The 72,089-nt window shown below is 43.7% G+C and overlaps 2 protein-coding genes and 1 pseudogene across 2 annotated transcripts; 1 reads left to right on the top strand and 2 right to left on the bottom strand.

Moving 5' to 3' along the window:
- The first annotated feature begins 18,011 nt into the window (after nucleotides 1–18,011).
- LOC135705559 (uncharacterized) lies at nucleotides 18,012–23,121 on the top strand. The gene is made up of 3 exons (XM_065227332.1): nucleotides 18,012–18,730; nucleotides 19,316–20,298; nucleotides 20,369–23,121. Exons 1-3 carry the CDS (start codon nucleotides 18,012–18,014, stop codon nucleotides 23,119–23,121), a joined length of 4,455 nt encoding a protein of 1,484 aa, XP_065083404.1.
- A 19,553-nt stretch (nucleotides 23,122–42,674) lies between these two features.
- Nucleotides 42,675–46,124, bottom strand: LOC135705560 (uncharacterized). Its single transcript, XM_065227333.1, has one exon. The coding sequence runs from the start codon at nucleotides 46,122–46,124 to the stop codon at nucleotides 42,675–42,677; it is 3,450 nt and encodes a 1,149-aa protein (XP_065083405.1).
- A 4,199-nt stretch (nucleotides 46,125–50,323) lies between these two features.
- LOC135705585 (uncharacterized) lies at nucleotides 50,324–52,487 on the bottom strand (annotated as a pseudogene).
- Between the last annotated feature and the right edge of the window lie 19,602 nt (nucleotides 52,488–72,089).

Below are 72,089 nucleotides of genomic sequence, written 5' to 3' on the forward strand. Positions count from 1 at the left end.
CCTCTCTGCTGGGCACACCGCGCCGTGCCGGCAAGAAACTATAGCAATAAGTCACCCCCGAACCCCGACTGCTGCTGCAGCAACAGTTTTAGCGAACTTGCTTGAGGGGCGAAGAACAAATGACGTCCCAAAAAAAAAGAGCATGGTGCCTGGGGATTACTTTTCTGGAAGTGACAAAAAGTTTGCTTGTTTGTTTGTAGTTGCTTTCTTTTGAGTTGTATGCACCAGCAGTCTTGCTTGTCCATTGAAAGTGATATTTTTCACAACATTCTGACGCTTAACATGCTAGTTTGGAATTTTCAAATTGCTGCTACTGCTGAGCCTTTGTGACAGTTTAGCGGAACAGTTCGTAGTACTTACTCAGTATGTTGTCGTAAATGAGGCCTAAATCGTAGGCCTGTCACGATGGTTACGCATTGTTGGCTAGCCTAGCCCATTAGACCAGCGCACTCACGTTTAATAACTATACACCTTGACACTGATAGCATCGCACGCAGCGCTCTCCAACGGTGGGTCCGATAACGAAAGAGTGACAAGGAGTGTCAGGTAAATTGCCACGGTCCGGTGAGTAGAAGAGCAAGAACAGACTCCGTACAAGTGAAAAGATTAATTCGTATTGCACTAAATGTATTGTTCGGAATCACCTTGAACCCCTCGCACTACAACCCTGGAATGGTCATCATCTTTGCTTACAGTCCACTATTCTTTGTGTTGTTGGCTACAACTATGCACTATATCCAGGACAGATTGGCAGGAGCTCGTTGTTTACAGCGTGGTCATCTCAGCAACATCTATCAAACACATATAGGCTATGTGGTGGTGAGTTACGATCGGGCTGCGGGAGAGGATAATCGGTTGTTATCTCTTATCGGGATCGTGGCCGAGAGATCGATCTGTTCATTGGAGCGGGATGGAACTTACGAACCCCAAATTCATCGCGTAGTGTGTGTTTAAATGTACGACGCGTGTGCTTATTGAAAAGGCGAGAAAGGCCCCGGAACACTATCCAACGGGATAATTAGGCAACCCCGGCATAAACTGCAGAGGAGAAGCCTGATTACGGATTCGTCATTCCGATGGAGCCATAAAGGTTGGTGAAACTCCAATTTTATGTCGGCAAAGCTATCGGAACCGACATGTTTCGTGCTACATATGACTAAATATTATATTTTTTGCCTAGTATTAATTAGTACTACTAGTAAAGTGAACTACAAACTGCCTACTAAACTAGAGTGAATTTAAGCTAAATTCTGATCGCCTGTCCACTGCTATTCACCAAAAGCAACATCAGTGCAGAAGCTACTGGATATGCCACTAAACGCCCAAAATGAACTAGAACTACCATGGAACTATACATAAGGACATTAAGCGTAAGTTACAAATTGTTATGCAAACTTACATCTAAGACTAAGACACACTTGAGAACATTATGAAAACAGTTAGCGCTCAACTTCCGAGCTGAACAGACGCGCTTTTGTTAACGTTCTGTGGAAGCAGAACACAAGCTAGTTACCAGTGCCAACTGTGTTTTTTTTTTTCTCTCTCTGCTCATCGCTGAGCCGTTCCGTGTCACTCCGCGTCCAAACGACTTCGCGATGGGCCGTCGAGAAAACAGCTTTCGCATAGATTTTGCGAACGTGCCGAAGAAACCGGATAATGCCAAAGTGCACACGTTCTGTGCGACCATATTAGGTTTGAAGCAAGGTGAAGTGCTACGGATCCAAAACAGTAGAGCCCTCGGTGTTTCCTTCGTGAAAGTTGTCAACCTAGCATTGGCGCAACGAATTTGCGAGGAACACGACAACAAGCACGAGATTACAGTCAACGGGAAAAGAATCCGTTGCGAATCACTCTGGAGGAGGGAGCAATGGAGGTGAGGCTGTACGATTTGTCCGAGGACGTGTCGCCGATTTCCTAGGAAGATACGGTGACGTCATCGCAGTACGAGAGCAGTGAAATGGAACCGAAGTCAATTTTCCTTGCATCTCAACCGGTGTTCGTATGGCGAAAATGGTCGTTGAAAGGAACATTGAGTCGTGGGTCACGATAGACGGGGGGATGGCACAAGTGTCGTATTTCGGGCAACGTCAAACTTGCCGACACTGCCAGAAATACATCCTAGTAGGAGCTACCTGTCTGCAGATTAAAAAACTGCTGGTGCAGAAGACGTATGCCGATACCGCAAAGCAGATGAGTCCATCACCTAAGTCTTCACAAACAACGAAGCAAACCGCATTCACTGCGAACCCAACGAACACAATATTAAACTTCGTCACTCCTGGTGCCAACCAAACCAACACAAACTTGGCAAGTATGCAGCCGCCGAAACCAATTCCCCATCGAAAACAACAGAGGTTGTTACCACCACCGGTCGTCACTGATGAAAATTTTCCTACGCTAGCCTCTACCTCGGCTTCACTTCACCCATCGGATAGCGGGCCGTTGATCTCCTCTATAGGTCAACAGCCCCCTGCTAGTGGTGGAGTGGATCACAAAACTGCTAGTGGTAAGTCCGATGGAAACGAGACAGATTCATCTGTCGGCTCATCCAGCTCCAAAAGACATCTCCGCACTCGTCCACCAGGTAAGAAGCCTCAAGTGGAGAACGACGACGATATGCGAGATGGGAGTAGCCGACCGTCCTAATGGCTGAGTTCTGCAGCTATAACCTCGCAACTATCGACATCAATAACATCACGAACGCAACGAAGATCGACGCACTTCGGTCTTTCGTACGAGGTGGAGAGCAGCTCTCTCTCCCTGGCTTCAACGTCGTCTGTAATGTGGATCACGCGAGGCGGGGAACGGCAATCGCGCTAAAAGACCACATACAATTCTCGCATGTCGAGAAAAACCTGGATGGCCGCCTCATTGCTTTGAGGGTGCAAAATACGACTCTCTGAAACGTCTACGAACCATCGGGGACAGCTACCTTCGCTTCAACACGCAACACGTCATCCTTGCCGGTGATTTCAACTGTGTGATACGTCCGAGTGACTCTACGAATGCCAACTCAAGTCCAGCTCTCCAGGCGACCGTACGGCAGCTGCAGCAACACGACATATGGTTAAAACTGTACCCTACAACCCCCGCACCCACGTACGTCACTCACAATTCTGCATCCAGGCTCGACCGTATGTATGTCAGCGCTGGGCTATGCGAGCATCTGCGAAGCGCTGCCACGCACGTATGTTCAATTTCAGACCACAAGGCTCTAACAGCACGAATTTGCCTTCCCGACCTCGGACGCGAACAAGGACGTGGTGTTTGGTCCCTCCGCCCTCACCCTTTGACTGCCGCAAACATTGACGATTTTCAAGTTCGGTGGCAGTTTTGGAACCGCCAACGGAGGAGTTTCCCCAGCTGGATGACATGGTGGCTTTCATACGCGAAGCCAAAAATCAAGTCGTTTTTCCGCTGGAAGTGGAGCGAAGCATTCAGCCACTATAACGCTGAACACCAACGTCTGTACACGCAGCTGCGACTCAGAATCCCATCATGCTGGTGACTATTAACCGCGTAAAAGCGCAAATGCTGATGTTGCAGCGACGTTTTGCACAAAATTTCATCCGCCTCAACGAGAGTTCGTTGCGGGCGAGAGCTTATCCATCTTCCAGCTGGGCGACAGACGAAGGAAAAAAAAACAACTATAACAGAACTGCAGAACGAGCGAGGAGAACAAATACAAGGCTCCCTGGAGATCGAACAACACATGTTCCGATACTTCAGGGACCTGTATGCGGCTGGATAGGCGAGGCAGATTGGGGAAGAAACGTTTATAAACGAGAGAGTCGTACCCGAGAACGACGAAACCAACGATGCTCTAAAGCGCCCATTACACATGTCAATATATTGACAATAAATTGACATACTGACAATATTATTGAAAAGGTGATATTGATGATGATGATTGATGACAAGTATTGACGGAAAGCTGATTTTCATTTCACTTTGTCAATACTCAGAATATATTGACAAAAAAAAACAGTCAATTCTATCAATATCATCAATATACGAATATTGACAACATCAATAGCAATACGTTTGAAACCTTTTAACCTCAATGTATTAAAGTCAATATTACTTGTCTTAATTTCCCCACACAAGAAACATGGATCAGCGGATCAAAAGAGAAACGTCGTTGCTGGACCTATGGAAAATACTAACTACACACTGAATTCGGATAACCTAAGTCGGGAATATTTTACCCGGTTTTTGAACCACTGAAAAAGTCGGTAAAATTTCAAATTACCATCACTCGTAAGAAATCAATAAAATCAACACATTATCATTGAATGGTTTCAAATAGGTCCGTACAATTTCGTAATAAATTTCAAAATTGTTGGATTGGTTGGTACTAGAAATACTCAGAGGGAAAGATGGGCGGAGAGAATGTTTTGAGCCAAATGAACTGTCAAAATATGAGCAAATCGAACATTCCCATTAGAATTTTTCCGAGGATTTCTTATTCTTTCTAGAATAAATTTTAGAGTATTGCAATCGAACAGAAATTCAATGTTTGTGTGCTTCTCAAAGTCAACTAGTTTTTGGAACCAAAAACAATATTCTAACTCTATTGATTAATTGATCTTCGTTGGTTAATGAATGGCACCAAGAAATGTGCAAAATATTGCGATGCAATCAATTATTATTGCACGTAAATCGAATCAAAAATAAAAGTCATTTAAAATGCTAGCTTCTAGCAAGGGTTGTAAGATAATTTAGGAACAAATCCTCGCTGCCGAAGTTTATTTTGTTTTCTCACCCTCTGAGTATTTCTAGTTGGTACTATATGGTACTATCCTTCCACTCAACTGAAAGTTCCAATAAGAAGCTGACAATATTTGTTAGAAGAGACGATTTCTCGACGGTTCTGTCAACGCCGATATCAAATGTTGTAACTTTTTGACAGGACACAGAAAATACACAGGACAACATGATAACAAATTAATGGAATTGAATCAAATCGATTGTCGACTGCGCGGAATTACCACTCGTGCTGAATAACCCACGTTCATGGTATGCAGTTTCCCATAAATAAACTATTATGGTGATGTTTTGGTAAACATTCCTAAAGGAAAAACTTGCATATTATTTAATTTGCGTTACGTGTAGGCATGTGAAGCGCAGATATGTAAAAAAAACAAAATTACATGATTATGCTTGTGATTTTGTAGAAAATGAAAATCGATATAGAGCATTTCCAGCCCAAAACGCAAACCGGTTGGTCATGAGTGTTTCCGATTTGAATGAAACATTTCTCACGTGTTCGCTGCTACTAATGGTTGCATTTTTCATTTAAATTAGATTTTTTTCTCCAGAGTAACTTTTGAAAAGGGCGTATAAAAAAATGGATTATTTTTTTTTCAAAAAATCATAACTTGAAAATTATTGATCTGATCAAAATGGCATATGAGAAAAAGTTTTAGGTAGTTAAATTATCTTTGCGGAAAAAAATACACTGAAAGAAAAACTTAGTAAATTAGTATTTAAAAAACGTAAAACGATGATTATCTCAAAACACCCCCCCTTCGATCTTCATAATTTTTTTTTTTCAAGAAAACTGAAAAAATGCCCTAATATTTGGTAAAGAGTGTATGCTGGTAACTTTCTTAAAAAAAAAATTATAATTTTTGAAATTTTTGTTGGTTTTTACAAGTTGGTGAAATTGCATATTTTTTAGTAAAATAGCAATTTATTTGGATTCTACGCATAATTTTCAAAAACTTTGTAGAAAGAAACTTTTTTCCTAAGTCCAGCCGTTCTCAAGTTAATGCAATTAAAAAAAAAAATATGATAATTTTCTACATTTTGGGCCATTTTCAAATGTTAGTCGTGATGTCCAGCAACGAGATGTTTTTCCATGAATATATATTAAAAAACAGACAATTCATTCTCAAATATGGTAGCTGTCAGACTTACCCGTTTCTATTTAGACGCAGCGGAAAAGAAACAAGTTTATAAGTAAATACTCTCAAATATACCCAAATAATCAACAAACCCACTCATGTGCCTTTTTTCTGTCCTCTATTAGTTGTTTACCTGGATAGAATTGTGTATGTCATAACCGAGGCTCAAAACATAAACAGGTAAACAAATATGTTATTAAACCTGTAATTGAGGTAAATTATCTAGGTACTTCTCTGACGTATACCATATTGTGCCTTAAGAGTTCATCCCGCGATATCACAACTACATAAAAAAGCACCCCGTGGAGGCTTCTTACACTCACACCTAAAAAAGTTTGCTATAATCAATTGTACCTAATGAAGATAGGTATAATGTCAACATTGTAATTATTCTGCTACATATATATATATATTGGGACGATCTTCACCTGTTCCATTCAGTTCATCTCTCTTAGCGTTTCAAGTTAAAAAGCAAGTAGTTTTTTACGATGGATAACAATTTCAAGTGTTGTAAACCTCTACCTAAATCAATTTCAAAGCATGACACAGTAGCAGTTCAGTTGTTTATCTCAAAATTATTAGAATTTTTAAAGTTGCAAATAACAGTCCAAAAGTGTATTTTTATGTCAGATGTAGATGTAGAAATTGAATGGCATTTTTTTGCAACTTCACACGGCAAAGGTCCTTGTGATGCGATTGGCGGTACCCTTAAGAGAATGGCAACCAGAGCAAGTTTAGCTAAGCAACACGAGCACCCTATAACGAACCCTAAACAACTGTACGACTGGGCAAATAGTCGTAAAGAAGATCTTCAAACAAAAATGTCATTTTGTTATGTTTCTACGGAAGAATACAAAAAGGCTGACACGGAATTTGATCCAATTTTTAAGAAAGTGAAACCAATTCCTGGAACTCGAAAATATCATTGCTATATTCCAGTTTCAAACAACAAAATTGCAGTTAAAATATTCTCTAATTCAAACGATACACCCAAATTATTCAATGTATTCAAATAATATGAGTTGTAAAATAAAATAATAAATATATACTGTTTCTTATCTCAACAAATCTTTCATTTGACCACATCAACGTGCTTCTCTTCCGCTGCCTCTAGATAGAAACGGGTAAGTCTGACAGCTACCATATCTGAGAATGAATTGTTTGTTTTTTAATATACAATATATTAATATAAAATCTCGTTGCTAGACATCTCGACGAACATTTGAAAATGGCCTAAAATGTTGAAAATTGTTATAATTATATTTTTTTAATTCGCATTAACTTGAGAACGGCTGGACTTAGGAAAAAAGTTTTTATGTGCAAAGTTATTGAAAATTATGCGTAAAATCCAAATAAATCATTATTTTTCAAAAAAATATGCATTTTCATCAACTTGTAAAAATCAACAAAAATTTAAAAAAATATAGATTTCTTTTTAAGGAAGTTACCAGCATACACTTTTCACGAAATTTTAGGGGTATTCCATCAATTTTCTTGAAAAAAAAATTATGAAGATCGAAGGGGGGGTGTTTTGAGATAATCATCGTTTTACGTTTTTTAAATACTAATTTACTAAGTTTTTCTTTCAGTATATTTTTTTTCGCAAAGATAATTTAACTACCTAAAACTTTTTCTCATATGCCATTTTGATCAGATCAATAATTTTCAAGTTATGATTTTTTGAAAAAAAAATAATCCATTTTTTTATACGCCCTTTTCAAAAGTTACTCTGGAGGAAAAAATCATATTTAAATGAAAAATGCAACCATTAGTAGCAGCGAACACGTGAGCAATGTTTCATTCAAATCAGAAGGGGTCGAGACAAAATTGACATTTTTTTTAACGATTTGAGCTAGAAATGCTCTATAGACGAAGCCTGGGTAGTAGACTGATGCAAAATTTGACATTTTCGCTCCACAGTGCTCAAACAGTTTCAAATCAGGTCGTGATTAGCCTCCCAAAATTTAAACTCATTTGGTAAGAAACTGACTTGGCACAAACTATTCGAAGTTTATCTGGAAATTACTATGGGAAAACCAAACTTTTTGTTCATTGTCTTATACCCATTTTTAATATTGCTTTTTCCAAAATTTCTTTAACTATTTTTACGGGAAATTATCTAAGCTACAACTTTGCGCAATATCGTTTTTCAGCCAAATGTCAAATTAAATTGTTATACATTGTTTAAGAGATTGATAATCTTATGGCATGATCAAGCAGCTGTTCTGTGGGCAACACTGTATTCTGCAGTGTGACATAGTAGCCATGATATTTGTGTTCTATTTTTCACACCAGAAACACCAATGGTGCCTGCTGAACAGTTGATTGAGCATAATATTAAGACATCAGTGACTTGTATCATTAATAACTTTTGTTCCTTACATTAGTGGTTTTCAACAAAGTTGTAGCTGAGAAAATTTTCTACAATAACTGCTATCATTTTTAAAAGCATACTGATGTGGTGAATTGTTAGATACATATGCAAAAAACATAAGTTTTCCCATACTAATTCCCATATAAACTTGAAATGGTTTGTGCCAAGTCAGTTTCTTTCTAAAGTAGTTCAAATTTTGGGAGGCTAATCAGGACCCAATTTGGAACCGTTTAAGCACTGCGGAGCTTCAGTCTACTGGGTAGTGATTGGCGACTGTAAAGGTTTTTTTTTTTATTCAGTTTGATATCCATTTTATATCACACACGAAGATTTAAACAAAATGGCAACACTGCATGCGTGAAGGTGCATTGTGAGTCAGTCGGTCTTAATGACGTACGTTCTCCCTTCTCTTGGGTAGGGGAAGAATATTGAGAAAGTGAAATGAAAATCAGTTTTCAACAATACTCGTCATCAAACCATCGTCATCGATATTATCTTTCAATAATATTGTCAGTATGTCAAATTTATTGTCAATATATTGACCTGTGTAACAAACGCTTTAGTGTGTTGTCATTAATGTTGTCAATATTTATATATTGATTATATTGTAAGGAAAATTGACAATACGATGTTTGTCAATATATTGACATATGTAATGGGCGCTTAATGGCAGAGATCACTATTGACGATTTTAAAAATGCCATCCGAACATCGCAGAAACGAAAATCGCCTGGTACCGATGGCCTGCCGGTAAGTTCCCAGGCGAGTAAGAGAGGTGCCACAGTCGGAAGAAGTGTTAGTTTGTTTACTAAAATGAATCGCCCATTTTGTTATGGCAAGTTTTGCTATAAGAAATGCTCCTCGTGTTTATTAGCGAAATTCACATCAAAGATTGATTAATTGCGTAGGAAATCAGTTTGGCACGGCATTTGTAACCAGCATACACCTTCCGGTCGTATGAAACAGGTCAAAAACTGTCCAAATGCGCAGATAATTTTTTTTTTTCTGTATAGCAAAATAGTGAACTTTTCGTGAACATTAACGGCAAAGAACTCACCAACACTGGGAACCGTGAGTTCCTGCCTACCTGTCATAAAACCGTCTTGAGCCAGCGCAGCGATCTCTACTTGTTAATGAACGAAAAAAAGGAGCACTGCATAAAAACCATAGCACTGCAAGATCACTCACTCGATCATGAGTGACCCGATTAGGTAAACAGTAGGAAATACAGTTGACCTAATCTGCCCAATGTCCCTTATCAATCTATCCCGTACCATATCGATCGCTTCACGATCAACGGTAGGGCCGAGTGTAGGTAGGAAACCGATGATAAAAATATCGCATGCACTTAGATAGATCCCTAGAATTTTATATAATTTAGTCGCAATAAACCTTTCGCAGGAACAGTCGTTCGTTTGAAGTACACAACGTCGCGTGTTGCATTTTGTACAATTAAGAACATACAGTGAAATACAGTTCACATAATTCACCCCGAATAAGTACTCGCGTGTAAACTGCTTTCTGTGCGCGTTATCCGACGACTGTTGAAACCAGTGATTAAATAAGTCCTTGACTGAACATTTGGTTCTTCGAACCGGATCGTCGGGAAACGCGGAATTTAAGTGATTTGTGAAGATCTACCGCGTGGTCGCTGATTATTCTCCATAAGGGAGAACAATAGGACACGGGTGTCTGCTGTTTGAAGTGGTTCGTGGTCTTGCTGCTGCCATTCTTCTTCTGCTGCTGCTGTTGCTGTTCCTGCGGTGTATGTGCTACGACGGATTAGAAGCTGCCATCGATTCTCGACAGAACTAGATGGATTTGCTAGGCGATATCAGGATAAGTACTGAGGGCCCCAAGCAGGTTTGTCTGTAGCACGGATCTTTGTTGCATGTGAGACCGACGCCGGCGAGAAAAAATTGCATGTAGAATGAGCCAATCGAAGTGAAATGAAATCGATTTACTACCGTGAATAAGTATTATATAAATTGCTTGCATGATCAAATTTGTGGCGTCCAATTTATTTGAAGTTGAGTTGAGCCCTGACCATTCCACCATCTTATTGGCTTTGTCCGCTTTGTAGGTTGGTTTGCCTTGTTCTTGATCTCTCATTTTGAATTGGTTTCATTGTCGAGTCAATACCGCGTGGTCGATTCGAGTTTTGCGTTCGAGCGAAGTGATCAAGTGATTGTGAAAGTGTCGAATTATGCCAGCAAACGATGATCTACTGCTGCTACACAAGTAGGAGCGTTCCTTGCGTATTTCACAGGACAATATTAAAGTGTTCGTCCAATCGATTCAAGGTGGAACTGATAGAAATTCGCTGGACATGCGCATAGCCAGAATGGATGATATCTGGCAGCAGTTCATTGACGTTCGGAAGCGCATCGAGCTGATCACCGATGACGTCGACGATGAGATATCCACGGACGATATGGAAGAAACAGAGGAAGCAAGGTTGCAACGGCAAGCCAGGATCCAGAGACAACGAGGTCGTAAGAACTCGAAGATAATCAGGGTGCCTTCCATTCATTTTGACTAAAAAAATGTTTTATGAAATTATGGAATAATAAGATATTATGATGATATTTTGTATATGTAAGTAATAAGAAAAGATTGTAAAGTTTGTGTTTCACACATCAAACCTGCAAATTTAGCTTTGACAGAGTCACAATGAACGTTTTTCTGATCGCCTCTTCGCGAAGAGTGAAGAGCGAAGAGTGGGTGAGATAAATTACAAAATCGCTTATTGCGACTCTCATGTAGCAAAATTGGCAGGTATTTTGTGTCAAACACAAACTTAACAATCTTTTCTTGTTATTTACATAATCAAAATATTTTCATAATATCTTATTATTCCATAATTTCGTAAAACATTTTTTTAGTCAAAATGAATGGAAGGCACCCTGAAGATAATTAAAGATTTCGAGAATGAAGTGTTCCTTCAAGCGGAGAACTCTATGTTCGGGTTTCTTCAATCTACATCAAGTAGTGCATTATAAGTTCAACAGCAAGAAGAATCTCGGATTGGGTTACTTTTCGAGACACGTACCTGATCCACAATTATACTGGCTTGTCTAACATGGATAAGTTCACTTACCTGCGAACGTCTTTCATGGGTGATGCGCTTCAGTAGATCGCATTGATCGAGATTTCCTCTGCCAACTACACCATTGCGTGGACCGCCTTGAAAAATGCCTTTGAGAACAAGAAGTTGTTGGTGATGACCCACTAGGACTCGTTGTTCGCCCTAGAGCCACTCCGGCAGGAGAATTACGAGTCGTTAAGTAAACTCGTAAATGGGTTTGAGAAAAACCTGCAAATGCTGTCCAAGATTGGTGAAAACCCGGAGGTTTGGAGCACGTTGCTGCAGTACATGCTCTGCAAACGTCTGCATCCCACAACACTGCGGCATTGGGAATCACACTATAATTCAAAGGAAGTCCCACGATATGCTGACTTAATCAAATTCCTGAAGAGTCACTGTTCTGTGTTCTGTGTTCTCCCCTGGAAGGCAATTCCAGGCTGAACCGAGAAAAATAGTTCGTCCTTCCACTAGTCATGCAGGTATCCAGTCATCAGGATGCTGTCCATTCTGCGGAGATTCTGTTCACTCCGCATTTAAGTGTGCAAAGTTTTCAAAAATGAGAATTTCGGAAAGGGTCGATGCCGTGAGGAAAAATTCGCTCCGCTTGAACTGCTTGTCTCCTGCACACATCGCAAGATTTTGTACTAGAGGATCGTGCTACCAATGTGGCCAGCGTCATCATTCGTTGCGTCACGCGAACTCATCGACCACCGCGAATTCACAGAACAGATCTGGACCATTCCAAGGGAATCAGTCAAATAAAAACCACAAGGACAAAACACGCAACCACCACAAACTAAGCCAACACTTAACGGTCACTCAACAAATACATCAGCAAACACAACAAAGCCACCCGGAATCTGCCACGAATTCCACCACAAATGCAAGTAATGCTCACTCACACACTCCCGCCACAGATGGCTCCAGTACAAGCTATCACACTGCTCCATCTGTAAACACACAACAACACCGCTGTCGTCAATCTATATGATCAGTACGGCAATTCTTTACTCGCTCGTGCATTGCTGAACTCTGGCTCCCAACGATGCTACATGTCTGAAAACATTTCCCAGAAGCTCAAGTTCAAAAGAACTCGTGAGCATCTGCCAATCGTTGGAATTGGAGGGTCTCGCACTGCTTCTGCTCAAGCAATTTTCGCTGAAGTTCATTCTCTCGTCACTAATAACGTGACAAATTTGAAGTTCCATGTGTTGCCTCGAGTCACTGTCGATCTACCCACACGAAGCATCGACATTCGATCGTGGAACATTCCGAAAGAGATCATCCTAGCGGATCTGACGTTCAACGAGTCGTCAGATCCGCTAGGAGCGGAGCTGATGATTGCAGAACGCTAGTTCAAGCTTGGAGATACTGGCCCGACCTTGCAGAACACGCTGCTGGGTTGGATCGTGCCCGGAAGCAGTCCGGAAGTATCAACATCCCTAACGACAGTATCATCCTGTGCCACTGAGAACATAGAAGAAGGATTAGCACGGTTCTTTGAGCTTGAATCGAGTCGCACCACCAGCACCCTATCGCTGGAAGAATCATCCTGCGAGCTACACTTCGAGAAGACGACAACGAGAGATTCGAGTGGTAGCTTTGTCGTCCAACTACCCAAGAAGCAATTCATGCTGGATCGTCTAGGAGAGTCGCAGTCTATAGCCATTCGTCGCTTCATGACATTGGAGCGAAGACTTGATGCAGATCAAGCAGTGAAGAAGATGTAAACCGAATTCATTGAAGAATATCTACGGATGCAGCACATGCGTGAGATTTCAGCACGGGAATTAAGTACATTTCCAGTTGATTATTTCCTACCGCATCATGCAGGACAACCAAGTTGTGTGTCGTGTTTGACGCATCCTACCACCACGGGAGTCTCGCTAAACGACGTCCTTATGGTAGGTCCTGTTGTTCAGGAGGACCTAAACTCAATAACGCTTCGCTTCCGCCTGCGGAAATATACAATAACAGCCGACGTTGAGAAGATGTACCGGATTATGAAGACACATCGCTTGGACCATCCCCTTCACTGCATTGTGTGGAGGGCTGATTCAGGAAAACCCATTCGCATCTTTGTTCTGACCACCATAACGTACGGTACCTCTTCAGTACCATATCTGGCAACGCGTTGCCTCAAGAAGCTAGCGGAGGAAGAGAGAAGAAATTTTCCTGTTGCAGCGGACACCATAATCTACGATTTTCACGTAGACGACATGCTGAAGAGCGTCGACAGCATCGAAGAAGGAGTGCAGCTATTCAAAGACCCCATCCACGTGCTGGGCACGGCTGGACTGACCTTAAGAAAGTGGAGTTCAAATTCCCGAGAGATCATGGACAGTATCCCACCATATCTGCGGGGTGAACGCTCATTTTTGGACCTCGAACCTTCGAATTCCATCGTCAAGACCCTCGGACTGAAGTGGGAACCTCGATCGAACGTGTTCAGATTCACTGTACCTCAGTGAAATCCTGCTACTGAGCTCAAAAAGAGGATCGTATTGTCCGACTTCGCAAAGCTTTTCGATCCCTTGGGCCTGGTAGGACCCACATTAGTCCAAGCCAAGGTATTTCTTCAGGATCTTTGGAGAACAAAGTGTTCCTGGAACGATACTCTTCCCGAAGAACTTCAAAACTGGTGGCGAGAATTTCGAGCAGGTTTGGAAGGATTACGACTGCTGCAAGTCCCTCGTTGGGTCGCCTTTGGAAGCGATCACATGTTCTGTGATGCCTCCAAGAAGGCATACGGTGCCTGCATCTATCTCCGATGCACCTCATTCGATGGAACAGTCACTGCCTTGCTGCTTACAGCAAAATCCAGGGTGCTTCACTTGAACATCTGGAAAAGAAGCGGAAACAAACCTCCATACCGAGATTGGAGTTGTCATCCGCACTCACCGGCGTTCATCTGTTCGAGAAGGTCGTCCAAAGTATCAAGATAACTGCTCAACCATCCTTTTGGACTGACATCACACAACACATTTCTCGTGGAGGAATCTGGAACCACATTGCTGGGTTAGAGAATCCCGCTGATGTTCTATCACGGGGAATGACGCCTGATATACTGAAGGACTATCAAATGTGGTGACACGGACCATCCTGGCTTCGGCAGGATAAGACATCCTGGCCGACAACTGCTACAATCACTACTGAACACTTGGATCCCTCTCTTCTTGAAGAAAGAACTACTGTGTTAGCCCCTGCTCAAGTGATCGAGACCAGTCCAGAGAGGTAGAGCTAACTCTATGACTAGTAGGTCCCGAAGAAACGTGCTCAACTTTTTGGCTCAGCTCTGGTACTATCTACGGGCCCAAGCTAATCGATACACCCCTCGATACATAGGAAAATCCACTAACCCCTCATTTTATCTGTCAAACTTTCATAGCGAATCGAAACAACCATTGTGTAGTACTAGAATTTAGACTAGAATGGGGTACGTTAATCGATTTGCTTGAGACCAATAGGCTAGTCAAGTAGTGAGCCAATTTAAAATCGTTGGTTTCGTATTCATTTTTGTTATGAACCTAAGTGGAGACAACTGGCTACTTAGTCTTCAATCTCTATATCTATCTCTATCTCTATCTCTATCTCTACTTTACGCACTTCAAATCGGCCAATCACGAGCTGGTTCGCGTTTGACAGAAAAGTGGTTTGTTTTCTCCCCCGTATAGTCTACTCCAGAGTTGCGACCTTTCACAATCACCATCATCAATCAGCTGATGGTAGTAACGCTTTGTACATTCCTATCAATGTGCTCGTCGAAGCTCTCTCCATGACCATCCATCAAGTTGACGAAAGAAGTAACAAGCAACTGGTGAATCTCGTCTTCTGTTGTGATCCATCACCGATCGGTCATTCCTGACTATCACGACACTCATCTGTGCTCGTTTTGAAGCAGTTGCTGCTTTGCTTGCTTATGTGAGTGTGTTGGTGAGTGAGCCCAACAGCTTCCGTTTATCCGTTTATTCCGTAACTCACAAACACGCGCCTGCCGAGACGAACTTGGAATGCGTAGGCATTGTTTTCATTTTCTTCTGTCGTTTCGGTTTTTCTGATGATCGTACTGCAGAAGTCTTCACTATTTTTGTTGTGCTTTTAATTATCAGCAGCGAGTGTAACGATTTGCTTGTGAGCAGCGACCATTACTGGTGATTGTTGTTTGCCATGGCTCTAACTCTCACTGCGTGACAAAACGATCTGTAAGCGATAGTCGGTTGATGCGAAGACGAGTGTCACGTGAGTGTCATGATATTTTGCATCATTGTTCTACTCTACTCTTAGCTATGAACACGCTATTGACAGATAAAATGAGGGGTTCGTGGATTTTCCTATGTTTCGAGGGATGCATCAATTAGCTTGGGACCAAAGAGAGTACCAGAACTGAGCCAAAAAGTTGAGCACATTTCTTCGGGACCTTCTAGTCTTAGAGCTACCTCTATGGTAGCTCTATCAAACATAACCTCACCCGACTAGCTCCTCTAGCCTGTTATTTTTTTATTGAGGTCATATTGTCGGAAAAATATATAACTACGGAATACGAAATTGTGATACCCAAAAAACGATACCGTTACAAATTCCTACGATTTATTGAGATTTGATTTGAAATGAGTTCTATAAATTAGGAACAACAACAAACATTTAGCATCAACAAATGCGTCGCAGAATATCCCGTTAACCTAGAATTAGGAGAATTTTCAATGTCCAGAAACTAATAATGTACTTACTAATGCTGGTAGCATTCGCTATGAAAACAGTTCCGTAAGTAAATTGGTACGCACAAAAAGACATGTAATTCGTCATTCAATAAGTTGAAAAAGTAGATTCATGGTTGCTCTACAGTTCTTTTATTAAAACATCAAAGTTGCAGCATAAGATGGTTACATTTCTCCAGTTCGAACGAAATCTCGAACCTTCCTGTTGATGGAGCCCATCAGCGCCGGCACAGTGGAAACGGACACGGAATCAGTGCATTTCTTCCATTTTGTCCGCATTTGCTGGATTTCCTTGACTGCCTCGCCGCTTCGTCGAAGTTGCTGCTTTGAAATTGCCCAGTATTTTTCGATTGGTCGAAATTCCGGGCAATTTAGAGAATTCATTAGCTTGGGGATAAAAACAATCTTGTTGGAAGCGTACCACTCCAGAACCTCCTTGGAGTAGTGGCAGCTGGCCAAATCGGGCCAAAAGATGACTTTGCCCCTTTGCTTGCGTATGCACGGCAATACACGCTTTTTCAGGCATTATCCGATGTAAACTTGGGATGTCATCGTCGAGGATGTGACGAATGGTTCCGTTTTCAGGCCACAACTGCAAATCGCTTGCCAAATCATGGCCTTCTTCGCGAGCTTGTCGACAAACACGAACTTGAACCTTCCCGGTACACCTCACGTCCAGTCACGATGCAAAACTTTTGACCGGGAAGCTGCTTTAAATCGAGTTTGACGTATGTTTCGTCATCGACCAAAGGCAGCCCTTGTGTTTCGTCAAAACACGGTCGTACAAGAGCCTTGCACGCTTTTTGACCACGGAGTTCTGCTTCATGTGCCGGTTCGGATGTTAACTGGCTTTGTACGGCTTATATCCTTCCCTGGCAAGGATGTTCCGCACCGTTTGAAAGTTGGCGTTGTACCTTCTGGCCACATCTCGGATTGAAAGACTGGGGTTGGCTTTAACGCACCTCAACACCTTGCTGCGCACTCACGATCTCTGGTTCCAGTTTTTTTCGTAGATTGCTTTCTGTTAAGGCACTTCTAATAATTATAAAATTTACCCTAAATGAATTTGTGCCAGTTGAAGTAGGGCACTCATACTCAATTTATTTTGCATGCCACAAAGCAGAGAAGAAAGCCCGTAGGTAGGATTTCTCACACACCATATAGGGCACACACAACCTCTCTTCACTGATAGCCCGTATCAGATTATCGAATAAAAATCAGTACAATAAAGCTACCGACGAGTGTACATCTAAAATTCTATCGCAGAAAATAAAGTTCCGAGTACAGTAGTTCAGTGTACCACGTATCATCCACAATTTGCATTTTTTGGTTACGGTGAAAACCACACCCGAAGGACACTATCCGCCGCGAGTCCACCACTAGTCCGGAGAACCAGCTCCCCTACATTTAATGGTCCTTCGAGGATCCGGATTTGTGCGTTTTTAGTGGCCGAAAATCGGTGAAGAAAGTGACCTATTGTGTGGTGATTATACCACAAGCGGCATTGGTATCACCTTTGTGTTGCATCAATCCAGCAGCGTCGGTGGATAAATTGGCTATTGCGGATCCGGTAGGGCAACCGGATCAGTTGTTACGAACCTGACTGTGACCAGCGACCAGGACACATCTCATCCAACGAACACGGAGCATTTCGGCGTTTCCAAGGCGCATTTTCACACCTTCCTCCTGTTCGTGGCAAATCTGGCGTGGCTTGGGTTAGCGAACAATAGATGGTAGCGTGAGTACACAAAGAATTAAGGTACGAACATTTCGGACGAGAAATAAAGTTTGCATGCGAGTTTCACTATAGTACGTAAGGAATTTGTTTGCGAATTACACGATTTTTTGGGCAATTGACTACGCTACGGTTTTTTGGAATTTGATTGGGTTTGCGATTTGGAACGATACCTGAAATAGACAACAGCATGGCGTCATTGCGCGAACTAAGCAAGATCGAGCGAGGGTACATTGATTCCATGGCCAATATGGAGTCTTTTGTTGCCAATTTCAATGCACAGCGGGATCAAGCGAAAATTGCTTCACGTTTGGAGCATGTGGAAACGTTGTTCAAAGAGTTTCGGGATAATCGAGCGAAACTTGAAGCGAGACAGGAGCAAGATTTAGCACTTACTGCTAGTGCTGAAGGCAAGGACGTTCACCTTAAGAAGGACGTGGAATCGGCCAACAGGAAAACTCGGTTGGACTTTGAAAATCAATACTTCGATGTGAAAGATTTCCTCTCTTCGCATCGAGTCATTCCGACAGCTGCAGCCTCTTCTTCCTCTCAGCCCTGCCAAACCCCTACATCCCGAGTTCACCTTCCAGTATTCAAAATTCCTTCCTTTGACGGTAGTGTGAAAGATTGGTTGAGTTTCCGTGATGCTTTCCAGAGCATGATTGGCAAAGATGTTTCACTCTCGCCGATTGATAAGTTCAATTATCTTCTCTCGGTGCTCACCAAAGAAGCCAGGACGTTGGTAGAGTCAATCGAAGTTACGGCTAACAACTTTGAGGTGGCGTGGCAAATGCTCGAACAACGGTTCGAGAACAAAAAGATCATTGCTCGCACGTTGATGGACAGTTTTCTGAACGCTGAGATGATCAAACGGGAATCTTACGATGCACTAGTTGGTCTCATCGACTCGTATGAACGCAACCTATTGCAGCTGCGGAAAATTGGACTGGAAACAGACGGATGGTCTCATTTGCTGGCTCATATACTTTACACACGTCTCGATGCTGATACTCAAAGGCATTGGGAGCGAGCTCACAACTCCCGTGAAGCTCCGAAGTACGATGATATGTTGAAGTTTCTGCGTGATCACCTTGCAACCTTGCAACCTCTGATGTCCTCGAAGCCTCGAGGATCGGAGTCTCGTCAAGACCACGGAAGAACGGCAATTAAGTCCAAATTCGGCTCTACACTCACAATAACCACGACGCAAAAGAAAGCTTGTCCACACTGTCAAAAACCTTTCCATTCTCCTTTCAAATGTGATTCCTTTAATAACATGAATCCTTCCCAAAGGCTTGAATCAGTCAGGAAAGCTGGTCTATGCTTAAATTGCCTTTCCTCTTCCCATTTGGTACGGGCTTGTCCTAGCTCAGCTTGTCGTGTTTGTGGTCAAAAGCACCATACGATGCTGCATTTGCGCCCAGCAGACACCGGTTCCAGTCAAGGACAACACAACTCGCAATCGCAACCCACTAAACCCACGATTCCTCAAAGTCAGCCCTTAGTCGCAAATTTAAACGATTCCTCTGCCTCGCACTCGCAAACTTTCGCCACCGCACCCGTAGCTGGATCCTCCAATTCCAAGCCACTAGCTCTTCCTGCTAACGTGAATGCTGATAGTAGCGTTGTTCTCCTTTCAACTGCTGTCGTCAAGATAGCTGACTACAATGGAAACGTTCAATTCGCTAGAGCCCTCCTGGATTGCTGCTCCGAACGTAACCTCCTCAGTGAGCGTTTGGCGCAGAGATTGGATCTACGTCGGCAGAATGACCCTCTTTCCCTCCAAGGTGTGGGACCTAGTGCTGCAACATCGAAGCAATCGGCGATGGCACTCATCCGTTCACGCTGTACGGATTACGCTATCGATCTTAAGTTCCACATCCTCCCGGAGTTCAAACCGATACTGCCATCAAATCAGACGACGGTAGCCAACTGGAACATTCCATCATTTGTTCAGCTCGCCGATCCTCGTTTCTTCGAGCCCAACCGCATCGATGCTATCATCGGGGCTGAAGTCTACTATCGTCTACTGCTGGAAGGTTTCGTCAATCTCGGCCCGGAGCTGCCCCACTTGAAGGAAACGGTTTTTGGGTGGATAGTTTCCGGAAAATGCAACACGGTGGATTCAAGCAGATCTGCCACTACTCTTGTCTGCAGCAATGCTGATTTGGAAACCCAACTAGCTCGTTTCTGGGAGATTGAGTCATGTCACTCCAACGAGACACTTTCCGTGGAAGAACGGAAATGCGAAACTCTCTTTACAGCTACCACGACCCGAGATCCCACCGGACGATTTGTGGTTTCGTTGCCAAAGAAACCAGACGTTCTTGAACAGTTAGGAGAGTCTCGACACATCGCTATTCGTCGTTTTCTGTCGCTCGAACGGCGACTTCAGTTGAATCCTGCGCTAATGGAAGCCTACGAAGCGTTCATTCAGGAGTACATCCAGTTGGGACATATGGCGCCGATCGACCCAAGCAACGAAGTGTTAAAGCCAGGCGAAAAAACATACTACATGCCCCATCACTGCATCGTTCGTCCGGATAGCGTTACGACGAAACTCCGTGTCGTCTTTGACGCTTCATGCCCCACTGACACTGGCGTCTCACTACGCTCTCATGGTGGGCCCAGTCGTTCAAGACGAGCTGTATAGTATCATCCTACGATTTCGAATACCTCGCTTTGTCATCGTTGCTGATCTGGAAAAAACGTACCGGCAACTGCTGGTATACTTCATCGATCGTCTTCTGCAGCGCATCGTGTTTCGTTCCTCGCCTTCGGAACCCTTAGAAACTTACGAGTTGCTGACGATTACTTACGGTACAGCCTCGGCCCCGTACCTTGCGACGCGTTGTCTCCAGCAACTCGCCTCTGACGGTGAATCGACCCACCCCATAGCAGCTAAGGTGCTATCGAAGAATTTTTACATCGACGACCTGCTTTGCGGGGTGGCTTCTGAAGAAGAAGGGATCGAACTATGCCGGCAACTGATCGACCTCCTACAATCGGCCGGATTCAAGCTGCACAAATGGGCATCGAACAGTCCGACGATTCTCCAGAATATTCCAGCGGAACTTCGCGAAGACCGGAACCTATTGGAACTCGATTCGTCATCAACGCCTGTGAAAACCTTGGGGCTATTGTGGCAGCCAGTCGAAGACGTCTTCCGCTTCAAAATACCTGCCTGGTCCCACGACACTCCAATAACCAAACGATTGGTACTTTCTGAGGCAGCCCGCTTGTTCGACCCTCTTGGCCTAGTGGGGCCAATCGTGTTAAGATCCAAACTCTTCATGCAGGAGTTGTGGAGGACGAAAGTTTCATGGGATAACCCACTGAATGACCACCAACAACAATTCTGGAATTCCTTCCGGAGCGACCTCGAAGTACTCGATTCATTCACAGTCCCACGGTGGGCGGCTCCCTGCCTAGATCTTGCCAACGTTGAGCTACATGGGTTCAGCGACGCTTCCGAAAGCGCATACGGCGCTTGCATATATATCCGTACAATGTCGTCTAGCGGAAACGTATCGGTGCACTTGCTCACAGCGAAGTCCAAAGTCGCACCGAAGGGAACCGAGAAGCTTGACCCTACTATTCGCTTGCCTCGTCTCGAGCTCTGTGGAGCACTTCTCCTGAGTCACTTGTTCGAAAAGGTGGAAAGCAGTCTACAAATCAAAGCCCGTCCATTCTTCTGGACTGATTCAACGATTGTCGTCCACTGGTTGGCCGCTTCGCCGTCTCGCTGGAAGAAATTTGTTGGCAACCGTGTGGCCGAAATCCAGCAAATCACTGCTTCCGGAATATGGAGACACGTCCCAGGTATCGAGAATCCAGCAGATGTCATATCCCGTGGAATGCTAGCAATGGAGCTTGTGGAACACACGCTGTGGTGGCAAGGACCCCAGTGGTTGCAACAACCTAACAGATTTTGGCCCGGTCTGGTTCGAACTTCCGACGATCTCTTCAGCAAAGAGCAACTCCAGGATAGACCTACGGTTTCCCTGCCAACAGTCGTACAAAGCACCATATTCACACTTAAATCATCCCTCTCCAGTCTCGTTCGCTTGGTTGCCTACATCCGAAGATTCTGCAGCAATACGAAGACGCATAACCAAGAAACCAAGAGATTCGGACCCCTGTCTACGGCTGAATTGGAAAACGCGCTAGTCAATTTGGTCAAACTTGCCCAGCAAGAATCGTTCGTGGAAGATCTGCAGTCCGTCCGCACCACCGGTCAAGTGAAGTCTACGTCAAAACTGAAGGCACTATCTCCAGTGCTAGTAAATGGTGTTCTTCGCACGAGAGGTCGCCTCAACAACGCAGCGATACCGTATGCTCAAAAGCAGCCGATGATCCTGGATAACAAGCATCCGTTCACTCTTCTAGTCGTTCGGTATTATCACCTTAGTCATCTGCACGCTGGACCTACGCTCCTCATAGCAATCGTTCGTGCTAAGTTTTGGCCTCTTCGGCTGCGTGATGTCGTACGAAAAGTCACGCACGAATGCGTCACCTGCTTCCGCAACCGTCCAAGTTTCAACGAGCAGATCATGGCAGACTTACCATCGGTTCGAGTAACACCAACCTTACCGTTCCTGAATACCGGAGTTGATTTCTGCGGTCCATTCTATCTTCGGCCACCTACCCGGAAAGCTGCTCCGCCGAAATCGTTCGTGGCAGTATTCGTTTGTCTATCAACCAAGGCAATACACCTCGAGTTGGTAGGCAACCTATCCGCAGATTCGTTCATCGCCTCCTTGAAGAGGTTCGCAGCACGCCGAGGAGTACCACAGACCATCTACTGTGACAATGCAACCAACTTTGTCGGAGCTCGACGAACGCTAAACGAATTCCTGCAGCTGTTTCACACCCAACAGAACCGCCAGGATGTTACACGACAGTGCTCCGCTGAGGGCATTCAGTTCTCTTTCATCCCTCCGAGATCACCCCACTTCGGAGGCATCTGGCAAGCAGCGGTAAAATCCCTGAAGACGCACCTCCGTCGCACGCTTACGAACGCTTTGGTCACCACTGAGCAATTCCACACGCTGCTTACGCAAATCGAGGCGATTCTCAATTCCCGGCCTCTAACACAGCTTAGTAATTCTCCCGAGGACTTGAACGTCCTTACGCCAGGTCACTTCTTGGTGCACAGACCACTGACCGCAATCCCGGAGCCGTCCTATGAAGAACTACCCAGCAACCAACTCTCACAATGGCAGATGATCCAGGAATATCTCCGTCGTCTTTGGAAGCGATGGTCAACCGAATATTTATCGAACCCGATGGACACGTGAGCGCGACAACATTCGCATCGGAACGATGGTGTTAGTTCGTGAAGACAATCTACCGCCGCAGAAGTGGCGTTTTGGCCGAGTAACTGAAGTGTTTCCTGGAAACGATGGGCTCATCCGAGTCGTCAACATCCGAACCAAGGACGGCACTTACAAGAGGGCAATCACACGCGTTTGCGTTCTGCCTATTCCTGACAATCAGCCAGCTGACCAAGAATCAACATAGTTGCAGTCGTTCGAGGTTCCAGCAACACAAGCGATGTCGGATGGGAGGGGACCTCATGGTCCCCTCACAAGTTAAGTATCTAATTTTTCTTTGCTGGACCTTGTATTCTCCGACCTAAAGTCAACCGTATCAGCAGGAACCCTGGACCCCGACTATCCGTGAACGTGACGATCGAGAGGATGAATTCCACGCGGCGTACCTACACCCATTGATCAAGGTTCATCGAGTTTCAACCGATCATCTGACAACCGTTAATCGAGAAGCTGGAATCAACGAATGCAGATTGTTGAAAATATTGAATATGAATTTGTTATATACCAGTAACTCATAAAGCAAACCCACACAAATAGAAGACAGGATTGAAATTTAGATTTCAATTGTGGGCGGTATGTTAAGGCACTTCTAATAATTATAAAATTTACCCTAAATGAATTTGTGCCAGTTGAAGTAGGGCACTCATACTCAATTTATTTTGCATGCCACAAAGCATCTCTGCTTTGCCCGTAGGTAGGATTTCTCACACACCATATAGGGCACACACAACCTCTCTTCACTGATAGCCCGTATCAGATTATCGAATAAAAATCAGTACAATAAAGCTACCGACGAGTGTACATCTAAAATTCTATCGCAGAAAATAAAGTTCCGAGTACAGTAGTTCAGTGTACCACGTATCATCCACAATTTGCATTTTTTGGTTACGGTGAAAACCACACCCGAAGGACACTATCCGCCGCGAGTCCACCACTAGTCCGGAGAACCAGCTCCCCTACACTTTCCACAACCAGGGTTTCCTTGTAGGTTTTGAGCGCTCGACAAACTGTTGATTTTGGCATCTTCAGCACTGTAGCCAGCTTGGAACCGGACCACTCCGGATTTTCCAGGTGTTTGCGCAGAATATTTTTTTCTTCTTTCGAGTTCCATTTGACGTTATTTCTGAACGCGATCGACTACTTTGATCAAACTTTCACCAGTTGTTTTTTTTTTAGAAGTGCAAACAAACCACTGTCAAATGGCATTTCAATGTGTTGGGACAGAATTGAAACTCGTAGAACGAAGTGAAAAAGTGGTTTTCCTCTTTTCGCTGTTCATAGTTCACGTGAAACGGAATCGATCAGTTTTAACCTCCGGTGGAGTGAAATTCTGACAGATAAGCTGTATCTTGATGGTGGTTTCTGTGTTGCAATTACTTGACAACCGTTATCACATGATATAACTGCTCAGTCGCTTTAGCTGCTGTTTTTTTTTTACGAGCAGCTGCATGCGTTAAAAAAAGTAAACGTAAGCGAAAATAATGGCTCCACAAAATTTAATTTCACTGAATCGTATCTGTTACCAGTTCCAAGAGAAGAGAAGTTTTTTACGAATTGCGTTTTTCACGCAGATGAACAGTGTAGTATTTTGAATGAGATTTTCGCTTCGCTTCGATCTCCATACAGGGCTCTTTTTGGAATATGGATTTTCTCAATGACAGGAAAGATCTCTACTCATTGAGATCTTTTGCCACACACCATTCCAAATACCAGTAACCCTAATCCGAAGGTGCATACCAGTCAACCATCAGTTGCTCAGAGCAACCTCAGCAGAACATTCCTGTGCGATAACTCACCACGATGTGACCGAACCGTGAACCATCAACAAACGGCACGCATCCGGACACACGGACAAGACCGGGGCCAGATTCTTTTGTTTGCTCTTGTATGCTCCGACGACTACGACGATGACAGAACAGAACGTGGCGAATTTTCATGGTCCGTCACCAACCAACAACGAACGACTGCACTTGGTAGCTCGGCATTATTCACTTTGTTACTGCTCAAGTCCCACGGATGGCACGTTCTACTGCTGTTGCTGCGGGTCTTGTTGCGGCTCCTCATCATCATGAGCGCAACAACGTGACCGCACTCTATCCTATCCCCACCACCCTTTATCCCCGTTAGGTGCCAGGGGACGGAGGTCACACTCGGGAAGCTTCTGCTGCGGGTCTCGGCCGTCCACTTTGCACATCGACCAACCGACCATACGGGGAAAAGTGTCAAGATATACACTGTGTTGTGCAATTTTCCACCATGACAACTTTGTGATTGAAATATTGCACTTTTGTTGTGAATCTCCCGGATCCCCTTCCGCCCCCGAAAGTGCCGTTTCGGATTACAACACCGACCGGACGGTGCTCTTTGAAGGCGAGCGAAACAAAAGATTCCATCCACGCAGCAAACGTGTGTCACATGGAACTTTTGGCATTCCGGGCCGAACCATGCAGCCCCGTTCGAAGAAAGGAACTTGACCTCTTGACAATGCCAATGGTTGATGAGGATGAGGCACGCGTGTTGGTCAGTGTAAGTGCTCTAATTTTATGGCCCATTTTCCCGCGAAGTCCGGAAGCGGGGGAGTGGGCTAATTGGATTAAATTTTCCCACAATAATCGAATTAGATTGGCGTGATTTGCTTTGGTCCTGGGCCGGATTTTTATGGCTCTATTCTTTCGTTGCCAGGTCGGTAGCGCTCATCGGATGATGAGGATGGCTTGGCAACGCAAGGATACCGGGAGGATTCGGATGATGAGTGTGATGAGGCTTGGAAACCACGGGCAAGAATCGAAATTAATTCGATTTTCGGGCCTTTTCGGTTTTTTTTTTACGACCGACCGTGATTGTTGCCAAGTGCTTACGGTTTACGGTTCATGGAAGTGAGGCATTTTAGTAGTCCCAGCTTTGCTACGACTCTCGAGAGAAGGCTCCAGCTCGGTCGAGAACAGCTGTAATTGGGGCTTTAATGATGATAATGTTGCTGATGATTTGTTTGGATTGAGCTGTATTTTCGATGTTTCGTGGAAAAACTAGCGGGAAAATCAGAAGACATTTTCTTGTGAAGCCAAAAAGAATTATCTACTCGGAAAAAAAAAATCCGGGGATATCAAGGGGTGGTCACTCTACACAGTTATTTTGCACCAACATTTTTCTCAGTGTGCCTCAAGTGGGCCGCGCTGTGCCGCGAGTGCCAGTCTTCGGATTTTTTTTAAATTCTTTATTAAGGAGATTTTTAGCCTATGGCTAGTTCATTTCCGGAGAAAGGAGAGGCCTCAGAGTGAGTAACCTCTAAATACATGGTAAATTAACATTTTGTAAATAACTTTGGTTGCTGGCTGAAACAGAGGAATGATGGAAAACAAAATGATTTAAAACAAGCTACAAACGAATAATGCAAACAAAACAGAGCTCAGCTGGCATGGGTCCAATAGCTGAGATGTCCAGCAGAGTTGTCCCGACGGCCGAAAAAAAATTCCTGCTATACCAAGTGGTACATTTTGGCTTCTTTTAAGAAGGTTACTAGTGCTGCCGAGGCCGGAGTATCATTCCCGAGGAAGTTAGGCAGAGTGACTCCTGAAGATTTTGGAACTCCGGGCAGTTGCACAGGATGTGTTCAACGGTGTAGGGTGTCCCGCAGATGATGTAGCTTCTGGGGAACGGTAGGTTATTGTAGAATTTGGTGTGCCCGGTCCGTGTCCGAAGCCGCGAAATCACGCGTTGATCCCTCAGGTTGTCCTGTTCGCTCCATGCTTCAGTTGACCCTTTAACTTTGCGGATGAAGGCAGCTCTGTTGCGGAACCACTCGGCCTCCCATGCCGCTCGAATGGTCCGCATGATCCACCGTCTGACGTTCTGTCGGTGAGTCTGGGACCCGATGTCCCGGCTCCGGCAAGGTGATCAGCGGACTCGTTACCTGGCACTCCACAGTGTCCGGGAATCCATGTGAACACGGTGTTCGGTAGGGCGTACTTGATAATCGCCTGGTTCCATGGGTGTTTTGGTGCTTCCGAGGTGATCGCTTGAACGACGCTGTGTAAGTCGGTTAAGATAAGTATCGGTTTGTTGACTGGCGTCGTAGTGGCACGGAAGATCACGGATGCATCCCCTGCTTTGAAGCGGTTCTTGATCCGATCGTCCAATTGGATTCGTTAAGAGTGCCAACTTTTCTCTCGATGCCAATGAACTTTGGCCACTGGGGGAAGGTCGATGTCGGCAGCCGTGCGGAGGACTCTCGTCGAGAAGAAAGATCCTATTGTTTTCGGAGGTCTTGGCGGCGGCTTTTGTGGCAATATTTGCGTTTAAGCAGAACCGGAAAGGAAGAAAACCTGCTTCGTTGCATGCGGCGTCTGCTGGAGTGGATGGCAGGAGACCAGATATGATGCGGATGTAGCTGTTGTAGACCGCTGCTAGGGTTCTAACCAGCTTCTCGGAGGCGATGGCGATACAAGTAATTTCCGTCCTGTAAAGCAACCTACTGTCGATGATGGCTCGCGCCACCCGGAACCGAACATCGCGGTTGTTGGATCGGTGAGGCCGAGAGATCGTTTTAACGAGGTTGAGTCTACTGCGGTAGTCCTTTTTGACCTGTTGGAAATGCTGGTCGAAGGAGAGCGTTCGGTGGATCAGTACGCCGAGGACGCGAACTGTTTTTCTGGTTGGAATGGCGTGGTCCTGGATCGTAATTGGGGTGCTATTGACTGGCTGATGAAACGGAAATACGATGCTCTTCCTGGCGGACAGCTGCCGTAGGGTTCGGATCTGTGTGGGACCGGTGGCCACAATCAGCACATCGTCAGCGTAAACAAATATGTTAATGCACCCAGGTAGCCGGTCAAATACCCCGTTCATTGCCACCAGAAACAACGTGACTGCGATAACGGAGCCTTGAGGGACACAAACACATCATTTGTCCCTTCAAGCCCCATTTTGTAAGTTATTTCAGGACGGCTGGCGTCCACGTCCGGTTTAAGGCCTTGGAGATGTCCAATGAGATGAATTCAACGTGGTGTTCCTGGTCGTAAGCTTCCTTGAGGACGTCCCCCAAAGTGGCAGAGTACGTGGACGTGCCGAAACCTTGTCGAAAGGCATGTTGTCGGTGTCCTAGCAAGCTGTTGGTCTCAAGGAACATCTTGAGTCGACGGTTCACCATCCGTTGCAGAATGTGAGAGCGATCGGCCGGAACTTAGATGTGCCCCTGTATTTTTCGTTTGCCTTCCGGGTGGGCACGACGAGACTCTCCTTCCACAGCGTCGGGTAGGTATCCGAGACCCAGAGTTGGTTAAGCATCTTTGACTTTGTTTGTGAATAATTGTATGTTTGGCAACCCGGTATTTTGACAGTACACATTTTTTGAAAGCGAGCGCATAGGAATATTGAAAGTGCACCTATCGAAACTGAGACATGGAACTGGAAAGAATTGTTTATACCGATTGTGACCGACGCCGGTAGAGAATACTGTGAATTCGTTTTTGGGGAATCCATGGTGGGAATCCATCGGCATCGAACAGTGGTGAGAACCAACCAGCCGAGAGCAATGAAGTAGTTGAGCTGGTGGATTCCGCAGTCGCTGACAAATCGCTCAACCTGGTCCCTGAATGAAAAGAATCCAGTGGCCTATACAGTTCGATCATCGTCAGTTCTGTGCCGGAAAATCTGCTCTACCTGGAAAACAACACCGAGAACAACCTAAATTACGCCAACCTTTCCAATTCGGCCAGTTGCAATGTCTTGAAATCGGTCGCCTCGGCAGGTGCCACGTCAATTGTAACCTTCTAACACCCGTTAACGAATGCTTGAATCTGCTCAGTGGCAAACATAATATAGCTGAAAGTCCTTTGAAGGTAAAACTTTACTCATCGGACGACATCAATTCAGCCTTGATGAAGAACTTCTCCAGTGAGAGCTATTCGGCTCCGCTGAGTGCTCCTCCGACGGTCACAACTTTCTGGTATGTCAAACCGTACGAGCTGTCGAAGACAATGGTCACGTCAACGCCACATCAAAAGAAACGACATTATGCCGTTGGAACGCTTCAGATTCCGTGTGGACCACGCAGGTCGATCTATTCGGATGGGAAGTACCTCGGGGAAGTGATTCACTACGATGGCAACGTGATCAACCTTGCGGGAGGAAGGCCTACCATAGAGGTAACTCTAAGACCAGAAGGTCCCGAAGAAACGTGCTCAACTTTTTGGCTCAGCTCTGGTACTCTCTTCGGTTTCAAGCTAATTGATGCACTCCTCGAAACATAGGAAAATCCACGAACCCCCTAATTTTATCTGTCAAACTTTCATAGCGAATCAAAACAAACATAGTGTAGTACTAGAATTTCGACAGGATTGGGGTACGTTAATCGATTTACTTGGGACCAATAGGCTAGTCAAATAGTGAACCAATTTAAAATCGTTAGTTCCAGTTAGTTTCCTGACGTAAAACTCCCCGTATTCGATCGAAAGCTGGAGAATTGGATGAATTTTCAAGATTTGTTTGTGTCGTTGGTTCACTCGTCAGTTGGTCTATCGAACATACATAAGTTTTACTATCTTCGATCGTCGTTGTCGAATGCAGCCTTGCAGCTAATTCAAAGTATCCCAATTTGCGCTAACAATTATCCAGTGGCTTGGAATCTTCTGCTTGAGCATTTTCAGAACCCTGCTCGTCTGAAACAGTCGTATGTGGAAGCTCTTTTTGACTTCGCTTCACTCAAACGAGAATCGGCAGCGGAACTCCACAGTCTGGTAGAGAAATTTGAGGCAAATGTTAAGGTTCTCCATCAGCTCCACCACCTCTAAATATATGTGGGAGTTTTTCTAAGCTTTCGATCGATGAGAAGGAGAAGGAAGTCCGTCGTCATCAACTCTGTCGGAATTGCTTGCGAAAGGGTCATCACACGAGGGATTGTTCGTCATCCACCAACTGCCGCAAGTGTCGTGGACGTCATCATACCCAGCTCTGCCCGAATGATTCTTCTTCGTCGTCGAACTCGAAGTCTGTCAGCCTCCATCAATCGAAAGCTGCTACTCCTACCGTAGCTACCGATCCTCCGACCACGTCTGCGACTGCCACGATCGTCGAGTCAATCAGTTGCACTTCCACTGGCCGCAAACAGAAGACAGTTCTCTTAGCTACTGCAGTCATCATCGTGATCGACGACACTGGGGTTGAACACTCCGGAAGGACGTTACGTAGTCCGCTTGCCTTTCAACTTTGTTTAATTTCAAGAAACTTCGTAAAAGTTCGGGGCGCTTCGTTACACTTCGTGGTACATGGTGAAAAAAATTGTAATGGACTGGAAAAAGGTCACGAAAGTCCGTAGAAGTTCAGGAAACTTCACAGAACATAAAAAACTACGTGGTCTTATATAATAAATCTTATTTGTTAACTGCAGCAGGAGCTTGTGTTTTGGGTAGGAATAGGAATTTAAGCGTGGTTCTCTTTGTTTATACTCTTTAGAATCACGCGCTTGACATAGATGGCTCACAGCAACTCACGAAGAGCTACTGATTCAGATCAATAGCGGTGCGGCTTCTTCCTCCTTCTATGGATGCTCATGTGGGATGCAGCTCGCTGCTTGTAGGTAGCCTTTCGTTGTGTACTGGAGAACACCACCACTCACCACTCGATGATTGAGTAAACACCGATATCGCTTTTTGCAGGCAATCAGTGATAATTTTAATAATCATAGCAACAGTTGCACATTCGTGCAATTTTCAATAGTGACATTTTGAAAAATTATAAAGTCTTAAGTTTAACAGATGCGTAGACATACATCTGATCGATTGGTGATAAAATCATTGAAATTGGTCTAGGGGCTGCTGAGTTATTAACGCTCAAAATCTTTCATAATATTGGTACATGTTCCATTTTCGGTTTTCACCAAGTGTACCCCCATATAGAAATCACAGTCGTAGTCCTACGTCAAAAAATCTTAAAAGTACAGCGCAAATCTTCCTGGAAGATTTTGGAACTTAGTTTAATTTCACGGAACTGCCCAGCTGTTCAGAAATATTCGGAGAAAAGATTCAAAGTCTTCACAGAACTTGAAACAAGTTCAGGGAGCTTCTAAGAAGCAGGGAAAATTGCCTAGAAGTTAAGGGGACTTTCCAGGTGTTTACCGAATAATGTATGAGCTTCAGGAAATATAACTTCAGGAACCCAAAACTGGCTAACCATAGTTTTACTCAAATTTTAGTAAACGTTCCTATGGAGGAAACTGGGTAAAGTTTACTCAGATGATGACATCGGTCAACTGAGTAAACCTTACACGTTTTGATAGAAACGAATGAATGCTGGAAGAAGAGTAAAAAATCATTGTGAAAATGATAATTCAAGTTGTAACGCATCAATCAGTTTTAACAAGTACTACGAACAAAAACAAAGAGGTACCGTGAAACGTAAAAGAAAAGAGTAATTCTATGCCGATGGAATTCTTGGTTATGGCGCAGGTCACCGACGACCAACCTTCTACATCTCTCCCACTGACGAATTGGAAACCCCCACCAGAAATGCAGCTAGCTGATTCTGAATTTTTCCTCTCTAGTCCTATTGATATAGTCCTCGGTTCACAGTTCTTCTACGACTTCCATCTTCTAGACGGTGGCCGGATACAAATACGTAAACTCGAAAACACATTGCCAGTGTTTGTCAACACGGTATTTGGATGGGTAGCTGCAGGAGAATCGGAATGTACTGGTAACTTGTCAAAGGTCAGTTGTCACTTAGCGATGGTGGATCCGTTGGACAAAACCATTGAAAAATTCTGGGCCATCGAAGAGTTGACGAAAAAAAACCACGCTTGCAGGAGGAACTAGACTGCGAACTTCATTTTCAACACACTGTTACTCGAAACGAAAAGGGACGATATGTGGTTCGCTACCCTAAACGCATCGGGTTCGAACATCTGATTGGTGAATCGAAATATACAGCAATGCGGCGACTTCATCAGCTGGAGTGGCGTTTAGGACGAGATCCTAATGTTCGGAAGCGTTACCATGAATTTATGCAGGAATACTTGGATTTGGGACATATGAAGCTCGTTGGCTCTATCGAAGACATCGGCAAGGAAACACGCACGGTCTGCTATCTGCCTCATCACCCAGTGTTTAAGGAGCCCAGCTCAACGACAAAGTTGCGTGTAGTCTTTGATGGTTCAGCAAAAACATCTACAAACTACTCTCTTAATGATGCCTTACTGACTGGGCCAGTCATTCAAGACGATCTGTTGGATCTTATGCTTCGATTTCGTAAATATTCCATCGCGTTGGTTGCTGATGTAGAAAAAATGTACCGGCAGATCTGTGTGCATCCCGACGATACCCCGCTTCAATCGATTCTTTGGCGATTCGATCCTTTCGGACCCATCCAAGTCTACGAATTACAAACCGTAACATATGGTCTTTCGCCGTCATCATTCCTCGCTACGCGTGTCCTGAAGAAGTTGGCTGAAGGCTATGAAAGCAGGTGTGAGTATGCAGCAAACGCGATAGCGGAGGACTTCTATATGGACGACTTCCTTTCTGGTGCGGACTCTGTTGAAAACGCGAAACGACTGCTAAAGACCGTGCTAGAGTTGATGTCAGAAGGTGGACTACAGCTGCGTAAATGGAATTCCAACCGACCGGACGTTTTCGACGATCCACTAACTAAAAACAATTGTGAACTATCAACACCTCACCTTGAACTGGAGCAGAAGATCAAAACACTGGGAGTAGCGTGGGACTTGGAACCAGACCAGTTCAACATTGAAGTTCAGGGAATAACGAAAGATGAACAATGGACGAAGAGGAAGGTTTTCTCGGCAATTGCTCAGCTCTATGATCCGCTTGGGCTCGTTTCTCCAGTAGTTGCCTGGGCAAAAATCCATATGCAACATCTCTGGTTGACCTGCATCGATTGGGATGATCCTGTACCAGAAGATATTTATACCAGGTGGGAGGAATTTTACACGCAGCTACCCTCGTTGAAATCTTTCAAGGTGCCCCGCTACATTTTCGCTGACAATACCAATGAAATCCAGTTCCATATCTTCAGTGACGCATCTGTGGTAGGATACGGGGCTTGTGCTTACGCTAGATCTACTGACAAACACGGCCAAGTCAAAACCGTACTGATCTCCTCGAAATCCCTTGTGGCGCCACTCAAACGGCTTAGCTTGCCTCGTTTAGAGCTCTGTGCGGCACTTTTAGCAGCTAAACTATATGCTCGTATCTCTGCAGCCTTGCGTATGGAAGGCACTCCTTGCTGGTTTTGGTCGGATTCGACAGTTACGCTACATTGGATACGAGCTCCACCAAACAACTGACAGACCTTCATTGGGAATCGCACGGCAGAAATCCAGCGTCTTACTCACGGACATAAATGGAACTATGTCAAGGGAGTTGACAATCCGGCAGATTACGTTTCGCGTGGTATGCTTCCTGAAGACTTTGTAGCAAATACTGTTTGGCGTTATGGCCCAGCTTGGCTTCTGAAAAACGAAGAAGATTGGCCTAAACAAGTTTCTCTTGACGCTCCCTCAGATAATGTGCTGGAAAAAAGGAAGACTGTTATGGTTACACATCACATTCGTCCAGAAGATTCTTTGTTTAATCGATACTCATCATTCTGGAAGTTGCTACGAGTAACAGCATATGTTCGTCGCTTCATTAGCCGTTACCGCTGTAAAGAAGATTTGCCGAAAGAAATATTCCTGACGGTAGCAGAGTTGGAAGCAGCCAAGCAAGATCTAGTGAAAATTGTGCAACATCAATCCTTCTCAGAGGAAATCCAGATGCTGAAGAAAAAGCGGCTCATTTCGTCACAGTCACCACTGAAAAATCTTCATCTCGATCTCGACGCAAATAGTATCCTTCGCGTTGGTGGCCGGCTTCAACTGTCCGATGAAAGTTATCAAGCCAAACACCCAATGATCTTACCTAGCAAGCACCCCCTCACTCGATTAATTGCAGAGCATTATCATACATTGTCGCATCACTCTGGTCCTCGTATGACGTTAGCTTCCATGCGTCAAGAATTCTGGCCCCTTCTTGGAAAAAATCTTACCAATTTCATTTGCCGCAAATGTCAAATCTGTTTTCGCCACCGCCCTGTACCTATCAAACAGCCCATCGGCCAACCACCCAAGACCCGTACCATCCCCAGTCGACCATTCACTATAACTGGTGTTGACTACTGTAGCCCAATCTATATGAAACCCGTTCATCGTCGTGCAGCTCCCCAAAAAGCCTTCATAGCAGTCTTCATCTGTTTTTCCACCAAGGCCGTCCATTTAGAAATAGTGTGTGACTTGTCCACGGATGCCTTTATCGCCACCTTACGTCGCTTTGTCGCTCGCTGTGGACTCCCCACTGAGATACACTCCGATAATAGGACCAATTTCCAAGGAGCAAAGAACACGTTAGCTGCACGTCCTCAACCAACTCAGCGACAACCATCGTACTGCTGTTCGGCAATTCCACCTACTTCAAGGTCGTCTGGTTAGCAATCCCGACCTTCATCAACAGTACAAGGCATTCATCGACGAGTATCTCGATTTCGGACACATGCAGCGCATCCACGACTATGACAATCCAGCAGTTCAGCGCTTTTACCTTCCACATCACGCTGTGATACGCGAGGAAAGCACGACGACGAAGTTACGGGTCGTCTTCGATGCCTCGTGTAAAACCCCGAACGGACCTTCGCTCAACGATGCTCTGATGGTTGGACCAACGGTGCAAGAGGACATCCGATCGATCACGATGCGCTCCAGAAAGCATCAAGTAATAGTAGTTGCCGATGCGTACCGTCAAGTTCTCGTCGACCCTCGTGACTGCCGAGTGCAACTCATCGTCTGGGAACCGTCACCGGACCATTCGATGGAGACATACCAACTGAAGACCGTATCGTACGGTACCGCCAGCGCTGCTTTCCTCGCCACTCACGTACTGATCCAACTTGCCGACGATGAAGGTCATCGTTTTCCTCTCGCAGCGAAGGCTCTTAAGAAGGAAGTTGTCGAACTTAGGAACCAGTTAGATGAACTCCTAGCAAAGGGTGGATTTCAATTACGAAAGTGGGCCTCGAACGACGAAGCAGTACTCGAAGGAATTCCACCGGAGAATCGCGCACTAAAGACCTCCGTAGAGCTCGACCGAGATCAAGTCATCAAAACTCTCGGCCTGCACTGGGAACCAGCCACAGATTTTCTTAGGTACAAGGCCCGACCTACCATCTGACACAGCAGAAAAGCCTATCACCAAACGAATTGCTCTTTCGCTGATCGCTCGCCTCTACGATCCTCTCGGCCTAGTAGGTCCCGTTGTAACTACTGCCAAGGTCTTTATGCAGGATCTGTGGATGTTGAAAAACGAAGATGGATCAGCGTGGAGCGTGGACCAAATACCAGACACAGCTACCGAAACTCAACGAACTTCGCATCAACCGCTGTATCCTGCTACCCGAATCAGAAACCATTCAGATCCACATCTTTGCCGTAAAGGTTGCTCTTCTCACTGCCAAGTCAAGAGTGGCACCTCTCAAAAGGCAATCAATATCACTCTTTGAGAAGGTGAAAGCCTCACTTCAGCTCGACGCAGAATGCTATTTATGGCTTGACAGCACAGTTGTACTCTGCTGGCTCAACGCATCTCCATCGTGGCAAACCGAACCTCGAAAATCCAACTTGCCACTCAACACTGCTCGTGGAATCATATTGCTGGGTTAGAGAACCCCGCGGACTGCATTTCTCGCGGAATAGCTCCCGATGCTCTCATCGGCATCGATCTCTGGTGGCAAGGACCTGAATGGCTTCGACAACCCCAAGATTGCTGGCCAATATCTAAAGGTACACACGATCAACCCTCTGAGGCGTTGGAAGAAGCACGTCGAATCTCCGTAGCAGTACCATCGTCACCAATCAAACCGTCATTCGTCGACCTGCTCGTCGGAAAATTCTCCAACTACCAGCGTCTTTTGCGTATTGTAGCATATTGCCTTCGTTTTCTTCAAAGCTGTCGACAACAATCCAGCGATCAAGCGAATTCTACCCTATTGAAGAAAGAGGAGTTGTTAGAAGCGGAAAGTCTACTTATCAGATTGGTTCAACAACAAGCCTTTAGCGAAGAGTGGAAGCAGCTTCAACAATCGCAGCCAGTATCATCGAAATCTCGCCTCAAGTGGTTCCATCCGTTCATCTCGTCCGAACAGCTGATTCGGATCGGTGGCAGATTGGGAAATACATTGCAACCGTATGACAGCAAACATCAAATCCTTCTGCCATCATCACATACAATCTCGTCGCTTTTGGTCCGCAGCTATCACGAACCACATTTCCACGCAGCTCCACAATTGCTCCTCAATCTTCTTCGACAGCGGTATTGGATCATAGGGACCAGAAACTTGGCCAAGCGCGTGATCCACAGCTGCGTTACTTGTTTCCGAGCACGCCCTCAAATGTTGGAGCAGTTCATGGCTGAGCTTCCGGCGTCGAGAACTACTGCGAGTCGACCCTTCACTGTCACGGGTGTCGATTATTGGGGACCAATCCAGCTCAAACCTATTCATCGCCGTGCTGCCACCGGGGAAAGCCTACGTTGCTGTCTTTATTTGCTTCGCCACGAAAGCAGTACATTTGGAGCTGGTGGCAGACCCCAGCACGCCGAAATTTATCCAAGCGCTTCGTCGGTTCGTGTCTCGCCGTGGACTTTGTTCGGATCGGCACAGTGACAACGGTCGAAACTTTGTCGGAGCAAATAATGAACTCCGAGCTCTGGTCAACAGCAAGGAGCATCGCTACGCTATTGTCCACGAATGTAATCAGCAAGGAATACGGTGGCATTTCAACCCCCCGAAAGCATCGCATTTCGGTGGCCTATGGGAGGCAGCAATCAAATCGGCTCAGTTCTCGGAACACACACTCTCGCTTACGACGACATGGTAACTCTGCTCTTCCAAATCGAATGTTGCCTAAATTCTCGACCGATCATTCCACTGAGCGATGATCCGTGTGACTACGAGCCACTTACACCAGGGCACTTCCTCACAGGGTCCGCTCTCAAAGCTGTTCCTGACGTCAACTTTGTGGATATTCCGGCAAACCGTTTCCGTCAGTGGCATCTTGCTCAGAAACTATTCCAGGAATTGTGGAAAAGGTGGCGTCAGGAGTACCTTTCCACAAACCAACTCGTCATTTTGCGCGACGAAAACATCGCTCCAATGAAGTGGCAGACTGCTAGAATCGACCAGATCCATCCCGGGCCAGATGGAATCATCCGGGTAGTCACCGTCCAAACACCAACCGGCCGTTACATCCGTCCAGTATCGAAGATCTGCCTTTTGCCGGGGAAATCATCGTCTGACCAACTAGCATCTCAAATGTAATCAGTACAAAAGCAAACACCGAAATCCACGAAGCGTCAGCAGGAAGACCGAGATCGCGAGGCGATAGAAAATCTGTACCGCGTAAACGACACACGGAAGTTCTAGGAGAAGCTAAATAGTTTGTGCCGCAAGCCGATATGTGCAAGGACTTGGACGGTAACCTTCAAACGAACGAGTGTGAGGTGATTGAGACGTGGAAGCAGTACTATGACGAGCACCTCAACGGTGATACTGCAGGAAACGAAGGTGGCACGGCAACAGACCTTGGAGCACGCGCAGAAGACGACAGGCTATCGGCAACTGATCTTCAACAAGTTGAGGAGGAGATCGGTCGACTGAAGAACAACAAAGCAACTGGTGTAGATCAACTACCAAGTGAGCTATTAAAATTGCCAAGATTTAGGAGGAGGAGATATTACTGGAAGAGTGGATCGAAGGTGTCGTATGCCCAATCTACAAAAAGGGCGACAAGTTGGATTACTGCAACTACCGCGCGATCACACTGCTGAGCGCCGCCTACAAGGTACTCTCCCAAATTTTATGCTGCTGCCTGTCACCATTTGCAAGAGAGTTCGTGGGGCAATACCAGGCGGAATTCATGGGTGCTACGCTACGACGGACCACATTTTCGCGATTCGGCAGGTTCTGCAGAAATACCGCGAATACAACGTGCCCACACATCATTTGTTCATCGATTTCAAATCCGCATACGACACAATCGATCGAGATCAGCTATGGCAAATAATACACGAGTACAGATTTCCGGATAAACTGACGCGATTGGTCAAGGCGACGATGGATCGAGTGATGTGCGTTGTTCGAGTATCGGGGACCCTCTCGAGTCCCTTTGAATCTCGAAGGGGGTTATGGCATGGTGATGGACATTCGTGTCTCCTATTCAACATCGCGTTAGAAGGTGTGATCAGAAGCGCTGGGATAGACACGAGTGGCACGATATTTAGGAAGTCCATCCAGCTCCTTGGCTTCGCCAATGACATCGACATCATGGTAGGGAATTTTGAGACCATGGCGGAAACGTACATAAGACTGAAGCTAGACGGATTGGACTTGCCATCAACGCATCAAAGACAAAATAAATGAAAGGAAGAGGTTCTAGGGAAGACAATGTTAGCCTCCCACCCCGAGTTCAGATTGAAGGTGACGAAATCGAGGTGGTCGATGAGTTCGTGTATTTGAGCTCACTGGTGACCGCCAAAAATGATACCAGCAGAGAAATTCAAAGACGCATTATGGCAGTGAATCGTGCCTACTTTGGACTCCGGAGGACGCTCCGGTCGAATAAAATTCACCGCTGCACGAAGTTGACTATCTACAAGACGCTGATTTGACCGGTGGTCCTCTACGAATACGAGACCTGTACTATGCTTGTGGAGGACCAACGCGCTCTTGGTGTATTCGAACGAAAGGTGTTGCGTACCACCTACGATGGAGTGCAGATGGATCACGGAACGTGGAGGACGCGAATGAAACACGAATTGCACCAGCTGCTGTCCACATTGCAAAAATTGGGCGACTATGGTGGGCTGGGAACGTCGTAAGAATGCCGCAGAATGCAACAGGAACAAGAAGAAGAGGCGCGCAGTGGGCAAGGTGGATCGACCAAGTATAAGGTGACCTGCGGACCCTACGCAGACTACGAGGCTGGCGAAGTGTGACCATGGATCGAGTAGAGTGGATGTAGAAACGTCTGGTTCGGTCCGAGGTACAACTGATAATGAATATTTATTCTCATGCTTTAAGGTTGTTACAAAACCAATGGTTGCTTAGATCCTACATTCCCTCCTTACGTTTAATATTTTAAAAATTTAATATATTCAAAGTTTGTAATCTGCTAAGTATTTAGGTACATGTTTCGAGCGCTTGCTGGTAGCTCGGCTAGTCTCAAAAGGGCGTTTTCGACCATCGCATCGTGAGACCATCTGAGGTTCCGTAGTAGTTTGGCTGGTAGAGGGTTGTTCCGTTGGATTTGTAGTACGTTCAGCAGCAGTTGAAATGGCTGGTCCCATGTCATCTTCTTCTTGTGTGCCCTCAGAGGTTTTATGATTATCTGCGTCATTCTCCTGTTTCATCATGGGATTCGCATTTAGGATTCGTTTGGTGTGGTTCACGTGTCGATTGGAGATCACACTGCTTTTAATGTTCTTCAAGTGGAGCCGTGATCCGTCGCGTTGTATCACAAGATGAGGTTCGGGGTTGAAAGTGGTTGTTAGCTTATTTTTCTTGACAAAATTTTTCACAATCACATAATCTCCAACATCGATATTGCATTGCTTAGCTCTCCTTTTTGAATCCGCATACATTCTTCCTTTTTCTTTCGCCTTCCTATCGTTTTCTCTTGCTTCAGTTTCATTGACTGGTCTTGAGTTTCCTGGTATTTTATCCCGAATGTTCCACCCAAACATCAATTCCGACGGTGAAAACTTTGTTATGCTGTGAGGTGTTGCTCGGTAAGAGTGAAGAAAATCTTGTAGATCATACCGCCAATTACGTCCCATAGTACAGCTTATTTTCAAGGTCTTCAATAAAGTTCTGTTTTGCCTCTCGACCAATCCATTTTGAAAAGCTGCATAAGGAACTGTATGCTTGATTGAGATTGCATTTGTCTGACAAAAATTCAAGAATTCTGCTGAAGAAAATGGCTGACCATTATCGCAAACAACTTCAATAGGATGGCCGAACCTTGCAAAAATTTCCCTCATTTTAGTGACTGTTACTTTTGCTGTCATTGAAGTAAGTATAGCAACTTCAACGTACCGGAAGTAGTAGTCTGTCGCTACAAGCAAATGGTAACCGCCAGGAATTTCCATGAAATCCACCGCTATTTTCTTCCACGGTCCGTTAGGCATCTCGGTTCTTGTTATAGGAAGTGTATCAGGTTCTGATACAAGCGTACATCCTGTGCAAGATTGGACGAATTTCTCTACCATAGAGTCCATCCTAGTCCACCATACTTTAGATCGTAGTCGACGTTTCATTGCTGCAATTCCAAGGTGAGGTTCGTGTGCAAGCTTCAAAATTTGGGTTTGTAGGATTCGAGGAATTACAATTCTTTGATCTTTCATCAATAAATGTCCATCACTGGTGAAGCATCCCAACATCTTTGCATAACGCATTAATGTTCTAGGCCAACGTCGAGAAGGGTACGGTAACCATTTAATCAGTTCTTGCAGTTCTTCATCTGAGTTTGTGGCAGTTACAATTTCCTGAAGGGTTATTGCCAACGGGCAAGCATCACTAGCTATCATTCGTACGATTCTTTCTGATTCTTCATCAAAGCTAGGTCCATTATCTGGTACAGATTGGCAGAGTCGTGACAGCGGGTTAGCGATGTTATTCTTTCCTGGACGGTACATTACTTTGAAATCGTAGGACATCAGGCGCAACTTCCATCGTTCAATCCTTGGTGACGGCTTCAGACGATCTCCAAAAATCACGACTAACGGCTTATGGTCCGTAACCAGATGGAAAAACTTCCCGTAAAGATAATAGTGAAACTTTTCACAAGCCCATACTAATGCTAAAGCTTCTCGCTCAGTCTGCGCATACCTACTTCTGTTCTGTCGGAGTGAGAGTTTTAGACGCATAACAGATCACACGATTGCGATTATCTTTCCCCCAACAGGACTCCCATCGGCAATAACATAAGTTTCATCGTCAACATTATAAAATCCAAGGGTATTTTTGTTAAGTAGAATCATCTTAATTTGCTCAAATGCTTGTTGGTGTACTGGTTTCCATTCGAAGTTTATGCCTTTCCTTGTGAGCTGATTTAGGGGGTGTGTAATGGTTGCCATATTTGGAACATGTCGATGAACGAAATTAACCAAACCAAGCAGACTTCGAACTGCTTCTGCGGACGTGGGGACTTGTAATTTTCCGATAGCTTCCAGTTTTTCTTGAGAAATTGAAATTCCTTGTGTAGAAATGTGATAACCCAAGAAGTCTATTTCCCTAGCGCCTGTGATAACTTTGTCAGCATTCAGTAGTATCTTGTACTGCTTCAATCTGTTATACACCATCAAAGTTCTTTCACGAAGCTCAGATTCGTTTCTAGCGGGGATCAGAATGTCATCGATGAAAATAATAAGCCATGGAAGATCAGCAAAAATCGTCTCCATAACTTTTTGAAACAACTCAGGAGCAGCAGAAAGTCCAAATGTCGAAATTAGTTCCGACTGACTGCAGGGGAGATTCTTCCGGTTTAATAACCTCCAGAGCAATATGTGTTACACGGCTCTTTATTGGGAGATTTTTAAAATCCTGTTTGGTTGGATGTATATATAGAAGCACAAGATTGTTAGCATAGTGTATAACATAATTGGTAGCGTAAATAAGAATGTGTATGTAGTAGTGGTTTATAATAGGTTCTGTGTGACTTACGTTTAATTCCCCTAGTGTAGTTCCGGATGGGTCATAGGAGGTAGAGATGGAATTTGCTGTAATAAGTTCCTTTAGGATTTCGAAGCTTGACATAATTCACTTGTTCTTACCGAGTTCGCTTTAGTTTTAGGAATGTAGGTTAGGTGTAGCTCGTAGATATGGTTGATAATAGATTTTAGCACTATTTAGGATATATCATTTAGTTCTTTTGTAAATAATTATTCAATTTAAATTACCTGAATTCAATAGTAGATAGTTTAGATTTAGGTATAGAATTAAGGATAGATTTAATCACTAACTTTAAGAACGGTTATAATCGCGTGTGCAGCTACTTGGATTTTATTGTTTTTTTTTTCTTCTTCCTACATACGCTATGTACGATCGTTGACGGACAGCTCCGCTGTCACCTTGCATCAGTGCCGCCGGCACGGTGGGGGCAGGGCTGTGCATTTAAAAAGGGCGCGTGCTGTCCACTGGGACAGCCAACACTCCCCCAGGTACGCCAGCGTTCAGGCTGGCTTAGCTCCATCGCGCCCAACGTCTAGAACTGCCAATTTCGTGGCCGCTCGAACGTAGACGCCGGTGGCGGTCCTTACGGTGGCAGAGCGGACTTCACCGTCCTTCCCTGGATGAGTTTCGATGACCTTTCCCTTGGACCAGCAGTTCCGAGGTAGCTTAGGGTCGGCAACCACAACGACGTCGCCAACGGTTATTGGGTCGGTTCGGTTGAACCATTTGGATCGCTTGGTGATTTCTGGCATTTAATCGCTTAACCAACGCCGCCAGAACTGATTGGCCAGTACTTGCGACGCTAAGATATTCTGCCGGAGGGCAGCGTTGCTATCGTCGATGGTGGAAAACGGTTTGATTCCATTTGAAGAGCCAAGAAGGAAATGGTTCGGTGTTAGAGCGGGGGCACTGTCGTCATCAACTGGGACGTGAGTTAGTGGTCTGGAGTTGATTATGTTTTTGACCTCAACCAACAGATTCCGTAGAACTTCATCGGTTGGATTTCGTGGGGGGTTCCGCTTCACACTACCTATCAACCGCTCCCAACTGCCACCCATGTGTGGAGCGAGCGGTGGGTTGAATGACCACGTTGTTTCGGAAGTAACGAACTCCTTCATCACTTCGTCCACGTTCACCACTGTGGCGGCCTCTTCCAGTTGACGTGACGCCCCTATGAAGTTCGTGCCTCTATCGGAGTAGATCCTTCTGGGCGTACCTCGGCGGGCGATGAAATTGCGAATCGCCATTATGCAGGAATCACTGCTCAGTGAGTGTACCACCTCAATATGGATTGCACGAATAGTTAGGCACGTAGCGAGCATTCCCCAACGTTTTTCGATGCGCCTTCCGACGGAGACCTCAATCGGTCCAAAAAAGTCAAGGCCCGTATGCGTGAAAGGTGGTGAGAACACGGCTAGACGCGCTGGTGGAAGATCAGCCATGATCGGCGGTTTCGGTGAAGCGTGATCGTTTTTGCATCGTTGGCAGTTCTTCCTAACTTTGGCGTATGCAGCACGGATGCGCGGAATGTTGAACCTTTGCCGAACTTCATTGATTACTGACTCATGATTTTGGTGATGGAATCGTTGATGGTAGTGTGCAATCAGTAGGTTGGTAGTGGGGTGATCACGTGGAAGAATTATTGGTTTCTTTGCGTCTTCTGTTGCGTAGTGACAGGCTCCAATTCTTGTTCGCATCCGCATGATACCTCTGCTATCTAACCAAGGCATTAGCTGGAATAGGCTACTCTGCTTCGGCACTGTGCTCGATCTGACGCAGTTTTTCTGTGTTTTATTTAGATATGCGGACTCTTCCGGATAACCCTCGCGTTGAGCAGATCGTAGAAGAAAGGCTTCAGCTGATATCAGTTCTTCTGTAGTTGGTAGTCCAGTGACAGTTGTTTCGTTGCAGAGTTTTTTGCGGCAGTTGACAGGAAAGCGGAGGACGAGGACAGCAACGTTAAGTAGACGCTTCCAGCTAGAGAAGTTTTTGGTATCTATTGTAGGTTCACATGAAGTGTGACACGCCATCAGGTTAGGACGAAGTTCTTCTTCTGTTGCTCTGCTCTTCGTTAGCTGTGGAGGCCAATCCGCTTCCAGCCGCTGTAGGAAGTCTGGGCCTACAAACCATCTGCTTTCGGGTGTAAGATCGGGTTTGGAGCTCCATTTGGTACCGTCATCTGCAACGTTCATCTTAGATGGCACCCAGCGCCACTCGTTTGCCTCGGTAAGATCCAAAATCTCACTTACACGGAACGCTACGTATTGTGTGTACCGTCGATGGTCTGAGTTTAGCCAACACAGTACGTCCCGAGAGTCTGTCCAGTAGTACTTCCTGGCTACGTCGATGGACAGGGCATCCGTTATCGTCCTCGACAGCCTGGCGCCAACGACTGCAGCCTGTAATTCTAAACGTGGAATCGATACAAATTTTAGTGGTGCTACCCTGGTCTTCGCGGCGACTATTGAGCATTCGACGGAGCTGTTTTTGATGAATCGCAAAAATGCGACAGCAGCGATACCGTTTTCGCTAGCATCAACAAATACGTGGAGCTCTACTTCCTCAGCTGAGTCGTAGGATAGCGATCGGTTGCAACGGGAAACTCTGACTTGCTCGACCTGAGGCAATACCTTCAACCACTGTTGCCACTTCGTAAACGCATCGTCAGTTATTTCTTCATCCCACTGCACCCCTGAGCGCCGTACTTCTTGTAAGAGGACCTTCAGGAACATAAGGAAATGACTGATCAGCCCGAGAGGGTCGAACATCGACATTAGCACCCGTAGAACAACTCGTTTAGTTGGGCGAATTTGACCCAGCAGAAGGGCGCGATCGTAGCGGTTCCACCCGACCTTGTAGGTGAAGGTGTCAGATGCGGTGCACCACCACATGCCCAGAACCTTCTCCGTGCTGATTTCTGGCGTAAGGTCCAAATCTTTTTCGTCCGTTCTTTCTTCCCTGAGGGCTCTTAAGACTGCCGGCGAATTACTAATCCAATTACGGATCTCAAAACCGCCTTGTTGGTGTACGTGCTTCACTTCCCTTGCGATTCGTATTGCCTCCTCCTCGGTTTCCAGGCTAACGAGCATATCATCCACGTAGTGCCGTTTCTGGATAATTTCGGCTGCTCTTGGGTACTCACCTGCATGCCGCTCCGCATTCAGGTTTTTGACATATTGCGCGCAGCTGGGTGAGCAGCAGGCCCCGAAGGTCATGACCTGCATCACGTAAACAACGATTTCTCCCTTTTCGTTCCACCATAGAAACCGCTGGCACTGTTGATCCTCGACTCGGATTCCCACTTGGTGAAACATTTCACGTAAGTCCCCGGTAAGACCCACTGGATTCTCTCGAAACTGCAACAGGATGAACAGTAGTGAGCAGAGTTGATCAGGGCCCTTAAGTAGGGCGGAATTCAGCGAAATACCGAAGGAGCATGCTGCGCAGTCCCAGACAAGTCTCACCTTTCCTGGCTTATTCGGGTTCATCACCGGAAATACCGGAAGATACCACACTCTGGGGTACCGCATACTGAGTTCACTCTCTGAGAGCTGCCTGACATAACCTTTCGAAACGTAATCCTCCATCATTCGATTCAGTTTTTCGGCCAGTTCTGGGTCTCTGGTGAGCCGGTGTTGCAAGGATTGATGCCTTCGAAGGGCCATAGCGTAGTTGTCTGGGAGGCGAATATTGTTGTGACGCCATAGAAGCCCTGTTGTATACCGCTCACCATCGTAAGACGTTAGCTGCCTCAGAAGATCCTGTGCTCGTTGGTCTTCGGTCGAAAGAAGAAGCTTCTCCGATTTCGTAATGCCGAGGTTCTCTAGGGAGAAATGATTCTTCACAGCCTGATGCAGCTCATCGTCTTTCGTTCGCTCACATGAGCAAACGTGGAAGGTGTAGTGAACGAGATTGCCTATGTTGTCGCTTTCTACATTTCTTCCACCGCAAACCGTCCAACCCAATCGTGTTTTGACCGCAACTGGATCCCCGACGTTTCCTTCTCTACTTTTTAACACCAAGCTGACTTGAACGTGTTTCATACCGATGAGGATTCTTGGCCGTGCACCGTAGTAAGAGTCGATGGGAAGGCCTTGGAGATAGGAATATCGTTGTCTCAAGTCATCTGCGTTTAGCGTCTGATGTCGTAGTAGCAGTTCTTCCACGGTTCTTACTCCGGTAAGCTGGAAGCTCTGAGCCATTCTGCCTGTTCCGGAGATGTTGAAAGTGACTGATTGTGAGTCTTTTTCACGGCGCTGCGTTCCGCCTGTCCAGCGGAGGCATAGCGGTATTGTGGTACCCTTTAGATTCAGTTGGTCCGCCAATTCCTGGTCTATCAGGCTTAGGTGGGACCCCTCATCAAGGAACGCGTAGGTGCGAATGGAGCCTTGAGGTCCACGCAGTACCACGGGAAGATATCGGAATAACACTGCACTTGATTTTGACTGGTGAGTGTTGCAGTCGTGCGTTGGAGCGGTCACTACAGATGATGTTGCTCTTTCATCGTGAGCTGTGGATGTAGATGGCGCAGGAGCGATTTGATTGGAAGCTTTCTTGTCATTGTGGAGCAGCTCGTGGTGTTTATATGTGCATCCGTTTCGTCCACACGGTTTAGCCTTGCATTCTCCTTTGTGCCGGTTTAAACACTTTCGGCATAGTCCAAACTCCCTCACGATGGCCCATCTAGACTCCCTGGATAGTTCGAGAAACTGCTTGCATTTAGACGCAACTTTACATCCACCCTTGCAGACTAAACAGGATTCTGTAACGGGAGCCAACCTTTTCAAGGCTGGCGTGCTGCTGTTAAGTTTCGAAGTCGCATTGGGTTTGGGATTCGATTGGCTGATAGCTTCGGGAACTGTTTCGGAGTGAGCGTTCAAAAATACGTTTGACTTCTTGTTTCCTCGCCCTTCGTTACGTAATGACTTCGAATCGTTTGAATCGACTGGGATCACGACGGTGCTGGCTGCCTCCGCCAGTGAATATAGCCAGTTTCCAAAGGTTACCAGGTTGGCTCGCGGCAGGGTTTGTCGATGACGTGCCCAGTCTAGTTTGAGCGATGACGGCAGCTTGTTCACCAGTTGGTGGAGGAGAGAGACGTTGTACATGTAATCTTCGAGCATCCACGGTAGCGCAGAAATTCTGCACGTTTACTGCGAATTCTACCAACGTTTCTAGTCGGTCTTCTCGTACCGCCGGAAGTGCATTCACCTTCAGGATCAATGAGTGAACGACGGCTTCAGGTTGTCCAAATCGCATCTTAATCGCCGGCATCGATGATCGCCGGAACTTTCGATGGATGCATCAGTAGACTGCGCGCCGTATCGTATGCCTTTCCCTCTAAGGATCTTTGGAGCCGGATAAGGTTTTCTTCGTTCGTGAAGCCGCACATACTTGTAGTACTGGCGAACATGGACATAAATACCGGCCACTCCTCGAACTTGCCGGAGAACTTAGGCAATTCTTTGGATATGCCTTGGCGAGCTGCTACACCCAACCGGTGGATGTAAGATTCGCTTACAATTATGTGAGATTCATCATCAGAGGATGTAAGTGGAGACCGCATGAACCGAGGATGCGATATACCTAGCTGCGGTCCGATGTAAGAAAATTGGAGACCGAAAAATGTGGAGTGTATTAGTGTGTGAAATTAATTATGTCGAAAAAAATAGAAAAAAGGTTGCTGACTGGACTCGAACCTCGGACGTTGCAACTATCAGACCTGTGCTTTCTCCACTGCTCTCTCTATGCTACTGAATATGGATAGCCTAAAAGCAAACATGAAGCACGCATGCTCGACTTCGTATGCTTTTTCTGCTGGAGAGATTCGAGATAAGAGTGTGCGTCGTTGTACAATGTTCTACAATGTGCGTCGTTCTACAAGCTTACTGGTATAGTCGAAAGCGTAGATAGAACACGAAATGAAAAAGACAAAAAACCATTACGGAACTAACATTCATTGTAATAGAGGCATTCGAGGCAAGTGTGTGCGTTGTTCTACAATGTTCTACAACGTGCGTCGTTCTACAATCTTACTGGTATAGTCGAAATATCCACGCTAACACGAAATAAAAAAGACAAAAAACCATTACATCGCTTGCATGGTCAATTCCTAACATTCGTTGCGATGTTCATGAACAGAGGATGATAGGAAACGGAACTAAAATTTATTGTAATAGATTTTTGGTTTGCGTGTAGCTGCTGTCTGGAAAATGAAAACGGTTCCAAGTCCTCTTCTTGGCGTCCTGACTGAAGATTTGCGTCTCTTGTCCTTCGTTGCTGTTGACTGTGTTGCTCGCCGGATTCAACAAGCCCAGTCCCTCTCGCAAGAGAACGGAATGAAAACGGTTCGAGGTCTTCTTCTGGGCGTCCTGACTGGCAATCAGTCCTTCTGTCGGTTCGTTGTTGTTGACTACGTTGCACATGAGAATCTGCTAGATCATTACCTCTCGTTAAAGATCGAACAGGATGATCACAGTGCTCTCTGATCTTCTCATTCCGCAACTTGTTTGAGCGTGACTGGATTGCAGGTATATATGAACCAGCTTGAGCTTGTCCTGAGAAGTTCTTTGTAGAATGCCTCTGTGGATCAAAGATTTCAGCCATTGGGGGATGCAATTCATCGTCCGAGCGAATATGGCTTGCTTCTTGAACCCATTGTTCGACTCGATCCTGTGATTCACTGCACTCGGATTCGGCCTCACTTTGCAACTGCTCCAATAAGCCGTACTTCTTGTCAAGGTAGGCCCGATGCTTTTCTGCCTGTTGTTGCTCAAATGCTCGTTCTTCCTCTAGCCGCTGAAGCTGTAGTGCCAGAACAGATCTTCGTGATGACGTCGATTTCAACGAGAATGCCTTTTTACTATAGTTCATGACTCCACGATCATCAGCCGGTCGTTCTCCTATCGGCTCCGACAGCGTATTGCAAGGCTTACTAATTCCGAGAGAGTTGAACTGTTTCTTCAAATGCTCTACGCGATTTCCTGAAGTGGATTGTGGGGGATTTACGGCAGATGACGAGGACGGCTGAGCCACGGTTGCAGCAACACATTTGGGGCAACACCAGCTGACATTCTCGACTTCTTGGGTGACCCCAACACACGCGAAATGGATCCATCTATCGCACCTGTCGCATTGAACCATGTCGTTGTCGTCTAGCTTCTGACAGAACGTACAGCTTTGATCCGGAACTTGCTTGTCTCCTTCCGTGACCACCACCACTAAACTATTCTCACCACTCAAATCGATCACTTTCGATTGCTTCGACCGCGCACCTTTAGAACCTTTGGAACCGCTTTGACCATCTTTTCCGTTTTTCCGACCCGACATCGTTCACGTCAACGATTTTAAAAACTTGTCGAAATTAGTTCCGACTGACTGCAGGGGAGATTCTTCCGGTTTAATAACCTCCAGAGCAATATGTGTTACACGGCTCTTTATTGGGAGATTTTTAAAATCCTGTTTGGTTGGATGTATATATAGAAGCACAAGATTGTTAGCATAGTGTATAACATAATTGGTAGCGTAAATAAGAATGTGTATGTAGTAGTGGTTTATAATAGGTTCTGTGTGACTTACGTTTAATTCCCCTAGTGTAGTTCCGGATGGGTCATAGGAGGTAGAGATGGAATTTGCTGTAATAAGTTCCTTTAGGATTTCGAAGCTTGACATAATTCACTTGTTCTTACCGAGTTCGCTTTAGTTTTAGGAATGTAGGTTAGGTGTAGCTCGTAGATATGGTTGATAATAGATTTTAGCACTATTTAGGATATATCATTTAGTTCTTTTGTAAATAATTATTCAATTTAAATTACCTGAATTCAATAGTAGATAGTTTAGATTTAGGTATAGAATTAAGGATAGATTTAATCACTAACTTTAAGAACGGTTATAATCGCGTGTGCAGCTACTTGGATTTTATTGTTTTTTTTTTTCTTCTTCCTACATACGCTATGTACGATCGTTGACGGACAGCTCCGCTGTCACCTTGCATCAGTGCCGCCGGCACGGTGGGGACAGGGCTGTGAATTTAAAAAGGGCGCGTGCTGTCCACTGGGACAGCCAACACCAAACATGAGCCTTTTATAACGGAATAAACCAAGGGGGAAATGAAGGTGGTGATGTATCGACAATCTTCTCGAAGAAGAACTTGATGGAAAGCTTGTCGAATGTCAAGTTTAGTAAAAATTTGATTTCCTCAGATTTTCTTCGTTATTTGCTCGAGTGTTGGAAGGGGATGGACTTCTCTAACTATTGCTTTGTTAAGAGATCTACAATAAGTCTGACCTCATTGAAGCTTTTACGCTTTACTAACATTGGAGAGACCCATTCAGAAGCTTCATTGACACGTTCAATGATGTTCTGCTTCTCTAGCTCCCGAAGTTTTTTCAAGGTCAATTCTTCAAGAGGAAATGGTATGCGACGAAGGCTTTGGCGGACTGGAGTTACAGTTTTATCGATTTTGATATTAGCAACAATACCTGTACACATGTGAAGTTTAGAATAGATTTATTTAAATTTACCTGTATAAATTATTGCTTACCATCCATATGTGGGAACGATTCATCATTCACTGCTTGCAAAAATTTCACCAATCCAAGTTTGACTGCTGTGTCACCTGAGAGAAGCGAGCATTTCCCATTCTGGATCACGTAGAACGTAGTGTCGGTACTCCGACCGTCGATCATAGCTTCTGTGTCGACTTCACCAAGCACTTTCAACGGTGTATTTATCCCATAAGCATTGAATACTTTGCTGCTTCCTCTCCTGATAGAGTATGCTTCAAACCCAACACGTTTCAACGTAGCCCAATCCGCTTCGCTTAAAACGTCTTCGTCTGCTCCTGTGTCAATCACGAACTTCAAACAAACTCCTCCAACAGATACTGGAATCAGCTTCTTTCCTGCTCCTAGATGGAAAAGATCAACTACATCTGAGTTGCGCTCGGTTCCATCTACAGATACTTCTCGTACGAATCGCTTTTGTTTACGGGAAGCTCCGAAACGATTGTACTGGGACGGTTGTCCGTTGGGCTTCTTCCTTTTTAGAAAACAGCAGCGGGAAAAGTGTCCCACTTGACCACAACTTCTGCATTCGAGTGATTTGGCTGGACACGATGGATCTTTCGAATCATGTCTGCCATTGCATCGGAAACATCTGAACCGCCTTGGTCCTCCGAGTTTGGAGCGTACCTTCAAAATTGACTCTTCATTGGCCTCCGTTTCGACAGCGCTGACTTTTTGTAAGTTTCCGTTCCGATTGTCCAAATCGCTCATCTGTATTTGAACAGACTCGTGGGTACGACCGATCGCTACGATCTCCTTGAAGTTAAAGTCTTTTTCCAGGCACTTCCTCTTCAGACTCACATCCGTTGTAGTTGTAATAATTTGGTCAGCTACCATGCTTTCCAGCTGATCTCCAAAATCACAGTAGGCTGCCTGCTTTTTCAGTCTGATGACAAAAGTGTCAAACTTTTCACCTACAGCTGGTTTCATCTCGCGGAACTTCTGACGTTCGAACGTTTTCGAGAGTCTCGGTACAAAGTAATCGTCCAACATTGACATGGCAATGTGGTACCGGTTCTCCATAGCGTGTGATTCGTCAACATGAACTTGCTTGACCACTTTCCGGATGTCTGGTCCACCGAACATCATCAGGGATTTGAATTTTTCCTCCTGATTGTCAACGTCCTTCCATGCTAGGTATGCTTCAAAATGTTCACGCCACTTCTCCCAGCGGGCAGACACTGGTCCGTCGGCATCTTCGGCAAACGGAGGGATCAACTGGTTTACCTAGAAAACACGCATTTTAAGGTACTTTACGAGCTACACTACGTCTGTGACGTATTTTTATCAAAATTCATGTGATCTGCGTACTACACAAAACTCAGCTTCCGCACTGAAATACATATACACAGTATCACTCTGCGTACTTCATCCCAAATGTTGGGTTCCGCATTTAACATTCTCTAAGTTCAGATTTACTGCGTACTACATCCTTAAACGTCGGATTCCGCTTAAAATATCTCATATTTTCCTGCGTACTTCATTCCAAACGAAAGGTTCCGCTTTCTTTCACATTAGGAATTTCTGCGTACTGCATCCCATGAAACATTGGGTTCCACATAATGATACTTTTTACATATTTCACTGCGTACTTCATCCCGTTGCTATGGGTTCCGCGTATTTTGTTTAGAATTTTCCAGAATCACCGGGTCTCACGTCATCAACAAAATTGTTTTAGTGAGAATCATCCCTAAGCGATTAGGATTTTCATTCCGAAAAAAATACCCTGAACTGCCTCTATTTCTTAGGATGTTAAATTCCGGGTTTACGGGAGAAATTGAAATTCAATTTTCTCAGGTAAAATCATCCCTCAGAATTTTCTATCCACGGAAATGATTTCAGGTTTGGTACATTAGAATTTTCCACTGCAAACTCTCTCGAAAATCTGCTTTATCACAAGTACTCACCATAGGCCAAGCCATCTCACGGGGGTCCGAGTAAAATTTTCTGGGGTGGAGTGTCCAAATCCGTGGGTAACTTTTATCGCTCGTCGCCAAAATGTAGAAACGTCTGGTTCGGTCCGAGATACAACTGATAATGAATATTTATTCTCATGCTTAGATCCTACAGTGGAGACGACTTCTTCGGACAGCAGAGGACAACAAGGTCTTAGCCTGATTGGTAAGGTTAGTAACTTCAGAGAAGTTCTGAAATCTTTAGCGAAGATCTGAGAAATTCAGGGAACTCCGAGAATTTCAGGGGATTAAATCGATCTACTATTACTTAATATACTACTGTAGTAAATGCATCGCGGTCGCAAGTTGGTCAAACCCGAACAATGATTTCGGGTGACGCTCATAAGTGTTGTTAGTCGGTAACACATTGGACAGCTATTTAACAGAAGAATGGCATCCGATGGTTTGTAATCCAAAGCTGCCGCAATCCCAACTAAACCATCGAGTAAATCGATCTCGATTCTCTCGCAAATGACAGCAATTCTTTAATTCGATGCACGCTATCTCCATTCAACGGGCGATCTGTTTTAAACTCTTACATGAACAGTCATCGCTTGCGAGATAGAACAACCGGGCAAAATATTATTATTTATCGATCTCGCATTTAAATTCATCAGTGGCCATAAATAAGTCCCCTCTGGACTCCCGCGGATGCGGCTGCTGTTCCTTTCTCTAAACATAGCCGTCACCGGTGTCTCCACACAGCCTTCCCGCCCGATCACCACTAGCTATCTCTGACGTTGAAGGTTAGCTTCGAGAAGCTGAGTGCGATTGCAGCCAACTGCTGTTTATTTACTAAATTTATCTGCTTATTTTTCACCGTCGCCGTCGTCCATCGGGGACCATCGCTCGCATCTCTATCTGCGCTGCTCCTTTGCTGAAGATACGGAGAAAAACGGAAAGCAAAATGGATCGCCGCAATAGGGTTGGATAGATGGAAAAAGAAATCTAGTCCAATGTGGGAGTTGAACCTGAGCTCGCATCTATAACAGCCGTGCCACTAGCCACGAGTCCAAAACACGACATTTAGAAAAATCTCTTCCATCAAACTTAAATCGACCTCGACGAGCCTTCCCTATTGGCATCCAAATTGATAAGCGTTGCGAGAGGGCAAAGCGACTGCAAAACGATAAGATTCCACAAAAGTCCGGCCAAAGTCCGTCCGAAGCGGGGGCGAAAGGGTGTGGAAGAGTTGCCTCCTACACGTCTTATTTTACGCCACAGCAAAGCGCACAGTAATGAATGTAGTAAAGACAACGGAACGGAACCGAGCGGACGAAAAATCAACATACGGGCAGTGTTGTTAGAAAACAGATGAAAATAAAAGCTAATTTTTGAAAGCACATTTTAAACTAAACAATGTTTAAAATTTCGATATTATTATAAAAGCTACATGGAAATCCCCAAGAGGGTGTTCACTTTTTTTCGTGAGCAAAAATCCGTTTGAGTTAACAACACTGCATACATGTGCTGCTCCGGCGGCGAGTGAGGATGGCAAGTCAATAAATCTTGCAGATTGCATTCGGGAACGATTTATTTATTTTAGCTTGAACGAAACGAAAATACAGGAGAAAAAAAAAAAAAAAAAAGTTCGGAGACAGTGAGGCCAAGGAAATCGTATTCAATTTTCACACGCCATTCGCGCGTTGGGGCGGCCCCGGCAGAGCAGATAGGAGGATGCAATCGGGTATCTCGCGCTCTCTTGGGGACTCCTCGCATTCAAACCGGTAGAAGGTGGGACAGTAATTAAAAAGGTTATGTTACACTTTTGGCCCGATAACGTCAATTAAAGCCGATAATGTGCTGGCGGAGTGCGGATTTAGGGTGGTGCTTTGATGATTTATGAGTTTATTCTCATGTGTAGAATTTTCGATTCTTAACATTTACTTATTTTATTAACTGACTCTATAGGCCTAAAAAATGGCCCCAGCAGATATCTTGAAAAACGCTTTGATGTTGTAGCTTTCAAAATTTCGCAGGACTGCTAATTTAAAAAGCTTCTTTTTCTCGATTACTGCTTTTATTAGTTTGTTTAATGATTCTACGGGAGATAAAATACAAGGGCTACTCACTAGGCATATTATATTGAATATTCGAAAATTCGTCGGATCTAAAGGCAAACACTTAAGTAGATTAAATCCAATACCAACCGAGTAGAACGCGTTTACGTGACTTGTAAATGAATAGAAAAAGTTGAACATTAGCCGTTCAATTTAATTAAATACCAAGCAGAAGAGTTTACACTGGAACTGCATTATTTAACTCTGTATTTAATTAATAAATGATTATACGTATACATAAAGCGGAACGAACGTCAGTTTAGACTCTGCAAGCCCTCGTAATTGGAGAATAGACATTGTTCATGTTCATTTCAATTTAGTCATTGCCTTATCCTTCATGTAATATAGTGAAATACAAATGCAGATCATCATCGCTTGATTCAAAACTCAACATTTCATCTCACAAAAAAAAAATCTACTAACTTAATTTCTAAAAACAACTCCAAAAACTGGATCAATCTCTAACATCTTTTTTTCTTCTTTTTACATGAAGATTTATATGAACATACACTAGGTGCTCACATATGGATGACTTTTGCCAAACTTTATAAATATTGATTTACTCACAAAGTTTAGCAACTTGTATAATTAGTACGGTTAGTAGTTCTCATGTTGTTTTTGTTATTCTTGTTCGTCATCGTACTAGATTTTTTTTCAAAAATATTCGTTTGCTCTTTTACACGAAACTGTGCTCTTTCGTAAAATCCGTTTTTTCTTAGATCATATATCTCTAGGTAGAGCTGGAATTGGGGCATAGAAGCTTTTGTAAACAATTACTTCTATCGATGATTTCTAGGAACTCAAGGCACGCCCACCCAGACCAGCATAAGCATCGGATAGGGGAAGTCTTTCCCTACCCGATGAGGATGTTGGTTTGCGTGGGCGAGCCTTGAATTTCTAGAAATCATCGATAGAAATCATTGTTTACAAAAGCTGTTAGGCCCTAATTCCAGCTCTATCTAGATCTGTTCTATCTATTATTTTTTTCTTTCTTTCTCTTCTTTGTAGTGCATGTTGTCCTGACAATACTGATTGTTTCAGTGCTTATCTTATTAATTCATGCCACTACATCTCGTCCCTTTGTCAGTGCACTTCGGTTACCTTGTCGTTGTAGAACTAAATCACTGTGACCGACCAGCTTGATGATCTATTAGCTCACTGTCACTCTGCAACTCGTGTTAGAAATCCCACCAATGTATAAGTGCGCTTTAGAATTGTATCGGTCTCATTCGTCACCTCTCTAGAATGAATTCTGTGTAAATTTTCAAAGCAGTTAACACATAGACAAATTTTGAAGACTTCTAGCGCTGAAACAAATTCAAGATCCATTGAGTGAGTAGGCTATGCGTTCGTACGGCCGTGACGTTTGTTTTCTTTGTCGCGTTTGAAAATTTGGAAAATTTAAAATTAATAATTTATGTGTGATAGCTTGCCTCGTAATTGGAGCACATTTTCTGAGGCTCAAAATTCCAGTGATGACCTGTGTTATATTTATACTTGGGTGCTGATCCGGTCAACAACTACCATAGATAAACCTGGATTTGATTTCCTGGTTCTGAGTCGCCACCAGAGCCGAGATTCAAGATGTTATTTTCACGAAAAGCTCAATTCTTGGCGCAAATGGCCAATTATCAGCAACGGAGGATCTACCATTCGCGAGTGCACGTACATCGACGGTCTGCAGGACCTACAACATCCACCAGCTTGTTCCTGGAGCCGCTGTCAAGCCACCAAACCCCCAACGTCCCATCGTTCAGTGCGATCATGCTACCAAGGTAGGACTTTCAAGTGCCAGAGAGAAGCTTACAGCTGCTGACAAACGTCAAATGGAAATCGGGAATTTGGTTAACATTGGAGGCATTTTTTGAGATCCTTCCATTACACTGTATTTTATATACCACGGTATGTCCACGGTATGTCCACGCATTCTTCCACCTCTGAAGATTCACGAAATGCATCGCTGTTTAGATATACCATGCCAGCACCATATTTGACGCGTTCCTAATGATGACACACTCGTCTATTTTGACAAGATATTTTTTTTAAACCTTGTAACACCATCATCCCCCTAGATAGGGTTACCATATTAAAAACTTGAAAAGGAGGAAATTACATTTGAGTTTGGAGATTCCCTTTCTTAACATTGAAGGAAGACAATGAGTTTTATCAAACGTTTCAATAATATGTGCGTTATCACAAAATTCACGATTTGCAAAGGTTCAATTGAGATCGTTCATAACTTGTAGTCGTTACCAATTCAATTCATCTTCTCGTTATACTTGTGAAAAATGCATCAAACTAGCCTTCATATCCTGATAAATGTGGGCGTCTTAGTGGAATACCTGTATAATGAGAGAGAGAAGGATTAGTATTTTCCATTTAATTCCACTACTTTATTTGCTTATCCTTGACAGATACGCGTATTTCGTCTACAATGTGCAGACTTCTTCAGTGTCTTGTACTAATACTCGACTGACGATTATAGCCTTCATAATTCATTTTTGATACTTGGAAATGATCTAGTCTAGTTGATTTGCATGAAAACTACAGCTTTACAGCCTTAAAACTATCCCAATTTGTATCATGTTCAAAAATCAGGATACATGTCATCTAAGCAACCTGTTAATTTTACCATTGATTCAGCATAGGACTCAAAGGCCACTGCCATATTGGTAGCGAAGAGGCGCGCTTAGCGTTCTATTATTGATATTATTCCTTACATTCGATTTCACGATTCGTGTGCCTTTTCGCTCTCAGTATGGTAGCGGCCTAAACAGGGGCCACATGGTGCATCTCGAAACGAAAAGCTTTTTCATGCAAGCGTTCGTACAAAAAATCTTTCGTTTCGAGATTCGCAATGTGACCCCAGAAGTACCTAAAATCCCATAGAACCAGAACGTCAAAATCGAACACATGTTGGATTCAATCTGTGTGGCTGTGTTCCATTTGGTGAATTTTAACTTAAATTTTAGGCAGCCCAGATTTCGACAAACACCACCAATTTGACAGATAGAAAATTTTCAAATAAACCTGCTATTGTACCAGACTTATTTCTAGTAATCAGTTTTGGCTTTAAACGTCCAATTTAAATGTGCAGTGATCCGAACTGTCAAAACCATACGATATTTTGATCTGGATAAAAATAATTTGTCCAGAATAGATCAGACACGAACCAAGTCATAATTTTTGCATGCGGGTTCTTGGTTCAGCTAAATATTTCCCGCGAACACGGAGCCAGATGTCAGTAGTGTGCTTTGGTCATAAATTTTATTGTTTTTGCTATGGTCATTCATGTCGGTTTGTCGGTGCTAAGACTGTGTTCCATTTGATAAATTTTCACTGATACTTCGAAAATAAATTATAATGTTCGAAAACCCCTCTGTTGTTGATCTTCCGATTTTCGAGTAAATGTTTGTCAAAATTGATTCCTGGTTTGTCTGAAATAAGTTTATTCGAAAATTTTCCATCTGTCAAATATACAGTGTGTCTCAAAATTGAGCGTACACCTGAATGGGCAATTTTTTGAAAGACTGTGAGTAGATAGATTTTGGAAATCTTGGCTGGTGGTCGAACAACTATTTATTGATTTGTCGGTATAGCTTTGAACTTTATTGGCAGAGTGTGTATGAAGTTTGAGTAATTTCAGTAAATTCATAATTTCAATAGTAGGCGGATTTTAGTAAAATTAGCGACATTTTAAAGATCTTAATTATGACTAAAGATGAGCAAAATTTCAATATGTTTGACTCATTGTATTTCAAGAAAATGTGTTTTTGTTAGGAAATCTAGTTTTTCTAAAATAACTCTAACTTCTTACACACTCATTCAAATAAGCCCAATACTATACCGATGACCAATTAATGGTTGATGAGCCAGCGCTCGTATAGCTGTTTTTCTGAAATGTACGGACAGCTGTGCGCTCAATTTTGAGATCCACTGTAAGTTAAAATACACCAAATGGATCGCCACCAAATGTAGGGCGGTTGACAGCTGTAGTATACTCCTAGTCCCACCATCGAATGGCATTTTCTAGATAAGATGAGGTTGAGACATAATTAAACAAATAAGCTCTGCAAATAACGCTCTTTGAAAACATTTTTATGAATATATTACTGAAAAAAAAATGCAAGGATTACAAAGGAGGACATTTTCGGGCAAAAGGAGGTTGTAGAAAAATTATTGAAAATGGAGGACATGTCATCCTTTAGGATACCATATGGTAACCATATCCCTAGAGCACTGAAACTAATATTTGCAGAAGTATTATTTAATTATTTAAAATCGTTGAACTATTTGAACTCGAATCCTTTCACAGAATCATCTTTGCGGCAAATGCAACGCAGTAGGCCTGGCCGTTTTGATGTTTGTGTCATATCTCAGATATGCTGCAAACATCAATGTTGACAAGAAAAATGATTAGGTCTTATCTAACCTAATGATTTTCCAGGATGCTTTCTCGTACTGGCTGCGATTGTATTAGATTAGATGCAGAAATGCATGAGCCATTCTATAGCAAAACGATATAGTGATTCTCAAAATTTCGTATAATTTTTTTGATCCATATCGCAAAATTTTAGACCTGTATTTTTCATTTTGTCATTAGGGTGACCATTTCCATGTAAGGGTGATCCAAAAATTTGATGGTTTCCATGTTTTGTTGACAGAGGGCGCAATATGTTTTTATATTTTTCCTTGAAAATTGAACAGTGGATGTATGCCCCGGAAAAATTTCTTAGAGTTGGCATGGCATTCACTTCAGAATGGTTCTGAAATTTTATTCATAGTCATAATTGTCTTGGAAATATCCCAAGAAGGTATAACTGAACTCAGCACTCACCAACTACCTACTCGGAGATCAAACATACAGCACCCGGTCGACTCAGGCGGCAAGAGCAAGCTCCGGAACACCCAGGGTCGGCTAGCTACCGGGTAATCAGAGGGTTTCACGATACAAAAACAAAGAACTTTCACTTTTCTTTAAATGCATTTATTCGCCACTTTCTGTATTAGGTGCGTGTTGTTCTGTGTTCATAATTTCGTGTAACATGTGTCGTTTAGCCTAGTCGTGTTGTTCACTGTACCGGTACATACCACTGTTGCCGTTGATGGTGAATCGAGATGGCCGACACAGTGACTCCTATCCTACTGTGCGGCCGGAGCTCTCGCCAGATTGAATATATGGCAAAAAATCAATGAATTTCTCTTCGGGATTTTCTTCTGCATTCTCATGGAATTCTTCTCGGAATCCTCTAGAAACTCTCTTATAATTGCTTAAAAAATTCTTAAAACGTTATGCTTAGAATTCCTTTAGAATGTTTTTTAGAATTGTTTCCTAAAATTCCTTGAAACTCTCCCAAAAATGTATTTTCTCTCCTGAATTTCTTTAGGGCTCTCGTTCGAGTTTGATCATAATTGATTGCTGCATAGTAGCCATTTAATGTATCCTAAGAATTGGATATATATAAATTTGCTCAAGAATTACTCACAAATTCTCATCAGAAGACCATTAACTTATCCTTAAAATCCCCGGCAGTGCGGAAACCGGAAGAGGGCTTGCGCACGTCAAATTCGCGCCCTGGCAGGGTTTGAAAGAACGCGCTTCAACCTCATTGGCACCAAAACCACACCAGTCATCGCAGTTCATCGCCGAACACGTTTTCAGTAGGTTCGCGACGACCGTACCCCTCGCAAAGTCCAAAAACCAGTGTACGAGGAGTCATCATCAGCAGCATCAGCGTCATCAACATTTATCGACGCAAGTTCGACCAACGGTGGGCTCACTGACGAATGAGTGACCGTTGCGATTCCGGCTCCCCGCCAAGCCTCAAGCGTACGTAAACCGTGAGTAAAATATGCATGGAAAGTGAATTGTCCATGCGCATGGCATATTTTGGTCGCTACTGAATGCTACAAAGTAGGTGGTGTGCCCCTCGCCAAGATACTTGCTATCTTTGATAACGCGCTTGCGCCGATAGCCCGATAGCCTGCAAGCACTCAGAGAATATACCGAAGCATGGTAGGAAAGGGAAAGCAAACAGTAGGCCTAGACGGTAGAATGTGCAAATAAATGAGTTACTTGAGTTTTTATTAATTTATTGGATAAGGCTCAAACGAATTAACTTTACAGAGCCGAGGATTCTTGGTCACTATACAATACATCTTAAAACTATTGTCAACAGGTACAACCAGGCATGGAAAATCATTTGCATTCATTTCGTGCATTCATTTACATTCATTTGCCCCCAACTTATTTTATCGACAGAATCTCGCAAAGTGATGTATGAAGGTTTTGTAGGTTTTGTTATTTACTTTTGTTAAGAACTCAAATCCGTATCTCTTATGCATGGAAAATCAGAGGAAACAGAATCCACTACTGTTTTTCAGTGAATGTATTTTACATTCACTGAAAAACAGTAACGAGTTCTACCCGTTCTAATTGGTGATACATAAGAGATATAGATTTGAGTTATGGACAAAAGTTGTAGCTAATAACAAAGCCTACTAAAGCTCTAAACATTATTTTGCGGAATGCTGTTGATGAAAAAAGTTAGAGGCAAGTGAATATAAATGAATGCATGAAATGAATGTAAATGATTTTCCATGCCTGGGTACAACACAATAAACACTTTATCTTCCGCTGTCCAAAAAACCTCCTCCATCAGAACTGAAGCCGCTTCCAGTGGTTTCATTGTATGGCAGTTACGCCAACAGGAGTCAGAGCGGTTCCATTGCAGCAATGGGCGCAAAACGTGGTCAGCACTCACACACTCATCACTAAACGGTTGCTTTCCAAAGTCGACGGCGCATCGACCGAAAGAACTGCTGATGAAGAACAATGAGGAGGACCACACAATGGTTGCTGCCGAGAAAACAGACGATCGCGTGGCACACATCGAGAGTGGCCTGCTGTTGTCGACAGCCGAGTGAACACTCGAGTTACTTGAGTTACAATGTCGTTGTCGCTAGAAGATATGCAGGAGGAATAATTGTGTTCACCGATCGATCTGCCTACATGAATTAGTATCGTTAAAGAAAGTTACTGAAAGGTTTACATGTTATTCGTGTTGTAATCTCCATTTTGTTTATTTTACTGGGGAGATTACCCGATATCAACCAAGATCGCTCCCGAGTTTTGAACGGTCGGACGTTTGGTCGGCCAGGTCTTCCTGTGATGAGAAATCGGTGAGTTTAATTTCCGCTCTCAGCTAAGCTCGTCCATGTTCCCGTGAATGTGGTCCTTTTCGCGGCTTTCAGGCCGAATACGCAACTAGGCCGTTGCCGAGATTTCACGTTAGACAACTTGTTTCCCTTCCCATTTTTGGGAGTAATGCGATCCTTCCCGAGGGTCTCAACGGCCGGGCAAACCGTCAGCAGGTAGGTAGTCTCCGAAAGGAGTGGCGCATATGCCACCTCACTTAATACGCGGGAAAGTCGTTAGGCTGGTTGGTAACAATACTTTGCTGCTAATAGTAAAAATACCGTGAAAGAATTTCAGAAAAAATCTCAATTTTGAAGTGATGGTAATATGATTTAAATAAGTAAACCATTATAAAGACAGTTATTTTAAAAACTCTTTTGATCAAGATGAGGTTCAAAATATATCTTATGGTATATTAATCTTATAAAAGACAGCAACAACAATCCAAATATCCGGAGAACCGTTTTCCAGCAACTTGGTAGCAGAATCGATAAAGTTTTGCCATAGTTCCGCTATGCTCATGATTGTATGCAATTTAGCAGAAGTAGAAATTTCAGAAATTGACTATTTTTCCGTTTCCTGGTCACCCAGTAGCAGAATCGATATGGTGATGGCATGTTTCCTCTACTTTCAGTAATTACCTATTCCCGGTGATTTCAAATATTCGGACCAACCACAGGTCCAATCGGTTCCTGTCTATTCCGTTCGAAAGTAGATAGTCATATCAAAATTTGGTAACCAAATTGCTAAGCACCAGCCATGTCAACCATGAATCGACACCAAGGGGTAAGTCACTCAGCACTGTGTGCCGAAAGTAGATTCGGCACAGCTTGGGCACATCCATCGGCACACTTTCGGCACATTATCGTAGGTTGTTCATTAAACAATATGGGAGCACTGCTGGACAGCAGTCATTGAAGTTGTTCTCAGCATTACGTGCTGTTTGACTGTGTATTTCAGAAACATACTGTCATTGAATATGCTAAAGGAGCTCAGACAAGCAATTCACTTTTCGGTTCACATTTAAATTCGAAATGTAGACTTCCGAGGGCTGTCGATTGCTATCGATGCCGAGCTCAAGTCGTTTAGCTACTACGCAAATGGAGTGTACTACGAACCGAAATGCAAAAACAATTTGGATGGATTGGATCATACAATGGTGGCGGTTGGATACTAAAAACTCAAAGAAGAAGATTACTGGCTAATCAAGAACTCCTGGTCCAACTAATGGGGCAATGGTGGATATGCTTTGATGACGGTGAAGGGCAACAACTGTGACCTTACCACCGATGCAACGTATTTAAATTTTATATTTGAAGTGAGATTTCTGTTTCAATCAGAATTAAGTAAAAGATTAGTTTGATTTTCGGATATGTTTCAACTTATACGAGATGGAATATATGGAATTTTTATTGCTTCAACTCAACCTAATTAACTTACTATTTTTAAACCGAATTTCACTGGTTGAGGTACCATGATCGAATTCTCCCGGAACTCCCGTAGGTAAAACCGAACGTCTTAGCTTGGGATCCTCCTTCTTGACATAATACATTCAGACATCGAAAGCCTTCAAGAGCTTCTTGCCCTACGTCTACCGTCAACAGGCAGGCCTTTTCGATGGTGATATCCTCGGAGTGCTTCTTGAAGCACATGATGTACCAGATTGGGGCGCTGATGTCCACCGTGTCAAAGCTCTTGTCCTTGACGAAGGCTCACCACGATTCACAGAATTCACCCGGGAAGTTGTCCTTGGAAAATACGCCGTCGATCTTCTTCTTGCAGGTCAGGAAAAAGATGGTTTTTTCGCACATCACCGAAATCGTATCGGTCAGCTCGTATCCCAGCAGCCAGGTCTGCAGCGAGGTAGATTTGCTGTAGATGCTTTCCTCGTCTACTCCAACCACCATCAGAATGCAATCCACCTTCTGTAGCGAATCATCATGGAAAAACTTTGGTTCCTTCCAGAGGCGTTTTATTCATCAGTAGAAGGAATCCTTATCGAGCACGATATTCGACATTTTCACCAAACCAAAACATTCAAGATGTCAGAAATACCGGGTTGCCAAATACACCACAATATTCGTATTTTACAAAAAATCGCAGCTTGCTATATGACCGGCACTGCCAGCACAATCGGCACACTGAGGAAAATGTTGACCCAAGATTGGTGTGCGAGTGACCTACCCCTAAATCGACACGCATTTTGCAGCCTTGGCCCTTGGTAGTTTGAGGAAGTTTTGATGGCTTGGGGTTCTGTCAGTTAAAGCTTTTATTATTTTTTTCGATGATTTTACGGGGGATAAAAAAAACTCATGGAGTAGAATTAACGTTTCTCAAGATGTTGTTAGTTTTGTTAATTTAGTAAAATACTTCAGTGTTTTTTTTTTATCTAATTTTAGAATTGAAATTAATTGTCAGTAAATTTAAGTGCCTTTCAAAAACCCCAACTTTTTCGTTGAAAACAGATTTCGACAAGTGCCCGAAGCCTACAACAGCAGGAATGTTCTCTGTTAATAATGTGAAAAATTGCAATTCCATACCACCTTCCTCTAAACATTTTTCCCAAAGCCGGCTCCCCCCTGTGAAGGTACTGAACAATGCCATGTTTGCTAGTGGGTGAGAGTGAGATCTCGGCGTTCGCACAAAACAAAAGCGTAGATACCTCGCAGTTAGGCGCCTCCCATTCAAGCGCTCATCCTGGAAACATGGAAATAATTCGCTAATGTTTTCCCGTCCGATCCGTCCCGGAGATGGCGCTGATTTGGCGCTTCAAACGCGTGGGGATTTTTCCGTTCTTTTCATCAACCGGTGCACAAAAATTCAAACATCGTCGGTACAAAGCAATCTACTGAGCTACTGGCTGCCGGAGGGGGTCTACAATGTTTCCCATTTTTTTCCCGTTACTGAGCAATTCCACGCCAACTGGCGAATCGATTTTTGTTTCAATCTCTCTGAATTCCAGGAAGTTTCGCTTAATTGCTCACTAAGGGTAAGGAATCAAGTTAGTGCCAGACCGTGCTGGAGGTGGCTGCTACTAATGCAAAAATTGTACAGCCATCGAAAGCTCTTAATTTAAAACTGTGGAAGTGCATTTTAAGTTAGAGCAATAAGCTAATATGCGATATGCAATAAGTTCGAAATGCGAGGAACAAGAAGCAGAAAAAACTCACGAACGTACAACTTTGTCTCAAATGTCATTTTGATTGGATGCTTCATTTTCGTGCTATGATTTCTTGACCAATATCGAATACGCCATTTTGAAAAATTATGTGATTCAAAACGGTTGAACTCAAACACAAACTTAGTTCAATGCTCCCAGCATACAATTATGCAAAGTTTCATGGAATTCCGAGCGGTAAAGTCTAAGGTTTGTTTATGTTTTCGCTATTTGGTCTGGAACTGCTCAACTGTGTTGTGCGCTGTTGTTTGGTGCTGACTTCTAACGACGAAGTGATGGCGGGTGATGATGGAAATTCACGCGGTTCGTGGATCCTGCGGAATGCTTTTCATCTTTTGGGATTTTTTTTCTCTCGATGTGTTTTAGAGGTGAGCTCTGCTTTCGGGGAACGATGAAAAGAATTTTGGAAAGTTTAGACAATATCGAAAACATCAGCGGGAGTGTCAGACCCAGTCGCTGTTGATGGCTTCAGAGGGAATCTAAGCGAGGTGAGTGGGATTTTTTAAGTAGATTTCGTTCGTGGAGGTTTATGCCTGATATACACACTAAGATTTGTTTAACAGTATGATGTCAAGAGCAAAATTTCATTATGTCGTAAGTAACATTCGCACCAATCCGAGAAAAATAAAGTTTTATTTTGATGACCGAAAAGTTATTCCTATTTCCAAGTAAACACATATAATCTCATAGTGATAGCAATGTTGAACATATTTAGCAGGGTTTTAATCATACAAATGCAAGTCGCTAGCTTTCATGTTAAAAAATACTGGTTTTTGAGTCAAAAGTTATTATACGTCGTTTGGTGGCCCCTATTGTTACTTAAGTCAAAGTGTATTTACCAGGATATTCGGGAGAATTATCAATTACGTCTCCTTACGTGCAGCCCATTCATCATTTTAGGACCACCGAAATCATCTTAGCAACAAACAGTTCGATTTATTCACTTTAATAATGAGAAAGTGAAACGACGAACGTACACTTTTCACGGGTTTCTCAGCACTGTTACTTAAGTCAAACGGCATCTCCATAGAAATTGGGTGACTTAAGTAACATCGAAAACTATTTTGATCGGAAGGTGATTACGTCAAAAAGCAATTTGACTGGTAAATAACTTTAAAAATGGGATTTGATCCTATACTCGGATAGTATATAGTGTAATAGCAGGAGAATCGATTGACACTGATAGCTCGACTTTGTTTACCTTTGTTACATTCGACGTAATGAAAATTTGCTCTTGATGTAATGTTTTCCCAAATATGGAACAGCTGAACATTCGAAAATTTCTTTTAAATTTACAATTCGTTCAGTAAATTTTATTTAGTTTTTGACCTGCAAACTTTAATGATCTGGTCTGGAAATTCAACCTGGTCGAAGGGACGAAGAAATTTACATCTGTAAATAGGCAATATTACTGGTTAATAGCTCTTTTGATTGGCTTTTGACCGGCCTGAAAATACTAGTTAAACAATCCTTTGATAAGAACCCCGCAGAGCTAGTCAAGCCCCATTACCATGACAATTTATAAATCACCTTTTCCGCCACTCTGTAGCTCTTTACTCTTATGGTAAAATACCATCAGCAAATGTCAGTCTGTGCGTGAAACATGGTGGACATTTCCTTACCCTTCCACTCCTATGAAAATCCCATAAGATAATGTCAATCTATGCGTGAAAAGACGGTGGCTCGCTGGTACCATGGTGGACTGAAGACATAAGACAAAGTCCGCTAGACTTCATGCACAGATCGTCCGATGCTTATGGGATTTTACCATAAGAGTAAAGAGTGGCCGAGTCGTCGTCAATGTCAATGCTTACTGAGCACACTGAACCAAAACATCATCCTAGCATCAAATGATTATTGCCTCACTCAAGCCTTATAACTATTAGCAGATGATTTTGAGAGGATCTTCATTCGATTTATCATCTGTTGGAATATGAACAAATCAAATGACAATTATCTATGCAATGAATGATTTTAGGTCGATTTGCGAAAACCAAAGTATACATACAACAAACATAAAATCATAGGACACTCGTATTATTTCCAACTAATTATTAAATTGAAATTATATGATCGATTTTCGGATGAAAATCAGGTGCTCTTACTCTTGGGAAACGTATCCGTAGGTTGCTATGGGGCCTGAGAAATAATGTGAAAACTTCAATAGTGTCAACGTGCATCTGGAAGAAAACTTATCTTCTGGCCTCCTTAGTAAAATTGGTCGACCACGACGTTCTGGATGATCCAGTAGCGCTGACTGTTCCGAATGCTGACATTCTTGAACATTAAATGCATGTGGGTTAGCAAAATACGTATATGTACTTACATCTGAGCATTTCAATTCTCTTAAGACCTTTGAAAATATATAACAACATTACACTTATGTTTTAACATAACGTTTGTTGCCATCTTTTTCGGATATAAAAGATTTTATAGTTGAAATAAAATGACGTTAGTTATGGGACTATCTCAAATGATATTCCATTCGTTTCCATGCTGAATATTTTTCATTACATCTAACATATTTATTGCTAACGAAGTACATACAAAAACATGTCAATATTCATTCTCCAATCAAAAGAGCATCGCATGTTTCCAAATAGCAAATCATCCGACTGATTTTGTCATACGGTTTTCAGAAACATTGAAATTAGATGCAACTGAGTGATGTTTCATTCTATAAATGGAGGGTGATTTGGTTCAGTGGCAACCATATATTATCTGCTTTTCTTTCGTAAGAGCCAATGTCGCAAACGTTTAACAATTACTGTTTCCACGAACTTCTCGAGAATGAAAAACCACTCCAGTAAACCACCACGATTATTGTGTAGAGGGAGTGTCATTCTTTCCGATAGAATTGGTGTCTTATATGGATTGAGTTTGAACTATTAGACATTCACGAAAGTTGTTTACCTTTTCGACATTGGTCCGTTCGCTCAGTTTTGTTTTCACGAAAATTGTATTTTGACAGATCGATGGCCAACTATACCAGTTATACCACAACAACAATACAAAATAGGGGTCATCTTTTAATCAGTTAATTAGCAAGAAGTTCCACATATGTTAAGCGGCCGAAGCTTCGAAGAGATTCAGGGAATAGTGGATGTGTTATAAGAAATATTTATCAGCTCAGCAATCTGAGTAGGAATTCAGTTTGTGGAAGGTATGGAAAAATCGTACAAGTTCAGAAAACTTCTTAGAAGTAGAAACAACTTTCCAGGATTTTGCAGAACTTCCCACACATTCAGGAAACTTCAGGCTCAGAGACCCTCGGATAAGTTCAATGGATTGCAGGGCTGGTAGCGAGTCACTTTTTAGTGACTTGGTCACTTTTTTCAAGGCAGTCACTAAAAAGTCTCTTTTTTTAAGGCCAAGTCACCAAAGTCACTTTTTCTTGTAAAAAGTCAATATATCCAACTTTTTAAGCGTGAATTTCTTTCAAGATTGATTATTCTTTTCGTTGTGTCGTTTAATCGTCTTTCTCTATATACAGGATGTCCAGGCATGGAAAATCATTTGCATTCATTTCGTGCATTCATTTACATTCATTTGCCTCTTACTTTTTTCTTTAACAGCATTCCGCAAAATGATGTATAGAACTTTTGTAGGTTTTGTTATAAGCTACAACTTTTGTTAACAAATTAAATCCGTATCTCATATGCATGACGAAGCAGAGCGAACAAAAGCCACTACTGTTTTTCAGGGAATGTATTTTACATTCACTGAAAAACAGTAACAAGTTCTGCCCGCTCTAGTTCGTGATGCATAAGAGATACAAATTTGAGTTATGAACATAACTTGTAGCTAATAACAAAATCTACAAAAGCTCTATACATCATTTTGCGGAATGCTGTTGATGAAAAAAGTTAGAGGCAAATGAATGTAAATGAATGTGTGAAATGAATGCAAATGATTTTCCATGCCTGAGGATGTCTATTCATTTTTCTGGATAAAACTACTTGAGTTTTCCAAGTTAGTAAGTCCAAGATCTAAAAATATTCAATGTCTTGAAGTTTCTTATTCCATGTACAAGATATTGCAAATATTCAAAGTGCCAGAATTAAGTTAAAAAAATAAATGATTTTTTCAAGTTCGAAATAAATTCTTTGAAATAATAGAAATCATCATTGCATTGTAGTCCCATTAACTTTACAACAATTGTAGGAACTTTGGAGAAGGAAATGCTGCGAATTTCAGTGAAACCCTTTAAACAAACTGCAGGAACATAATGGAAGTTACCACGTTGAAAATATGGGAAACTTACTGGAAGCTGTATGAACCTCAAAGCGGTTCTTTTAGCATCCGAAACTTTTCAGGAATATTTATGAAGTTCCTAGCATCTCAGAGAACTTCACAGGTATCAAACAAACTTGAGAAACTTAAGAAAACTTGAGAGGTTTTGTGCAATTTTTTAAGAAGTTCTAAGCACCTCAGAAAAGCTGAATCTAGAAATCTTTGAGGAATTTCAGAGTTTAAGAGCAGTTCCCGTAACCATAGTCTAGACTTTTGGAGCTGTTTAAAATCTATAATCGTAAATTTAGATAAATTCAAGATAGTTCCATGATGTGCTGGAAACAAATTGAGAGCCCTTATTATGTTCCGCGGATTTCAAGGAAGTACGGAGACCTTCAGAGAATTTATGAAAATTCAGAAATATTTCAGAAACTTCACAGAAGTCCAGAGAATTTCAGAGAAATTTAAAGGTGTTTTCGGGAATTCCATTTATTTCCAAGCAGAACCCAGATAGAATTGAGAGCTTTAGGGGAGCTTCGAGAACATCTAGACAGATCAGATAATCAAAGGGCAGTTCAAATAATTTCAAGGTAATTGTAGAAACCTTAAAGAAGTTTCGAGAAACTCAGAGAATTTCCGGAAACTCCTGCAAAGCTCCGAGAGAATATCTGGAACGTGATCAAAATTATATAGACATCCGGAAAAAGTGAAAATTAGCTGAATTGATCAAAGAACGAACATCAACGAAGTTCCATTAATAAAAAAGTGAGAACTTTTATCAAGTAGCGATATCGTCAAGAAATTCCAGAGAACTAAATTTAGATATTTTCAGATAGTGTAATGATGTTCAGCGAAGCTTCGAGACTTCGAGGACGATCAGTTAGCTTCATAATAATCCCATTAAATTCCAGAATTTGAGAAATTTAGAAAAATTCGGAAACATCACAGAAGGACAGTGGTGTTCAGGAACATCTATGGAGCTTAAGATGAGATCCGCAAATTTTAGGAAATTTTATGAGCATTAGCAAAATGCGGAAGCATTTGAAAGAAGTTAAGTAAGCTCCGAAAATTTGAAGAATTTCAGGGGGAAGTCAGTTCCATTAGTTTAAGAAAAGCAGTTCCCAGATTTTCAGATAACTTCAGAGACGTTACAAATTATTTGTGGTCTTCGCATAAGTTCAGGAGTTCACTGAAGCATTTGTAGGACGATTTAATTAAATTCAGCACAGTACAACAAGCTTCATGAGAACTGTAAAAACTTTAGAGAAGTTTTGAGAATTTCAGAAAAGAACAGAGAACCTCAGTCCCGTCAACATTAGAGAAGTCACATACATTTTAAAGAAGTTTAGAGAACTTCAGTGAATTGTTAAACCTTTAAAGAAGATCCATGATCGTTAGAAAAATTGAAGAAACGTTACGAAGTCCTATAAAGTTCAGAATTTGAGAAGTATTGTGAGCATCAAGCTAGTTTATCAAACTACAAAAGTACTTCAAGGCAAGGGCTACAAAATGGTGAGTTGACAACCTGGAAGGAGCGGAATACCTAGCCCTGGTCCTCACAAGTTCCTACTTCACGCCTCCTCGAGTCATATGATAACAAAAGACTACCAGCTGAAACATGGACACAGCTGGTTGGCGTAGCCTGGGCAATGTTGCCAGTCCGGCAATAGCAAAGTGAAGAGGTGCGACGCGAACACTGGCGCGGTAACCATAGTACGGTGATAGAGGAAATGCTTCACCAAACCTGAGCGTCTGCTCACCATGGAGGTGCGGCTCAAAACGGCGTCTGTTCTCCATGTTAGGAGCGGCTGATCACCGTCCTAGTGCCAGCGTGGGACTCTAAACAGAGCTGTGCACGATGGTCCCCCGGCGAGACAGGGGGTTGGGGCAGGCCCAACAAGCCGCCCTGGAAAAAAAACAAAGTTGCAAATACCGAAGAAAGAAATACGGATCGGAACAATCGGCACAGACCTACGCGACGAAATAAGGACTACGATTGGAAACTCGGAACATGGAACTGCAAATCGCTCGGCTTCCCGGGTTGCGATAGGTTAATCTATGACGAACTTCAACCACGCAACTTCGAAGTCGTAGCACTGCAGGAACTTTGCTGGACGGGACAAAAGGTATGGAAAAGCGGGCATCGAGCGGCTACTTTCTACCAGAGCTGTGGCACCACCAACGAGCTGGGAACCGGCTTTGTAGTGCTGGGTAAGATGCGCCAACGCGTGATTGGTTGGCAGCCGATCAACGCGAGGATGTGCAAGTTGAGGATTAAGGGCCGTTTCTTCAACTACAGCATCATCAACGTGCACTGCCCACACGAAGGGAGACCCGACGACGAGAAAGAAGCGTTCTATGCGCAGCTGGAGCAGGTGTACGACGGCTGTTCGCAACGGGACGTCAAAATCGTCATCGGCGACATGAACGCTCAGGTAGGACGGGAGGCAATGTATAGACCGGCAATCGGGCCAAACAGCCTGCATGCCGTATCGAACGACAACGGCCAACGATGCGTGAACTTTGCAGCCTCCCGGGGTATGGTAGTTCGAAGTACCTTTTTCCCCCGCAAGGATATCCACAAAGCCACCTGGAGATCACCTGACCAACACACAGAAAACCAAATCGATCACGTTCTAATCGACGGGAAATTCTTCTCCGACATTATCAACGTCCGCACGTACCGCAGTGCGAACATAGATTCGGACCACTACCTAGTTGCAGTATGCATGCGCTCAAAACTCTCGACGGTGCATAACACACGTCGAAGTCGAACGCCACGACCCAACATTGAGCAACTACGGGACACCGGAGTTGCCCAGGACTACGCGCAGCAGCTGGAAGTTGCACTACCCACGGAAGAGCAGCTTGGCGCAGCTTCTCTTGAAGATGGCTGGAGGGACATCCGTTCAGCCATAGGTAGTACTGCTGTAGCGGCACTAGGTACTGCAATCCCGGACCGAAGAAATGACTGGTTTG

Source organism: Ochlerotatus camptorhynchus, unplaced genomic scaffold, assembly GCF_037179485.1.
Source record: "Ochlerotatus camptorhynchus isolate MF236.1 unplaced genomic scaffold, CSIRO-AGI_Acam_v1.1 ptg000268l, whole genome shotgun sequence".
In the NCBI taxonomy this organism is placed as follows: domain Eukaryota; kingdom Metazoa; phylum Arthropoda; class Insecta; order Diptera; family Culicidae; genus Ochlerotatus; species Ochlerotatus camptorhynchus.

What these genes read in the sequence shown, in the direction of transcription:
- LOC135705559 (XM_065227332.1), top strand. Translation starts at nt 18,012, where the DNA reads ATGGCGTCATTGCGCGAACTAAGCAAGATCGAGCGAGGGTACATTGAT. An exon ending in CTAGTTGGTCTCATCGACTC is followed by an intron (nt 18,731 to 19,315) that starts GTATGAACGCAA and finishes GATTCCTCAAAG; the next exon opens with TCAGCCCTTAGTCGCAAATT. An exon ending in TATGGCGCCGATCGACCCAA is followed by an intron (nt 20,299 to 20,368) that starts GCAACGAAGTGT and finishes TCGTCCGGATAG; the next exon opens with CGTTACGACGAAACTCCGTG.
- LOC135705560 (XM_065227333.1), bottom strand. Translation starts at nt 46,124, where the DNA reads ATGGCTCAGAGCTTCCAGCTTACCGGAGTAAGAACCGTGGAAGAACTG.